Below are 62507 nucleotides of genomic sequence, written 5' to 3' on the forward strand. Positions count from 1 at the left end.
CACTGACCTACCTGACACATACCCTGACCTACCTGACACACCTGACCCCTACAATGACCTACCTGACCATTACACTGACCTACCTGACCATTACACTGACCTACCTGACCATTACACTGGCCTACCTGACACATACACTGACACACCTACCTGACACATACACTGACCCACCTACCTGACACATACACTGACCCACCTATTTGACATGTACACTGACCCACCTGTCTCCTACTTCCTGCACTACACCCCCCCCCATACCCCACACACAGCTCGATGTAGATCAGGGAGGATCCATCCTCCATCTTACCTCTGCTCTTCATGGCTTCATGGACCATTACATCAGGTCTCTCCTCAGCACTGGGTGGGCAGTATTGCTTAGGAGTCCCTGCCAGCGCCGCCATCCAGCCGCTCCATGGTGTCCCCGCCAGCTGGGAGGTCAACTAACAGACGGCGCACCTCTTTCAATGCTCCCATCTACACCAAGCCCCGCCCCTCCGCTGCACTCACACAGACACACAGGCCATACCAAAGGGACAGGCTGCAGCAAAGGAGTCCCGGAGTGGCGCTGTGAGATATTCCTGTGTGAGGAGATGTTACAGCGGGGGATTGGTGGCACGCAGCAGATCTGATCGATCAGGAGAGTAGAACCGAGCTCACACATGCCTGGAGCTTCACCGAAACAGAGGCCGTGGCTGTGCCCTAGGTGGTAGTGCGCCCTAGGCAGCTGCCTACTTTTCCTAGTGGTAGTGACAGCCCTGCTTATCAGTCATCGGCTGTGTCCCGTGGATACAGCTGGTGACAGACCGCTCCGGCCGTCATTATGCTGTAGGTTGGGCGGGAAGGTGTTAAGGTAGCTACCTATGTGGACCTACAGCATTCACGCTAGCCTGTGGCAGAGGCATAAAGATTCTATATTAGCTTGTGTAAGGCTTTAACATACTACATAGAAACATAGAAGACTGACGGCAGAAAAAAGACCAAATGATCCTTCGAGTCTGCCTCAGGTTTTTTAACCACTAGAAATCCAGAAGGTTTTATCCACTTCAGGACCAGGGCATTTTTTGCGATTCAGCACTGCGCTACCTTAACTGGCAATTGCGTGGTCATGCAACGCGGTACACAAATGAAATTTATATATTTTTTCACACAAATAGAGTTTTCTTTTGGTAGTATTTCATCCCCACTGGGTTTTTTTTTGCTATATAAACAAAAAAATACCTAAAAGAAAAGAAAAAAAAACACATTTTCTTAGTATCTGTTATAAAATTTTGCAAAAAAATAATCTTTCGTCATAAATTTAGACCAAAATGTAGTCTGTTACATTTCTTTGGTAAAAATACACCAAATCAGTGTATATTATTTAGTTTGTGTGAAAGTTAGTCTACAAACTATGGTATATATACAGTATATTTGAAAATTGATCAATCCTGATGTACTGATGGCCTATCTCATTTCTTGAGGCCCCTAAAATGCCAGGACAGTACAAATCCCCCCAAATGACCAATTTTTGGAAAGTAGACAGTCCAAGGTATTTAGTAAAAGGCATGACAAGTTTTTTGAAGTTGTAGTTTTTTTGCCACAATTTTTTGGAAAATGAGGAAATTAAAAAAAAATGATTTTTCAACGTATGTTTTTACATACTATCACCAGTGCAGTACAGCATCACCATATAACTGGTGTGGCGGTGATCAGGAATATTTGTAAGCAGGTTGAAAATAGCCAGTTGCTGTCCCGGCCAGGAGTGGGGGAGTTAATGCTTTCCCGATTCTTTGGTCTTTTGGCAGGTTTTTCTCTGGGTGTGACTTACGGTTCCAGTGACATAAAAGTGGGACAAAAAGATAGGAAATGGGGGATGAGTGATGAGTGCTGGTGATGGAGGAGTGAGGAGCTGAAGAATGTCGCTTACAACTACCTGGATGTAAAGTCATCAGAACTTGGGGTTTGCCCTGAAGACACCACCTGCTGGAGAATGTCACTGTTGGACTCTATTTTACATGGATTCTACCTTTGCAGGTATGCTGGGGCAGCACACAGTTAGGATTAGGGATTTAGGGAAGAAGGATGTTTCTGAGTGTTGGACTTTGTAATGCGTGTTGCACTTTTTCAAGTAAAGTTTTGAAACCTTGTTCTCATCTGGTCTGAAGTTTAAAGGGATATAATGTAAGTAACTGGCACCATTCTACGGCTCAGGTCACTAAGGTACTTGAGGTATGAATACAGCTCTGCAAGAGTTAACACAGTGTGGAATACAAGCAAGTGGTTACCTAGGGTAATGGAAGTTTAATAAGCAGCCTGTCGTTAAGAGTGCCTGAGATAGGTGGGCTAGCCCCTTGCACAAGGGAGTTGTTGTTGGCATTTTCTCCCTAAGCAGTCCGTCTCCCACAACATCGAATGCAAACTTGCACCGCAAAGGTTCCTCAGCCTGTTCTCAGGTATGGAAGGGTTAAAGGAAGTGCACGTATGGAGTCGGCGCTATGTGCATGGTAGGACCCTATACCGTTACGGGGAGGTAGCGGTGACACAATGGACAGGAGGATGTGGACAAAGCTCAGTGTGTCCCTACTAAATGCAAGTTATGGAGAAGGTGTACATTGTCATGGGGATCTGAGAGTGAACTGGAGAACAGTTGAAGTGCAAGAGTATACAGGGTATGTTAATCTCTAACAGCAAAGGCCCACCTTAAGTTTGAGTATTCCCCCACAGCAGCTACAGCCTTGTCCCAGGGCAGTAATGGAAATGTCACAACAGTAAGGGTACCCTGGGTGTATAGCAGAGTGATTCTGTTACAGGTGCCTAGCTTAGCCCAGAAGAACCCACCCCGGGTAGGCCTCACATGTGAACCTTGCTTGACACCCAACGAGGAGGGAAACACGGAGGACATGACAAACAACTACTACCTTACTGACTGGTGACAGTATGTAAAAAACAATAAATAAATAATGTTTTAATTAAATGTTGTAAACATTTTTTTTCTTTTTTTAACATATGTTTAGTTGTTTACATACAGAGTAGTTAAGTGTCTCCATACTACTACTACTAACATACTACTCTGGGGGGTGATCAGTATTGCTTATAACAGTAACGATTACTTATAATCAATAGTTTTAACTGGAGGCCATTCATGACAGCTTGCTTACTATTGTGATGCTGTGATTGGCTACAGCTAATCACATGGTACAGGGTGCCAGGTACCATGTGGTAACTGTGGGTCAATCACAGCTTTACAATAGTAGGTAAGCTGTCATGAATGCAAGCCATTCATGACTGTTTTGCTCACAAGTAATCATGTGATCGCTATGAGTAGTCACACGATACCCCGTCCGCTCACAGCAGCTGGGTACTGAGCACCGTACTCCGCTACACTGCTGCACGCCCCAGGGGTGCGCCAGTACACATGTGCTGAGTGACGTGCCAGTATGTTACTTAGCCTGCTGCCCAACTGCAGTAAATGTACTGTGGGCGGGCGGCAAGTGGTTAACTTATATATGTTTTTTGTGCTTTGTTTTTTTTTTTTTTTGTTACAGTATAGAGCTATGTTTTTGCAAGCATGGTTGGACCCCATAATGCCCCGTACACACGGTCAGATTTTCCGATGGAAAATGTGTGATAGGACCTTGTTGTCGGAAATTCCGACCGTGTGTAGGCTCCATCGGACATTTTCCATCGGAATTTCCGTCACACAAAATTTGAGAGCTGGTTCTCAAATTTTCCGACAACAAAATCTGTTGTCGTAAATTCCGATCGTGTGTACACAATTCCGACGCACAAAGTGCCACGCATGCTCGGAATCAAGCAGAAGAGCCACACTGGCTATTGAACTTCATTTTTCTAGACTCGTCGTATGTGTTGTACGTCACCGCGTTCTTGACGTTCGGAATTTCCGACCAACTTTGTGTGACCGTGTGTATGCAAGACAAGTTTGAGCCAACATCTGTCGGAAAGAAAACATGGATTTTGTTGTCGGAAAATCCTATCATGTATACAGGGCATTACTGTTGACTGACTCACTAAATCTGCTGGAAGTCTATTCCAAGCATCAACTACCTTGGAAGAAACTACTGAGCAGAGGGAATTTTTGCTGCTGTTTTTGAGTATCATGTACCCCTTACCCTCTCTCCCTAGACATCGGGGCCGATAAATTATTGAAAAGAAGATGGGAGGCCTAAAAGTGTTTTTTGTTAGTCACCATTCATAGGTCAGTAAGTGTCTGGGTGTAGATAGGTCACCAGCAGTAACAGCCCAATAATATCCACCAGCTCTCAAAAGGGAGAGAGCTGCTGGATACATTTACCGGCCAGTTTATTAGGTACACCTTGCTAGTACCGAGTTGGACCCCCTTTTCCTTTCAGAACTGCCTTAATTCTTCATGACATAGATTCAACAAGGTGTTGGAAACATTTCTCAGAGATTTTGGTCCATATTGACATGATAACATCACGCAGTTGCTGCAGATTTGTCGGCTGCACATCCATGATGCGAATCTCCCGTTCCACCACACCCCAAAGGTTTGAAATCTGGTGACTGTGGAGCCCATTGGAGTACAGTGACCTCATTGTCATGTTCAAGAAACCAGTGATGAGATGATTTGAGCTTTGTGACATGGTGTATTATCCTGCTGGAAGGAGCTATCAGAAGATGAGTACCCTGTAGTCAGGGATGGACAGGGTCAGCAACAATACTCAGGTAGGCCGTGATGTTTAACCACTTAAGGACCAGAAGATTTTCCCCCTTATTGACCAGGCCATACGGCACTGCATTGATTTAACTGACAACTGCGACGTTGTACCCAAACAAAATTGACATACTTTTTTCTCACAAATAGAGCTTTCTTTTGGTGGTATTTGATCACCTCTGCGGTTTTTCTTTTTTGCACTATAAACCAAAAAAGAGCAACAATTTTGAAAAAAAAAAACAATATTTTTTACTTTTTGCCATAATAAATATCCAATTTTTTTAAAAATAGATTTCTTCATCCGTTTAGGCCAATATGTACTCTTCTACATATTTTTGGTAAAAAAAAATCGCAATAAGCGTATATTGATTGGTTTACGCAAAAGCTATTGCGTCTACAAAACAAGGGATAGAGTTATGTCATTTTTATTATTATTTTGTTTCTAGTAATGGCGGTGATCTGCGATTTTTAGCGGGATTGCGACATTGTGGCGGAAAGATCTGACACTTTTGAAACTTTTTTGGGACCAGTGACATTTATACCGCCATCAGTGCTATAAAAATGCACTGATTACTGTATAAATGACCTGGCAGGGAAGGAGTTAACACTAGAGGGCGATCAAGGGGTTAAATGTGTTCCCTGGGAGGTGTTTCTAACTGTGGGAGGAGGAGACTGACTGGGAGTACAGAGAGATCGCTTTTCCTAATCACTAGGAACAGACGATCTCTCTGTACTTCCCTGTCAGAATGAGGATCTGTTTGTTTACATTGACAGATCCTAGTTCTGGCTCTCTATGGAGCGATCGCGGGTGGCTGGCGGTCATCGCAGCCACCAAACATGCGCATCAGCTCCCCCACCATGCAGCGGGTGCTGCGTGGTGGGAGCCAACATACCAGTACGGTGATTTGTGGGAATGAACCAACCTGCCACAATATAATGAGGGCGGCTGGTTGGCAAGCAGTTAAATGAGGCTCAATTGGTACTAAGGGGCCAAAAGTGTGCCAAGAAAATATCCCCCACACCATTACACCACCAGCCTGAACCGTTGATACAAGGCAGGATGGATCCATACTTTCATGTTTACACCAAATTCTGACCCTACCATCTTAATGTCGCAGCTGAAATCCAGACTCATCAGACCAGGCAACATTTTTCCAATCTTCTATTGTCCAACCTTTGCGAATTGTAGCTTCAGTTCCCTGTTCTTAGCAGACAGGAGTGGCACCCGGTGTGATGTTCTGCTGCTGTAGCCCATCTGTTTCAAGGTTTGATGTGTTGCACTTTCAGAGATGGTATTCTGCATACCTTGGTTGTAACGAGTAGTTATTTGAGTTACTGTTGCCTTTCTATTATCTCAAACTAGTCTGCCCATTCTCCTCTGACGTCAACAAGGCATTTTCCTCCACATAACTACCACTGGATAATTTCTCATTTTCGGACCATTCTCTGTAAACCTTATAGATGGTTGTGCGTGAAAATCCCAGTAGATCAGCAGTTTTTGAAATACTCAGACCAGCCCGTCTGGCACCAACAACCATGCCACGTTCAAAGACACTTAAATCCCCTTTTCTTCCTGATTCTGATGCTTGGTTTGAACTTGCAAGTCATCTTCACCACGTCTAGATGCCTAAATACATTGGGATGCTGCCATGTGATTGGCTGATTAGCAATTTGTGTTACCAAGCAATTGAACAGGTGTACCTAATAAAGTGTCCGGTGAGTGTATATGCACATTGTTGGAATATAAAGATCCACTGATCACCAGTGAAATTAGTGTTGGATTGTATCAGCAGGCTGGGAATGGGCCAGTGCCAGTGGCGTCATTGGGAGGGGCAGAGGGGGCACTGACCCCCCCAAGATTATACTGTGCCCCCCCAATTAAAACAATTGGCACAGCAATTACAGATCAATGCTCTGTGTGTCTCTCGCTCCCCCTCCTGTAGGCTCTCAGCTGCTGGAGGGAGAGACACACAGGGCATCGCTCTGTAATTGCTGTGCCAATCGTTTTAATTGGGGGGGCACAGTATAATCTTGGGGGGGGTCAGTGCCCCCTCTGCCCCTCCCAATGACGCCACTGCATCCTCCCTGTCCTGTTGTTCAAAGTTTGCAGTCCGGGACTCCTACTTGTCATAATGACAGCAGGCAGAGCCAGCTCGAGCAGCAGCGCTTCCACCCCTAAGCCCGCCCCTGTGTGTGTGCAAAACAACATCTCCAACCTGTAATGTCTGGGGAAGGGCTCACAGCAATAAGATGCACTGCAGGGCTGGATGAGGTTATTTCAGGGTCCCGACTCCCGACCATCAAAGGGAGGGGGATATTTGCATCTCATCTCGGTGTTAGCCAATAATGCTTTGTCAATGCTGCAGCCCCTCCCTCTTCCCCTCCCGCCCGTCACATTTTGACTTCAGTTCCAGGAAGAAGAAGCCAATATCAGTCCTCAGCTTGCCAACTCCCATGTGTGTTTTTTTTTTCTATATGTTTACTTCAGGGAGGGGGAGAAGGAGGCTCTGCAGCAGCAGGGACAGCCATAGATTCATAATTTTAGTGCAGCTGATGGAGGAAGAGGGGAACAGGACCAGAATCTATTCATGTCATGTATTTACTCTGGCACTACTGTATATGACCTAGCCTGGCACTACTGTATATTACCTAGCCTGGCACTGCTGTATATCACTTTACCTGGCACTGCTGTATATCACCTAGCCTGGCACTGCTGTATATCACTTAACCTGGCACTGCTGTATTTTACCTAACCTGACACTGCTGTATATCACCTAGCCTGGCACTGCTGTATATCACTTAACCTGGCACTGCTGTATTTTACCTAACCTGGCACTGCTGTATATCACCTAGCCTGGCACTACTGTATATCACCTAGCCTGGCACTACTGTATATCTCCTAACCTGGCACTACTGTATATCACCTAACCTGGCACTGCTGTATGTCACCTAGCCTGGCACTACTGTATATCTCCTAACCTGGCACTACTGAATATCACCTAGCTTGGCACTACTGTATATCTCCTAACCTGGCGCTACTGTATATCAGCTAACCTGGCACTACTGTATATCAATTAACCTGGCACTGCTGTATATCACCTAACCTGGCACTACTGTATATCACCTAGCCTAGCACTACTGTATATCAATTAACCTGGCACTGCTGTATATCACCTAACCTGGCACTACTGTATATCACTTAACCTGGCACTTCTGTATATGACCTAGCCTGGCACTGCTGTATATCACCTAGCCTGGCACTACTGTATATCACTTAACCTGGCACTACTGTATATCACGTATCCTGGCACTATTGTATATCACCTAGCCTGGCACTGCTGTATTTCACCTAGCCTGGCACTACTGTATATCACCTAACATGGCACTGCTGTATATCACCTAACCTGGCAAAATATCACCTACCCTGGCACTACTGTATATCATCCCAACCTGGCTCTATATCATCCTAACCTGGCTCTATATCGTCCTAACCTTGCACTATATCACCCTAACCTGCCAGTATACTACCCTAACGTCACTTAACGTTGAGGAGCGTTGCACTGCCTGTCCGTACCGGGTGCCAGTTTTGAAAAACATTTATCATTTTCCTTCTACTTCACAATTATGTGCCACTTTGTGTTGGACTATCACATAAAATCCCAATAAAATACACTTACATTTTTGGTTGTAACATGACAGAATGTGGAAAATTTCAAGGGGTATGACAACTTTTTCAAGGCACTGTGTGTATATATATATATATATATATATATATATATATATATATATATATATATATATATATATATATATATATATATATTGTATATATAATTTTTATAGTTGCCCCCCCCCCCTACTTTTGTCCCTGTCCCCCCATGTGCCCTCCCTAAATATGAAAGCTGGAGATGCCACTGGGCAGTGCCCAAATTCTATTGCTTAACTGCAGCAGAGAAATGTGAAATTCTTGCCCGTACTATGCTAACAGGGGAGCCTGGATTACAGGATTGGCCTGGAACAGAATAACACATCTTTGGACAGATCATATATAGATTTTTTAACAATGTTATTTTCTGCTGCCTGTTATTTAATTCATATGAGACTTTTTCCACCAAGATCCTGTGGCTTATAGTTACAACTCCATCATCTCATATGTTCATTACAAAATTAAGTTTATTGAGCAAATATTGTTCTTAACAATCACGTAGGCTTTTATAACTCCCATTGTAACACACACATTTATACAGTACTGTCAAATAAAGGATACATAAATATGAAACAGATCCTTTTCCCCACAATGGTTACATAATCACCTCAAAAACAAGTCATTAGGCATCACGAAACTTTCAAAAATCACAAGTTTCTCACTAATACACAATAGAGGTACAGTCTGATGTTAACATAGCAAGCTCTGTTCTATACAGAGAGGGCTATAATAACATTAGATATATGCATATGTGTAGAGGTGCATTTTTTAGACCACTGATGTTTCAGCAAAGTTCCGCTTAAAGTGGAGCTCCACCCAAAAGGGGAAGCTCCACTTATTTGCCATCTCTCTCCCTCCGCTGACACATTTGGCACCTTTCGGGGAGGGGGGGGGGAGCGGGTACCTGATTTTGACAGGTACCTGCTCCGACTTCCGGCTGACTTCGCAGCAGCAAACTCATCTGGAAGTTCAACCCCCTCCTCCTTCCTCCGACACTGGGCAATTCACAAAGCGATTTGCGCATGCACAGTAGGTAACCTGCTGTAAAGCCTCAAGGCGGAGGCAGCAGCACCTGAGAGCCGATTGAAAAATTGGCTTGGGTGAAGACACCACTGGATTCGTGGACAGGTAAGTGTCCTAATATTAAAAGTCAACAGCTAAAGTATTTAATTTTTTTGAAGGAGCCTGGAGCTCCACTTTAAGCACACCACAGGGCTGTCAGGTAGGCTGTATGGGGTTCTGTGATTTCTTACAGCAGCCCTGATGGCAGTGCATTAAAAAGAAGACTTGGTCAATGGTTGTGTACCCTATCCACTCCAGATTCTAAATTGTAAAAAAACATTGGAAAAGCATATCAATAATGCATGTCATAAAGGAAACATACTGTATGTTGACGCATGACAATGCAAATGTCCAACGCTACAAAAAAAGACCTCTATGCACACGCACAGATCTAAATGGAACATCAATATTTTCTGAGGTAATGATCAGGAACAGATGAGCAGATCAGAGTTTTGACTTTACTCTGACCTTCTACTCAGAATTCTTGAACATATTGAAGCCAAAGACAGACAGAGTTTTAGACTTGATCTTTATGCCCTCTAGTGGGCCTTCTGCTTAATGTTCACTAATACTTGTAAACAGATGATTTTTTTTTACTTCCTTTCTCTTTTATTAATGATCTCTATACATTTTTTTAATTCTACCTTCATGTATTTTTGTAGGCCTGATAAAGGAGGATTTTAAGCCCCCAAGACACATCGGCTGCCTTTTGCCGTCCTGTTGTAACTTGTGATACTAATAAAGAACTTTGAACTCTTGAGACGACTGTTGCTCCTTTCGGTATATCTCTGCATGAATTTATCAATTTAGGTGACCCCCTACTTATCTTGGGGGTTCCACGCTTTGTAGGGAGCTGATGAATCCAAGCCACTAGGCTCAATTAAAGACTAATTTGGACAGTTTGAAGATATGAATCCAGCAGCTCACCTACACTACCCCTCAGACTAACATTTTTTGAGCAGAATCACCAAAAATTTGTTTATTACGTGACCGAATAACTTAGCCCATTTAGGCCATAACACAAAATAGAAATTTTGACTAAAGCGGTGTGTGAGCAAAGCACAAGTTTGCTTTAAGACTTTTGACTTTCCTGCTGCTAGATACCTTGTGGAAGCAATACAAAGATGCAGATATGATATGTCTGCATAATTTACAAGGTACAGAGTAATAGGAATGGCTGAGACTAATAAGGGCTCGTTGCAAAGAGCTGGGCTTGCTGTGCTGACAATTTAATTAATGGGTCAGTCCCCCCAAAAATTATATTTTAGCTATGCGTAAAAGCTGGAGGGCTGAGACAACCCCTGGCTTCTCATATGTTTTGGAGATCTCCTTGTCATAATTCTTGACCACTTAGAAATTTTGGGGTGTTCTTCTCCATCTTTGCATGTTTTAGAACCATCTTTGAACTCTAATAGGGGTTATGGAACCCTCATAATGGCCATTGCAGGTGTGCAACCCCAAACACAAAGGTGTCACCACTAGAGTTCCCAAGAGATATATAAAATGGATAGGTGGTTTAACTCTCCAACATCTACCAAAACTTGCAACATTAGTTCTGGTGGACTTTTTATTTCAGGAATGTTTCTGATCTCTACTTAGCCCAATCTCTATGTAAGCTATTTTGCTGAAAAGGTCACATGGGGATTTTCTAAAATTCTTTAACATGTCTGCTATTGGCTCTTCACACCAGGTGCATTGAGCTACTTTGATTAGCTAGCATTAGAACCTTTGATCAATTGTTGTTTTTAGCATCACATGCTCATCGCTGATAGTTTTATGAGGTTTGGAAAGGCTGCTTGTAGTGGGTTTTGTTTAACCATTAGGATTAAAGTTGAATTATTTTAGTGATTCAAATAGGTGTTAGGGGTTCAGGTAGAAAGAAGGTGTTTTAGAGTTAGGGACATCTTTCAGGTTGATTAAATCTTGAAAGAAACAGTTCTGTTTTCAGAAATGTTATTAACTTATTTTTGCTTCACATTAAAAAATCAATAATTAATCCACCAAGGTAAGTTGTTATGGCCTAGAACAAATATTTACCTCTGTAAAAAAAAATAAATACATATTTTCCAGGGATGTGAAGCAGTTTTCCCACTGTCCTTTGACCAATATCAGGTTCCAAGAAGAACAATGTAGTCTTACTTTGGGGGTTACAAACAGAAATCGCTTAAAAGGCAAATCCACCGAAATCAAAAGCATTGTAATCCTGGTCCATACCCTCAAAATCCACATCATACTGGCCACCCTCTGCATCTGCTGAGGGGTGATACCCTAACTCCCGAAAATCCGGAGAAGCAGGTTCAACAACACGGGTCCCATGACTTGAGGTGACCATGTATCCCAGGGTTGGTCCAGCTGCAGCTCCACCCATAAGCACACATGCTGTCTTCACACCCCAGTGCAGCTGGGAGCCATGGCGGAGGCAGTGAGGGGGGCACTTCCCTTTACAGTGAGCTGCTCTACCTGTAAGAAGCAACAGGAGTTAATGAGAGCTGCTATAAAAAAGAGACTCACAGTAAAGGAATCACCTACCTTCCTTCTCTTGAGTTCTATCCTTACTTTGACTGGAAACATCACTAAAACAGCATCTTCGGATGGGTGATGTATGGTGGAGCATGCAGCTGGTTGGAGAGAGTGGAGGCTGATACAGACTCTAGAAGAAAGTTTAAAGGTTTGTCATCTTCAGAAAGAGAGTAACTAGTAAAAGAAGTAACTATTAGTATGGTAAAATTCCTGTAGAACAGTGACAATGCTATTTGTATGTAAAAAAAATTAAAACTGAAGCGCCACACCACTGCTACGAGGTCCAGATCCATTTTTTTCTGCGTTAAAAGTCAGGGGTACAATCCAAAAAGCAGCCAACATATTTTGGGGGGCCAAGATCACCCCCTTCATTAGGGCTAGAAAGAACATAAGAAGATCTCCATATCACTCTGATATCAATACAGTATCCCCTTCCACTGGGTCATAATTAAAACCTAATAGTCAATAGTAATAGTCAATACTTTTTTATTTAGGTTTTAATGATGACCCCGAGGAAGGGATTGTCAGGGCTGGGCTCAGCCCTTCTTTCTCAAAGCTGGCCGCTCAGCTGTCAGCTAATTGTCAGCTCCTATCTCTCCACAGTGACCTGTTGATGATATCCTGCTCGTCAATCCTGCTTACTTAAGCCGTCCAGTCCAGATGATCTCTGCCTTCGCCTTGGTCACATCTGTAGACTTACCTGGCTCCAGATCCTGCTTGCTTTTCTACTACGCTCTTCTCTGGCTCCCTGACATTTTGGCTTTTCTGACTATCCGTTCCGGTTCCTGAACTCTGGCTATGTTTTGACTACGTTTACTCTGTTTACCTTTGTTTATTATTATTAAACAAGTGTGATTTAACTGTACTTCTGTCTCGGTCTGATACATGGTTTCTGACAGTAGGCGAAGGCCATGAATTCAGAAGATGCAGTCAATCCACTTGTTGGTAATATTTTTTTTGAGATTGGATGAGCAGGATCACCGCATGGATCAGTTTGCCATGGCTTTACAAGCACTCCTGAGTCGCACAGCCCACCTGGAATCTCTCACTGTGGCTGCTCCGGTACAACCTGTGTTGCAGGCCGTCCCTGCTGCTGCTGCAGCCTCTGTGCAGGCACCCGTCTCGAATATTACCTCTATAAGAGGTATGTCTGGTTCCGCTCCGAGGGTTTCTCAACTAGGTTGAGATATACTTTGAGATGCTGCTCCAGGCATTTCCCACGGACAGAAGTAGATTAGGTTTGGTGATATCTTTGCTTTCTGAGAGAGCCTTGGCCTGGGCAAACCCTCTATGGGAGACGCAAAAACCTGTTGTCTTGAGTTACCCTGAGTTTGTGGCTTCTTTTAAAAGGGTATTTGACGTTCCCGCACGCTCCGCTTCTGCTGCCAAGTGCCCCATGTCCATCAAACAGAGTACAAGAACTGTTGCCGATTACGCCATTGAATTCCGTACTCTGACAGCACAGGTTGCTTGGAACAATGAGGCCCTCGTGGCTGCTTTTTCTCATGGTCTCTCAGATACCATCAAGGATGTTATAGCAGCCTGAGATATACCCACTGAGCTGGAGAAGTTGATCACGTTTGCCATCTTCATTGACTCCAGACTCCCTTTTAAGGAGTGCTTGTGGAAGCCTCCTGTACATTGGTCTCCGAACTTTGCAGTCCCACCCTTGCCTCACTCACCTCCCATGCCTCCTGGTACCGAGTCTATAAAGATGAACCCATGCACTTGGGCTTCATGCGTCTCTCTGTGGATGAGAGAACCCTTAGGAGGGAGAGATTGTGCCTTTATTGTGGCCAGGCAGGTCACTATTTGAAGTCTTTTCCTAACAGTCCAGGGAATGCTCGAACCTTGAGGTCCTGTTACGGACAGACCTTAGGTGGCGTTGTTTCGTCCCCAGTTATCCAGAAGGATAAGCCCCTGGTTTCGGTTACCCTTTCTTGGTCTGAGTCATCCGTTGAGATACAGGCTCTAATCGACTCTGGGGCTGCAGGCCTGTCCATTGATGCTGCCTTTGTATCGAAGCACTTGAATCTGCTGCAGGTGCGTGACACTATACTTGCCATTGAGGCTCATAATGGGAGACCTCTACAGCCTTCCCATGTGACTCATGAGACTGTTCCATTGTCCATGGCCGTAGGGGCTCTTCACCATGAGATAATCCAATTCCAAGTTATTTCCTCACCTAAGTTTCTGCTGGTTATTGGTTATCCTTGGTTACAGTAGCACAACACCTCTTTTGATTGGCTCCGTGTTGAGGTTCTCTCCTGGTTGCCACAATGCAGTAAGACATGCTTCCAGAAGGTAGCCAAGGTCCTGTGCACCTCTTTTTTTTTTTTTTTTTTTATTCCATATTTTTATTAGAGTTTTAAAGAGTACATTGTACAATTAAACATTGTACGTCGTGCAACGACGTCTGTATAACAATCATATATATGAACTTCTATCCACATACAGGGATCTAGTAGAAACATGTATATACGAATGTAAGTAATAATCGTGTCATTTCGTATAATGCTAACAGTAAGAAAACTCTGAGAGGTCGTATTCGGTCCACTTCACAAGTGTGTCACCCCATGTGGGACCTTTAGTGGCACAGGAGCGAAGCGGACCCTTTTGTAGTGGACACGAAAGTTCCAAACAGTGGAAAAAGAAAAAAAAAAACTTTTCAGTTACAAAGGTAACATAACATTCCTAAGGAGTGATAGGTATTGCTCGGTCAAGAAGGGGGGTCAGAATAACCGTTCTTTTGTGCGCAGGGTGCGCAGTTTCTAGTCCAGTCGGTCCAAGGTTGCCATGCTTTGCGTATTTTAGTGGCTTGCCCAGATATTGTGGCTGTGGTGGTCTCGTAACTGTAGTGTAGTGATACCAAGTCTGTGATTTGAGTAAGCGTCAGATGTGTGTCAGATTTCCAGTGTCTAGTTATATTGAGTCTGGCTGCCATGAGGATGTGGGTGATTGTGAATTGGAGGGGGTGAGGAAAGTCCTCAATAGTGAGGTTGAGGATCGCTAGGGCCGGTGTTGGAGGGGTCGTGATTTGAGTGATGGTCGAGATTAAGTGGAAGGTGTCTTCCCAATATTTGCGGAGTTCGGTGCACGACCAGAAGACATGCAGTAGGTCGCTTGTGGAAGATTTACATCTCCAGCAAGTATTAGGGATTTGAGGGTTAAAAGATGTTATGCGGGCAGGGGTCAGATACCATCTTAGTGTAATCTTCTGTGTGAGTTCCCATAGGGCCGTGCATTTGGTGGATTTGTAAATAGTCTTGAGGGCTTGTTGCCATTGTGTGTCTGTAAAATTTGTGGCAAGGTCTTTTTCCCAGGTGTGGTGGGGTGGCATTTTGGTAAAGGTACGTTTTTGGTGAAGGTTGTTATAAAAATATGAGATCCCTTTGATTTTTATGTCGGGGTTGGTGAGGTATTCCCAAGTCTTGGGGTGTATATTATAGATGGGGAGTGGTATAGTTTGCAGGCAGTGGCGTATACGGAGGTAAGTGAAGTATTCGGATGCGGGTATGGCGTATGTGGTTTGTAGTTGAGGAAATGATTTGATGTGGTTTTCTTGTATTATGTCTTGTATGTAATTTATACCTTTAAGGATCCAAGGTGAGAGTGAGATTTCTGGCATTAGATGGAGTAAGGATTGTATGGGGATGTGGGATTGTGGTGTGGTGGGAGAATATTGCATTTGGGATGCCGCTTTTTTCCATGCCTGTGCTGAGGCTTTCACGGTGGGAGATAGGGATTTTGGGATTGGAGCGCCTAGGGGAATGCTTAGCAGCCATGTTTTCAGGTTTGGTCTAATGAGTGAAGATTGTTCAATGTGGCCCCATAGAGTGGACGGGGATGGGTGAAACCAGCAGGGTAGTTGGGCCAGAATAGCCGCCAGGTGGTAGTCTTCAAAGTCTATTGAGCTCGAGCCCCCTACCAGTCTGTGTTTGATCAGTTTTGTGTGGGCACATCTGGGTCTTTTTCCTTTCCAGAGGAATTTATTAAACAGCGTCTGGAGGGATCTGAAGAATGTGGTGGGCAGGGGAATAGGTAGGGTTCGAAAGTAGTAGAGTATTTGAGGAAGGCAGATCATTTTAAAGGCCGCAAGGCGACCTGTCCAGGAGAGTTCGTGTTTCGCTATGTTTTGTGTGGTCGCTTGAATGTTTTGGAGGAGTGGCAGATAGTTACATGTATAGAGTTTTTTAGTCGTTCTCGGTAATTGTATGCCTAGATATGATATGTCAGAGTCTGCCCAAGCGAATGAATATTGTGTTTGTAGGAGGTTTCTTATAGTAGCGTCCACCTTGATGTCTAGTATGAAGGATTTAGTCGTATTGATTTTATAATATGATACTGAGCTAAACCAATTCAGCATCTTTTGTACTTCTGCCAGGGAAACAGTCGGGTTGGTGAGGTTGAGGATAACATCATCCGCAAACAGGCTAATTTTGTGGTGATGAGGGCCAATCCTTATGCCCGAGATGGCGGTATTAGAGCGGATATGTTCTGCTAGGGGTTCCATGATCATGTTGAATATGAGGGGGGATAGGGGGCAACCTTGGCGGGTGCCGTTTGTAATTGGGAATGGTCGGGATAGCATGCCTTCCGTGTAAACCTGAGCTTCGGGGTTGGAATATAAAGCCATAATGGCTCCGAAAATTTGGCCTTGAAATCCAAACTTCCGGAGGACCGACGCTAGGTAGGACCAGTGAACCCTATCGAACGCCTTCTCTGCATCCAGGGAAAGGAGCAGAGAAGGCGTTCCGGTGGACTCAGCGTGGTGAATAAGATTAATCATCCTCCTGGTGGCATCTGAGGCTTGTCTGCCTTTTGTGAATCCTGTTTGGTCTTGGTTTATAATTGTGGGCATAATTTTGAGTAATCTCGTCGCTATAGTTTTGGCGTATAGTTTGAGGTCGAGGTTGAGTAAGGAGATGGGACGGAAGTTTTGGGGGACATTCGACTGTTTCCCTGGTTTCGGTATCGTGATAACTAACGCTTTTAAATATTCTGGCGAAAAGGTAGAAGAGGAGGCAGCATGATTGAAAAGGTCACTAAGATGTGGGATCAGCTGTGAATAAAATTGTTTGTAGTATTCCCCGGTTATTCCGTCGGGGCCTGGTGCCTTCCCGCTGGGGAGGGAGTCTATGGTTTTTTTAATTTCTTGGTCTGTGAATGGGGCATTTAAGGAGGTCAGTTGTTTCTCAGTCAGTTTGGGTAGATTTAGTTTACAGAGGAAGTGATCTATTTCGACCTGGGAGGGTTGTGGGGTATGGGGGTCCTGTTTCAGGTTGTAGAGGTCTTCATAGTATGTGCTGAAGGCATCAGCTATGTCTTGGGGGTTGCTTAAGGGGGTGTGGGTATGGGGGTGCATGAGTTGGGTTATTTTAGTTTTGGTACGTCTACCTTTTAGTCGTTGGGAGAGTTTCTTGCCAGCTTTGTTGGAGGTGGAGTATGTAGACGCTTTGATTTTCCTGTGAAGGAATTCGTAGGAGTGGAGGAGTAGGGTTCTAAGTTCCTGTCTGAGGTTTAGTAGTTGGTTGGCCTGTGGGTCTTGGGGGTCTTTTTTGAGCCTGTCCTCTAGGGTCGCTATCTGGGCTGTCAGTTTGTCTATCTGCTGCGTCCTCTTCCTCTTATGCTGAGAGCCAAGTTTAATTAACATTCCCCGCATAAATGCTTTGTGAGCGCTCCACACCACGGCAGGGTCGGGAACCGAGCCTTTGTTCAAGGAGAAGAATTCAGTGATGTGTTTTGATATTTCTGGGGCGTATGTGTCGTTTTGTATAATATAGTTGTTAGCACGCCAGAGAAACGTATTTTGTTGTAAATTGGTGTCCTGTATTGTAATAGATATGGGGGCATGGTCCGACCATGTCGTGGTGTGGATCTGAGAATCAGATATTTTTTGTAAAATACATTTGTCAGAAAGGAACAGGTCTATTCTTGAATACGAGCGGTGTCTAGGTGAAAAAAAAGTAAAGTCACGTTCAGATCCGTGGTGGCATCTCCAGACATCGTATAGGTCCTGGGAGGTGATGAATTTCTTTAAAGGAGAGTCACGGCGTTTTGTCGGTGAGGTGGAGTCCATCAAGACGTCTGGGACTAGATTGAAGTCGCCACAGATGATCTGGTGGCCTTTTTGGATGGTGTTGGCAGAGCGAAGAACTTTGTGGAGGAATCTCATTTGGTGTGAATTCGGGGCGTATATATTGATTAAGGTATAGGTTACTTTGTTGATTGTGCAGATTATGATAAGAAACCGACCTTCTGGGTCTGATAATGAATCAAGGATTTGGAAATCTAAAGTGTTCCGAAATGCTATCATGACCCCTCTTGATTTAGTGGGGTGTGTGGCATGGAAGATGTGTGGATATTGGTGATTGTTGCATAAGGGTGTATTGGAGTGCAGCAGGTGGGTTTCCTGAATACATAGCACGTCGCTGTGGAGAGCCGAGGCGGTTTTCCACAGTGAGTGACGTTTGGCAGGATGGTTTAGCCCGTTGGCGTTCAAGGAGAGAATGGTGATTGGCATCTTGCGGTGTAAGTTGTGCACAACACTTACGGTTAGATGTTGATGGGTAGGTCCGGAGGTACCTGGCGTTGGGATTCAGCAGCTGGGTAGTAGAAGTACGAGACTTGAGGGTAGATTGTAGCGGTAGTAGGCTGGTAGTGGAGGTAGTTGCAGGAGGATCCTGGGTCAAGGGAATAGTGATAACTTCGTGGCAGTCTGGACGGCTGATAAAAGATAGGACTAGAATACTGCGAATAGAGCAATGTGTTAGAATGCAGTAATAATAATAAAAAAAGGAGAAAAAAAGTCAATGGTAGAACAGTAACTTGTATAGTATAATACAGGTGGTGTGGCTTGTCAAAATGATCCAGTAGTGGGAAGTTCGGTTTAGTTGTTGGAGGTGGTGCTTCTAGTGGTAGAAGGATCTCTAGAGGGGGTGAAGAACACCGTATGAACCTCTATGAGGGGGTACAGAGAGTTAGTGATACCGGGAGGAGAAGGCAAGAGAATCAGGTTGCCAGCGCTCAGGGGAGCCATAATGGGTGTTAGCGGCCAAGTGTAGTAGTGATGTGTACACCTTCAGTTGGGATTGCGGTTTTGCGAGTTGCGGGACGTATTGGGTCCTCTGTCTGAAGGAGGTGGTTTAGATAACTCGGGGATTATCCGCCAAGAGTGGAGAAGCTTTAGGCCCTTTTCTAGATCCCCAATGGCGTGCGTTTGGCCATTGTGTACAATAAGGATGGTTGCGGGGTAGCGCCATTTGTATTGTAGCTTGTGGTTTTGCAGGCTTTTGGTTATCGGGTTAAGATGTCTTCTCGATTTGGAGGGTGTACTTGGACAAGTCGGGAAAGAGTTGGATGCCAGTATAGGGAGCGGGCAAGGGTGATTTAGCTCTGAGCCCCATGAGGAGTTTCTCTTTAATGTGGTAGAAGTGGACCCTCATTAGGATGTCTCTGGGGACCGAGGTTGCTAGGTGGGCAGGCTTGGCAATTCTGTGAATCCTATCTATGATTACATCACGCGGAGACGCTTCAGGAATCACAATATGGATCAGTTCTTTTGCGTATCTCGGCAGGTCCGCGGGGAGTATGGTTTCGGGGACACCCCTCAACTTTATGTTGTTCCTGCGGGACCTGTCTTCTAAGTCGGCCAGCTTGGCCCGCATCCATGCCTGTTCTTCTTTGACTGTGTCATAGGCGTCAATGACTTCAGTAACTGTGGATGTGCATGCCTGAATCCCTCTCTCATTGTTAGTCACCCTGTCATCTAGTAAGTGAATATTAGAGGTGATTCTGTGGAACATGGATGAGAGGTCCGTCATGAGGGAGGTCTGGAGGGAGATCAGCATGTCTTTCAGTGTGGTATCCATGACTGGCTGCCCTGATGTAGGGAAGGATGCCATAGAGGAGTTCAGGGCCTGGTCTAAGGAGAAGGGAGTAGGAGCCTGGGCCTCAATTTGCTGGTGCTGTGACCGGTGCGGCGGCGTATCTAGCCGCATTTTAGCTTTGGCTGGGCTGCTGGGGAGGGGGTCACCCTCCAGAGTCTGGGATGGGTCAGGTACAGTACCTTGATCCGTGTAGTCATCTGTGGAGGCATCCGGGAGGTCCGTGTAAGGTCCGCGTGGCGCGGCCTGGTCGGCGCCATCTTGGATATCCCAGCCCGCCGGCTTATAGGCAAATTTGGTCAGTTTCTGGGGCCTGTGGTCGGTAAATCTCTTTCTGGATGCCTGCATCGTCGTCTCCTGAAGGTGAGGAGTGAGGATGGGTGTGGATGGCGTCGTTGTTGCAGCCGATTACGCTGGATTGTGTCCCCTGGCTGGCGAGCTGTGAGCTTAAGCGTCCATCTTCCTCTCCGGCTGGCCACGCCCCTCCTGTGCACCTCTTCACTCTCTTCCCTGCCAGAGGAGTACCGCGATTTTAGCGATGTCTTTGACAAAGGTCAAGCCGGTAGTTTGTCTCCACACCGGTCGTATGATTGCGCAATTTACCTTCAACCTGGTGCCACACCCCCTCGTGGCCGGGTTTACCCTTTGTCGGTCTTGGAGGATAAGGCCATGGAGGAGTATTTTTCAGACGCACTGTCTCAAGGTTTCAGATGCAAAGCCTCATCTCCTGCTGGTGCTGGTTTCTTCTTTGTGAAGAAGAAGAGTGGTGAACCGAGACCTTGTATTGATTATAGGGGTCTCAATCATTTCACAATTAAGAATGCTTATCCGATTCCGCTGACTACGGAGTTATTTGACCGCCTCAAGAGAGCAGCGGTTTTCACAAAGCTTGATTTGAGAGGGGCATACAATCTCACGAGGATTAAGGAGGGCGACGTGTGGAAAACTGCGTTTAATACCAGAACAGGTCATTATAAGTACCTCACAATGCCTTTTGGCCTTTGTAATGCCCCAGCAGTTTTCCAGGAATTTCCTAACGATGACCTCCGAGATTTAGTGCAGTTATGTGTGGTGGTTTATCTCGATGATAGCCTCATATTTTCCAAGTCCCTGGAGAGCCACCACGCAGATGTCTGTCGTGTGCTTCAGAAACTAAGAGAGAACAATCTCTATTGTAAATTGGAGAAATGCGAATTCCATCATGAACAGGTTAAATTCCTGGCTTATGTCATTTCCACTGCTGGTTTTTCGATGGACCCAGAGAAATTTTCAGCAGTCCTACAGTGGCCCCGACCCGTGGATTTACATCCTGGGCTTTGCCAACTATTATCGGAAGTTTATTCGTAACTTCTTGTCTCTAGTCAAGCCCCTGACTGATATGACCAGAAAGGCCTGTAACCCAGAGAGTTGGTCTCTGAAGTCCATTAAGACCTTTGAGAGTCTCATGGCTGCCTTTGTTTCTGCTCCTGTGTTGGCACATCCTGATCCTACGTTACCTTTTATCCTTGGGGTTGATGCTTCTGAGACTGGTGTTGGCACCCTTTTGTGTTAACGTCCTACCTCTGAGAGCGCTTGGCATCCTTGTGGCTACTTTTCCAAGAAATTGTCACTTGCGGAGTGCAAATACGAGATTGGTGACAGAGTGTGTTAGCGATCATTTTAGCCCTGAAAGAATGGAGACATCTCCTTGAAGGTACCACTGTGCTGGTTCTCATTCTTACTGACCATAAGAATCTCACATTCTTGTCTGAGGCTAAATGCCTTTCTCCCAGAAGGGCACGATGGGCTCTTTTCTTGTCTAATTTCAATTACATTGTCTCATTCTTACCCAGTACTAAGAATATAGGGGGCTGACGCTTTGTCACGACAATTTTCCTCCACTGCCAAGATGGAGTCAGTTCCTGTGATTCCTCCTGATCGTATTCTGGCTACGGTTCGCACCAGTCTCACTTCTCCTTTGGGTGACAAAATTCACTCAGGTCCATGCTCCTCCTGAGAAACCTTGTGACCGCTGCTTTGTTCCAGAGAGTCTCCGTTCTGCCATGCTCCTGCTTACTATTCTCTCAAAGCTGCTGGCCACCCTAGGAAGAATCAACTCTTTTGGGCCATTTCCCAACAATTCAGGTGGCCTAGTCTACTTGCTGATGTAACCGCCTTCGTAGTTGCCTGTTCCGTGTGTGCTCAGAGTAAGACTCCACGACATCTTCCAGTGGGCCTCCTACAACCCATACCTAATGGAGAGGGGCCCTGGACCCACTTGTCTATGGATTTCATTGTGGAGTTACCCAACTCCCAGGGCAACACAGTTATCCTCATGGTGTTTGACCGGTTCTCGAAAATGTCCCATTGTATTCCACTTAAGAAGTTGCCTACTTCTAAGGAACTGGCTTCCATTTTTGCTCGGGAGATCTTTTCCTTACATGGGCTACCCAAGGTGATTGTCTCAGATAGGGGTAGTCAGTTTGTGTCCCGGTTCTGGCAAGCCTTTCGTGCTCAGTTGGGAATTTAGCTTGCTTTTTTCTCTGCGTATCACTCGCAGTCTAATGGGGCCACAGAACGAGCCAATCAGTCCTTGGAGCAATTCCTACATTGCTATATTTCTGACTATCATAACAACTGGTCAGACCTCTTACCGTGGGCGGAGTTTGCTCACAATAGTGCCTTGAACTCTGCTTCCCGATTGTCCCTGTTTATGGCAACTTTCCATGTTGCCTGACTCATTTGTTCCGCAGAGTATTCCTGCGTTAGAGGAGCATCTCCGTGGTCTTCGTTCCACTTGGGCACAAGTCCAGGAGGCTTTGCGACATGCTAATGATAGGTACAGACTCCATACTGACCGCAGACGCCTGTCTGCGCCTTCCTACCAGGTTGGGGACAGGGTCTGGTTGTCATCTCGCAACCTCCGACTTCGTGTTCCTCCTCTGAAGTTCGCACCTCGTTTTATTGGGCCTTTCCATATTCTACGCAGGATTAACCCAGTGGCTTACGCATTAGACCTTCCTTCAAAATGCATATCTCTAATGTATTTCATGTCTCCTTATTAAAACCTTTGGTCTGCAACCGCTTTACCACCTCGGTGCCTCGTCCTCACCCTGTACAGGTTGAGAACCATTTGTATGAAGTACAGTCCATTGTTGACTCCCAAAGGTTCCGTGGGCGCATACAGTACCTGGTGCATTGTAAAGGGTATGGTCCGGAGTAACGCTCTTGGGTCTCATCCTCGGACGTACATGCCCCGGTCCTCTGAGGGGGAGGGGTCAAAGCTGGCCACTCAACTGTCGGCTAATTGCCAGCTCCTTTCTCTCCACAGTGACTCAACTGTTGATGATATCCTGTTCGTCAGTCCTGCCTACTTAAGCTATCAAGTCCAGATGATCTCTGCCTTCGCCTTGGTCACATCTCTAGAGACGCTCTCCTGTGTTCTTGTTAAAGACTTGCCTGGCTCCAGATCCTGCTTGCTTTTCTACTACGCTCCTCTCTGGCTCCCTGAAATTTTGGCTTGTCTGACTATCCGTTCTGGTTCCTGAACTCTGGCTATGTTTTGACTACGTTTACTCTGTTTACCTTTTTTTATTATTATTAAACAAGTGTGATTTAACTGTACTTCTGTCTCGGTCTGATTCATGGTTTCTGACAGGGATATTGTATTGATATAAGATTGATATGGAGATCTTCTTTTGTTCTTCTAGTCCTGATGAAGGGGGTGCTCTTGAACCGCCAAATGCATTGGCTAGTTTTTGGATTGTACCCCTGCCTTTTAATGGAATAAAGTTGTATCTGGACCTCTTAGCAGTGGTGTGGCACTTCAATTTCAATGTTTGTTACATTACACTACAAGCCAAGGAGACCGTGGAGATCCCTAGGGGTGTAGAAGCAGCCTGCCCGGGAACCAGATAATTTACTCCAACATCAATACCTTTAAGGCTACGTTCATCTTTGTTCACCTTTTTTTCTTTTCTTTTTTTCTTTCTAAATGCCAGCTCCCCTATGTACCAACAAATAAAACAGCTTTCCATTAATTCTACACAGTCTTACATCACTCTCTTCATAGCTATTTAAACACACTGCTCAATTACTTGTGTCTTACTTCCTGGTCAGACTTTAGGTCATGACATAGGAGGGAGTTGACCAGCTGAGGGTAGATGATGCAGGGTGTGTAGGAGAGCTGGAATTTAGAAAAAAAAAAAAAAAAAGGGTGAACTTAGCCATTAGGATAACAGTACCAGCAAGATAACCCTACAGGTCCAAGGTTATCATTCTATATTCTTCAAATGCTATTTTTATTTTGATAATGGCATATATTCTCTCAGGTAAAGTGCACTGAAGTTTGGTATAAAACAGTTTGCTGCAAACAAAGGGTAAGAATGGTGTGCACTGTCTCATGGTGCCTATATATACCTGTAATAATATTAAAATCAGTTTCTGTGTCCTTGTAGAGCCCCTTGGATTTCAGGCGTAGGAAGTACACAGTGGTGTACACAGTCGGGTGCAGCATAGAAATCGATCAGCTTCCAGGTTTTCTTGTTAAAGCTTAAGCCCTCATTCACACGAGGCGGACTCCGTTTCCATGGAGCCCGCCTCGGTCCGCCGGCTCAGCGGGAGATCAGTCCGTTGATCTCCGCTGAGTCGGCGGATGACAGGTCCCTCTCTGCTCACTGAGCGGGGAGGGGCTTGTCAGGCGCGGCTGCCGCCTATGGAGGGATCGGATGAAAACGGACAGCATGTCCATTTTCATCAGATCTCACCCGATCCGATCTGCCAGCGACGGATCTGGACGTAGGGCCATCCGTCTGCTTTTTGCGGATCGGACCTGGGCGGATGTCAGCGGACATGTCTCCCCTGACATCCGTCGCTCCATAGGCTAACATGGAGCGCCCGTTCAGGTCCGCTGTCAAAACTGACAGGCGGACCTGAACGGTCCGATCGTGTGAAAGGGGCCTAAATGAAAAAGCTGAAGTTAGAAGCTGATTGGCTACCATGCACAGCTGCACCACATTCTGAGTGCTCCAGTTTTAGTAAATCTCCCCCTACGTGTCAAGGGTCTGATTTTACCCAAAATTTGCACTACAAACAAGGTATGCCTGTTTATTGATGGACCCCTCCATAATGCCTAACTTCATTAAATTTAGTTAATATACTCACCCTACCATTGGCTTCTGTATTGCGCCACTCTTCTGATGAGATCCCAGACAATGTCGAGTAGCCCAGATTTCGCCAAATTAAATTTTTATCCAACTATGAATTGCTAAGGCTGAATGGTTCAAGGCAACCCATTACCAACATCTTCCATTAAAGTATAACTAAGGGCAAAACGCTTACCATTATCATTGAAAGTAAAAGTCAAAGAAAATCCCACATTTTGGGTTGTCCCCAGAAAAGTAATAGAGTGGTAATCTCCCAATGGGGACACTAGTTCTGTTGACCTGGGGGGCCCCAATGAGTTCCTTTAATTTGCAGGGATTTCCTCCCACTTCCTGTTTGGTTATGGGATAGAAAGTGAAGGGAAATTTCCCCAATGGGAGACAGATGGCAGGAAAAAAAAGACAGGGGTTATAACCCTCCCTTGCTCTATCCAAAATGAAAAATAAAAACCTTTTGCCTATAGTTTTTTTTTCAGTCAAAATCTGGTTTAAAGTGATTAGGGGTTAATCACATTATGTGTGGTAATCTGCATTAATCTGCACAGATCAACGCAGGCTCACCTCAAATCATAGGGCTGCCTTAAGGTTGTATGCTGCATTTTTCCACAATGCACTGCAGTTTATCTGAAGTCACCACCTGCCACTGCACCACATTGAATGACATTTCAATAAAGTTAAAAAAACAATGCAAGGCACCATCCTTCATCACCCATGCACAATGAACTCCAGTCTGCACAATAAAACAAGCCGTACGACTGGAGTGAATGAGCCCTTACAGTTACAGTACCTTCTGCCAAAATTAGGGGATTATGTAAAATATGTGGACAAAATTCTATGTCCAAAGCAAGAAAGTAGCTTCCAACTGTCATTTCTCAAGTTCTGGTCTCAAAATGAGCCAATGATTTTGACTGATTGCATTGGGCAGCAAGACATTTTCCTGTTAGCAAGCATTGCACCCAAAAATGTACTGGTTTTCTAAATTTTATATTAGGTTTAGATTGTGACAAAAGAATACTTAGCTGGTTTCTTCTTACAGATAGTGTCTGCTATTCCTGTGAACTGCCACCCAACGTCACTGCCTATGTCACCTTTCCATAAAACCAAGATGATTAAATGGGGAGAACATATTATTTACTCAGAGGACAAAGACATAATAATACACACAATCACATTTTACAAAGCTTACACACAAGGATACGCATACTTCTTTTCAAAAAAGCGACAGTTATTTTCAAAGCAGAGCCCAATAAAATTAAAAATTGCAATCACATGGCTGAAATAAAGGTTTTTATCCATGTGATACAGCATTGGTAATTGAATCTATAATATAAAAATATATATTTTCAAGGGGGAAACAGGATAATGTTGTTCAGTGTGGTTTTACTGACCTCTTTCACTTTCCGTAAGATATTTATCCATTTGCTACAAAGAAACGGAAAAGGACTAAAGTCATAATTGTAAATCTGTTAAATCACAATATGCACAATATTCTACAAATTCTGCTACTTTAATAAGGTATGGTGCAGGATAAGGAAAATATATAAAGTTAGATATATAAAGGATATATATAAAGTTACATACAATAGAGGGTACATTTCCATATATGCATCCCTGTTTTGTGAAAAACAATTTCATCCTTACTGGTATTTTATATAGCTTGCTTAGCTTCTGACTTTACTACAGCTTCTGACTTCAGTTCAACCCCTTAAAGTACCAAAGTTATTGTACACCTATTACAGCCTAAATTAACTGTCCCTAGATTGGGACTGAGATTTTGTACCTACAAAATCAAAAATGTCAGCTGCATAGCTATTATGAAAAATATAAGGCACACTTACACTATATTACCAAAAGTATTGGGACCTGCCTTTACACGAACATGAACTTTAATTTCATCCCTGTCTTAGTTTGTAGGTTCAATATTGAGTTGGCCCACCCTTTGCAGCTATAACAGCTTCAACTCTTCTGGGAAGGCTGTCCACAAGGTTTAGGAGTGTGTCTATGTGAATATTTGACCATTCTTCCAAAAGTACATTTGTGAAGTCAGGCACTGATGTGGATGAGAAGACCTGGATCGCAGTCTCCACTCTAATTCATCCCAGAGGTGTTCTATTGGGTTGAGGTGCAGGCCAGTAAAGTTCCTCCACCCCAAACTCGCTCATCTAAGTCTTTATGGACCTTGCTTAGTGCACTGGTCCAAATCATTTGGTGGAGGGAGAATTATGGTGTGGGGTTGTTTTTCAGGCATATGGAAAAATGCAGCGCATGTACAAATGAATATAGGTCTTTAAAATGGTGAAACAGTCAAGAAATAACTAATTGACCACAGGTGCCTTGAAACACAAACGTCCATAGATGGATGTAAATGTCCAACCGCACAGAAGGTATAAGTACTCCAAGGGGTGGTGATGGTCTGATGGTTGTCAGAAAACACCTGGCATCATACAGCGACTTCCCAACCGAGAAACCGGGTCCCAATGGGTCATTCAGAGAAAGTGCAAAAAAGCCTCTTACCAGATCCTGTGGATTCCCATGTCAGCGGAATGAATGACCCATTGGGACCCGGTTTCTCGGTTGGGAAGTCGCTGTATGATGCCAGGTGTTTTCTGACAACCATCAGACCATCACCACCCCTTGGAGTACTTATACCTCCTGTGCGGTTGGACATTTACATCCATCTATGGACGTTTGTGTTTCAAGGCACCTGTGGTCAATTAGTTATTTCTTGACTGTTTCACCATTTTAAAGACCTATATTCATTTGTACATGCGCTGCATTTTTCCATATGCCTATTTTGTTGTTTTTGTCAAACTGTATGCAGCAGCTTTCATTCATTTTACTGGTTAGCGCGGTGTTTTCTATTTACCTCTGACATTGTTTTTCAGGCATTGGGCTTGGCCCCTTAGTTCCAGAGAAGGGAACTCTTAAGGTGTCAGCATATCAAGACATTTTGGACAACCTCATGCTCCAAACTTTGTGGGAACAGTTTGGGAATGAACCCTTCCTGTTCCAATATGACTGCACAACCTGATAGAACACCTTTGAGATGAATTTGAGCAGAGACTGAGAGCCAGGCCTTCTTGTCCAACATGCCTGACCTCACAAATGTGCTTCTGGAAGAATGGTCAAACGTTTCCATAGACACACTCATAAACCTTGTGGACCGCCTTCCCAGAAGAGTCGAAGCTGTTACAGCTGCAAAGGGTGGGCCAACTTAATATTGAATCCTATGGACTAGGACTGGGATGCCATTAAAGTTCATGTGTGTGTGTAAAGTCAGGTGTCCCAATACTTTTGGTAATATAGTGTATTATGGGCACAGATTGCTGCAGATGAAAAACAATTGCATTGACTTCCATTTTTAAGCTGATTGCCAAGGAGAGAATAAAACTCTTGTTTACCCAACCCTGCATACCTAATCTATATACATTTTTTTAAATAGAAATCTAAAAGCTCTAAATACTTACTTAATGCAGTGTACACACGGGCGGACTTTTCGGCATCAAAGGTCCGACGGTCTTTCCGACGGACTTTCGACGGCTTTTAGACAGACTTTTGAACGAATGGACTTGCCTACACAATCACACCAAAGTCTGACGGATTCGTACGTGATGATGTACGACCGGACTAAAATAAGGAAGTTGATAGCCAGTAGCCAATAGCTGCCCTAGAGTCGGTTTTCGTCCGTCGGACTAGCATACAGACAAGCGGATTTTTCCACTGGACTCTAGTCCGTCGGAAAGATTTGAAACATGTTCTAAATCTAAAGTCCGTCTGATTTTCCACCGAAAAAGTCGGCTGCAGGTCCGATGAAGCCCACACACAGTCGGATTGTCCGACGGATTTGTCCCATCGGACCAGTCCGGTCAAAAAGTCCGCCCGTGTGTACACGGTATTAGGCATGTACCTATGTAGTTACATAGTTGCCAATGTAACTATGTATATACCATATCTGGTCGATGTCTCTGGATGCTGGAAACCACTGAAGTAAACACCACTACTCCAGTGATCTCCACTCGCTTCCGGGTCCTGTGCCAAGCAGCTGGCCAGCTGCATTGTGAACACAGGAGGTGGGCAGCTCAACACAGTCGCTATTCATAGAATGCTTTGCATTTTCTAAATGAAGGCAAAGCATTCTCTGATGGGATGAAGTGACGAGCAAGCCCCTCTCTCTATTTCATCCAATCAGTGAACTCTTTGCATTTATTGGGAGAATGCAAAGCATTCTCTGAATGGCACCCATGCCAAGCCAAGCACCCGACCTGTCTTCAAAATGCAGGAGGCCAGCCTCAGCACTGGACCCAGAAGTGAGCGGAGATCACTGGAGTAGTGATGGCTCATTCAGTGATTTCCATCTTCCAAGGTCATTGGCCAGGTTTGGTATAGGCATTGTTACAAACTGGACCAGTGTAATTATGTATGAAAATACCCATACCTGGAATTCTACTATACTGACTCTCATGGGTTATTTTAAATATGACCAGAAGCTTGATTCATGTTTTAAAATTAGCCCTATTCAGCCTTTCTCAAATGTTTTAACACAGAGGATTCCCTTTCAGTCTCAGGGAACTTCTGCTAATATTTTCTATATTTACAGATCACATACATTAATGCGATGGTCAGTGGGAAGCATGCTCCTTACATTTGTAGTCAGATAGCTAAAAAGAGCATTGTTGTCAGTAGGAACCTGAATGGAAAAAAATTGCTTAAGGAACTCGTAGCAAACTCTGGAGGAACCCTGGTTTAGAAAGAATAGTCCCAGTCCTTCAGACCAATCTTTAAGCAATTAGATGACTAGTCCAGATCTGCTAAATGTTCAAATACCTGCATTCCTGTGAATCTGGAGCCAGGAGCAGTAGTGTTCTCCCATCGCTCAGAGACAATCCTAAACAGCTGCTCTTCTGTGTGCCAGCTGGCAGCTTGGGCATTTCTCCCAGCTCAATGCCCTCTAATATTGCTTGGCATCGAGAGAGTAATGGGATCTCCAGGTCAGCTGAGGAATCGGCATCCCGGGACACGAGGAGGCTACCTTCCTGTGTAAGTTGGAGATATCTTTCTTTCCACTGCTTGAAAAGGAATCCACCTATGGATGAAGAAACATACGCCTTATTTGACAAGAAACACATGAGGTGTTGCCAAACTGAAAGTGCACTAACCCATAGCAGCATCGTCAGAATTCATGTTCAGGAGGCCCATTTATAAAGTATTGGTCTGACCTTACCATAACCGTACGGCTACTTAACAAAAACATACACACATATGGCACAGTGGAGTGCTTCCCAAATGTGTTTAGCATATCCAAAGCCCAGTTTTGTTGCCATCTTGGATGAAGTGGTGTGGAGAATATATGGATGATTCCACACACAGTCCAAGGTTCCAAAAATATTATCCACGCAAAGGCATAAAGCTAAAAGCCTGCATACACTAACAGGTTTAACCTTAAAACAGGGTTTTAGTCATAGCTTTGATTAAAATGTCTTTTTTAAGGTTGAAAAATGTTAGTAGACACAGGGGTCAATTCACTAATCTTTACTGCGATAACTAATTTAATTAATGCGATAACATGGTCACGTGACTAATTAAAATAAATGATCGGATGCGGTAAATTAAATCCAATTCACAAAAATAACATAGCGATTATGCAGTATTTACCATGAAATGAAAAATATGCCGGTAAATATTGTCAAAAAACTATGCGGTAATCTCTCGAGTCCAATTCACAAACAGAACAGAGAGTAACAGCGTGGGGTCCCCCCAATGCATACCAGGCCCTTTGGGTCTGGTATGGATTTTAAGGGAAACCCCACGTTAAAAATGTTTTTAAAAATGGCATGGGGTTCCCCCAATTCCATACCAGACCCTTATCTGAGCATGCAGCCTGGCAGGCCAGGAAACCAAACCATGCCAGGTCACAGAGTCCCCCTGGGTTCCGGATCCACGCTGAAATGCATGAGGCCAATGGCATTAGTGAAGGGCAGTGGGCCTGGGTTCCGGATCCATGCTGAAATGCATGAGGCCAATGGCATCAGTGAAGGGCAGTGGGCGGTAACGCGTTTCGGAGCATGCACGGCTCCTTCGTGCAGTGGTCTGATGAAGGAGCCTGCATTCTCCGAAACGCGTTACCACACTTCTCTGACGCCATCGGCCTCATGCGTTTCAGCGTGGATCCGGAACCCAGGCTGCCTCACTGCCTCCTTGCTCCTGCACATACTTGGAGATTCTTGACAGCTGCTGGACGGCTCTCCCCGCTCTCCACCCGTGGACAGAGGAAGGACCAAGATATCTTATAAGACTCAATAATTACATGCCTGATTATATCTATGATATTGTAAGTGTTTTTAACCCCTTGTGCGCAATATTAAACATTTTAATACTGCACTTAGAGGCGCCTTTCTTTCTTCCACATGGTTTGCACAAGCTTTGCTGTTATTACAACTAAGATCTCAGTAAAGATTTTAGATCTGTAACATCTGGTGTGCTGTCTATTTTTGGAAATTTGGATTCTCACGGTAGTGGCTGTGCACACTCTTCAAAGCATGAAAGTTGAAGGTGCAGGATGAATTTTTGCTCATGTTTTTATTGCTGTGTCCCTGCTGGGGAGATTTGGCCTCTCTGTTTTCCATTGCAAGTTAGATTTTGGGCTGAAACACACATTTGCGGCACTATGAAGTGTACATTTTTGTTAATACATGTACATTTTTTTGTCCATTCTATTGTGCTGCCTTACTGCAATACATATTAAAGCTTGACAGCAGACACAATATACATTAACACATAAAACAAAAAGCATTAACATAACACACAAGAACAGAAAGGTGTGAATAGGCCCTAAAAGTGAGGGAAAATCTACAACTATGAGCTGTTACCAAAACAGGAATAAAGGAGAAATCCACCCATATGGACAATTCTGGTTTATGTGTGCGTACATGTGTGCATGTACAGTGGGCTACATAGTAATAGAAGAAAAAAATGTTAATAAGAGATTAAATCCACTGGCCGAAAAAGCTTTTTAATATACAATATTACATATGTAAAAAAAAAAAAAAAACATTTTCTAAAGCTTTTTTTTTCTAGTTTTGACCATAATAAAGTCTATAAGTATTAATGTATATGGGATAGTCCTTTGATCCTCTTATCTCACTGCTGACTGAAAATAAATTTAATTTATAGGCAGAGACCATGTGACCTAGACTGACTATGATAGGAGATAGGGGAAACATATATAAAGTAACTTGTTTTTTATTTTTTTTTTATTCAACGTATTTTTAATTTATGTCATCACCCCCACCTTCCACCTCATGTAAAAAAAAATCCACGTTCTGTGCATTTTGGAGTGGGCCTTTTAGCACTGAAATTAACAGTAAATTTCTTTTTAAACTATTATTCTAATGATGTATTACCTATCCCTAACTCCCTACAGGAACTGTATTCTGTTAGCAATTGGGGAGGTGTTCCTCACAGTAGTTGGGTCTTTTGGAAGAGCTGTGTGCTATTAGGCTCCTGCCCAGCTGCCTGCATGCCGGCTCTGACAGCAAAGGGTCTTTTACCTGGCTGCAGGTTACTAGGTAAATATAAACATAATAATGTGGCACTTACTCAATAAGGAAAACAAAATAAAGTGCAAATATGAAAAGCAGTTATATCAGTACACATAAATGGTGAAAAAATATTGAAAAACATGTGCAAACTTGCAAACACACCACAAATCTGTATGGGAAGGCAATATTAAATGCTTAAGAACAATAACGTAATCAATCCAAAAAATATAACAAATAAAGTGCTTGTGTAGAAATCCTTGGTGATAAATGTGGCATAGGGTGCAAAAAGTTCAGTTCACTATAAATGATAGTAGCTTCCACCATCGGTAGTACACCAATAGTGTGCCCCCAGCCTCTCACCTCAAGTTAAGACCCCTACAGGTCTAGTAATGCCTCTGTTGTTACACAGGTTACTAGGTACCTCTGCCTCATCACAGGTGTGGCCTCTTTGAATTGCTGAGGGAGTGGAGCAGATAATCTTATCTTTCATGGGCATGTTCAGGAACCCAGGGGAAATGGATTTAAAGGAACCTGCTCCTGCATTCTACATTCTACCCCACACGAAGTTGCTGTCATTGGCAAGTTTGCAAACTATTCAAATTCATCCTGCACAAAGTGTACAGGGGGTCTACTAAAGTTAGGTCTTTGGGGGGTGTCTCAAGAGTTTTGGAGGTGTCTCAATCTCAGGTTCATCTTCTGGAAAAAGGGCCTCTGCCTTCAGCATGTCCATGGATGGTGGGTCAAAGGGCTTCTTCATAGCAGGATCATAGACATGAGCAGGGTGACCATTAGAGTGTGTTTTATTGTAAGGATATATGGCATCCCCTGGGGGAGAGGGGGGACTTAGATATAATGGTGAAAGAATAAGAGGCAGTCACTAGTGAACCTCTGGTGGCTGAGACGTTTGGGACTCACAAATTTGGACAAAAACCCATTATAGGCCTCTCTGTGAGTCTCAGTGAGTTTGAGAAGTTTATGTAGCACCAATATTTAAAAAGGGCCCAAAATACATCCCTGGGGATTACTGACCAGTTATCCCAACATCAATAGTATGCAAGCTCTTCGAGGGGATGATAAGCGACTATATACAAGATTTTAGTAACGAGAACAGTATCATTAGCAGTAATCAGCATGGATTCATGAAGAATCGCTCTTGCCAAACCAATCTATTAACCTTCTATGAGGAGGTGAGTTGCCATCTAAATAAAGGAAGGCCCGTAGACGTGGTGTATCTGGATTTTGCAAAAGCATTTGACACAGTTCCCCATAAACGTTTACTGTACAAAATAAGGTTCGTTGGCATGGACCATAGGGTGAGTTCATGGATTGAAAACTGGCTACAAGGCGGAGTTCAGAGGGTGGTGATGAATAGGGAGTACTCGGAATGGTCAGGGGTGAGTAGTGGGGTTCCCCAGGGTTCTGTGCTGGGACCAATCCTATTTATTTTGTTCATAAACGACCTGGAAGATGGGGTAAACAGTTCAATCTCTGTATTTGCGGACGATACTAAGCTAAGCAGGGCAATAACTTCTCAGCAGGATGTGGAAACCTTGCAAAAAGATCTGAACAAATTAAGGGGGTGGGCAACTACATGGCAAATAAGGTTTAATGTAGAAAAATGTAAAATAATGCATTGGTGGCAAAAATATGAATGCAATCTATACACTGGGTGGAGAACCTCTGGGGGAATCTAGGATGGAAAAGGACCTGGGGGTCCTAGTAGATGATAGACTCAGCAATGTCATGCAATGCCAAGCTGCTGCTAACAAAGCAAACATAATATTGGCATGCATTAAAAGGGGGATCAACTCCAGAGATAAAACGATAATTCTCCCGCTCTACAAGACTTTGGTCCGGCCGCACCTAGAGTATGCTGTCCAGTTCTGAACACCAGTCCTCAGGAGGGATGTACTGGAAATGGAGTACAAAGAAGGGCAACAAAGCTAATAAAGGGTCTGGAGGATGTTAGTTATGAGGAAAGGTTGCGAGCACTGAACTTATTCTCTCTGGAGAAGAGACGCTTGAGAGGGGATATGATTTCAATTTATAAATACCGTACTGGTGACCCCACAATAGGGATAAAACTTTTTTGCAGAAGGGAGTTTAACAAGACACGTGGCCACTCATTAAAATTAGAAGAAAAGAGGTTTAACCTTAAACTACATAGAGGGTTCTTTACTGTAAGAGCAGCGAGGTTGTGGAATTCCCTTCCACAGGCGGTGGTCTCAGCGTGGAGCATCGATAGTTTCAAAAAACTATTAGCTAAGTACCTGAACAACCACAACATACAGGGATATACAATGTAATACTGATATATAATCACACACATAGGTTGGACTTAATTGACTTGTGTCTTTTTTCAACCCTACCTACTATGTAACTATGTTACTATAGTCTAGGATCCTTGGTTTTTCTTAGGTTCCTTCCCTCTGGATATCATAGACTAGCATGCCTGGAATCAGTTGTTATAAGACAGTTCCAGGGACTTCTTTCCATGGTATTTGCAAATTTCCTTGCTTGTGTTCATGGCCAGATTAAACTCTGTGGAGGCCCCTAGACAGTGGATACCTTGGGGCACCTCTTGCAGGTTTCTGGAGGTTTCTTGTGCGCACGCTCTAGTGGGATAACTTTGAACTGAGTAGTGTGCATGTCAGCTGCTAGATGTAGATGACCATCACTGTACATTACACGTACATAGGTTGCACCAACATTTTTTACAAACTGACAGCCGAAAGGTGAGCTTTTAATGCCCTGTACACACAATCGGACATTGATTGGACATTCTGACAACAAAATCCATGGATTTTTTCCAATGGATGTTGGCTCAAACTTGTCTTGCAAACACACGGTTGCACAAAGTTGTCGGAAAATCCGATCGTTCTGAACGCGGTGGCGTAAAACACGTACGTCAGGACTATAAACGGTGCAGTAGCCAATAGCTTTCGTCTCTTAATTTATTCTGAGCATGCGTGGCACTTTGTGCGTCGGTATTGTCCACACACGGTCGGAATTTACGCAAACGGATTTTGTTGTCGGAAAATTTATAGCCTGCTCTCAAACTTTGTGTGTCGGAAATTCCGATGGAAAAAGTCCGATGGAGCCCACACACGGTCGGAATTTCCGACAACAAGCTCCGATCGCACATATTCCGTCGGAAAGTCCGACCGTGTGTACAGGGCATAAGAGACAATGGGGGTTATATACTAAAGGCAAATCCACTGTGCACTAGAAAGTACAGTCACTGTAGATCTGAGGGGGACATGGAAGGACAATTAAAAAAAAGCATTTTTGCTTGCACTTGATTGGATGATATACAGTCAGGTCCATAAATATTGGGACATTGACACAATTCTAATCTTTTTGGCTCTATACACCACCACAATGGATTTGAAATTAAACGAACACAATGTGCTTTAACTGAAGACTTTAGAGCTTTAATTTGAGGGTATTTACATCCAAATCAGATGTATGGTGTAGGAATTACAACAGTTTGTACATGTGCCTCCCACTTTTTAAGGGACCAAAAGTAATGGGACAATTGGCTGCTCAGCTGTTCCATGGCCAAGTGTGTGTTATTCCCTCATTATCCCATTTACAAGGAGCAGATAAAAGGTCCAGAGTTAATTTCAAGTGTGCTACTTGCATTTGGAATCTGTTACTGTCAACTCTCAATATGAGATCCAAAGAGCTGTCACTATCAGTGAAGCAAGCCATCATTAGGCTGAAAAAACAAAACAAACCCATCAGAGAGATAGCAAAAACATTAGGTGTGGCCAAATCAACTGTTTGGAACATCCTTAAAAAGAAAGAACGCACCGGTGATTTCAGCAACACCAAAAGACCCGGATGACCACGGAAAACAACTGTGGTGGATGACCGAAGAATTATTTCCCTGGTGAAAAAAACACCCTTCACAACAGTTGGCCAGATCAAGAACACTCTCCAGGAGGTAGGTGTATGTGTGTCAAAGTCAACAATCAAGAGAAGACTTCACCAGAGTGAATACAGAGGGTTCACCACAAGATGTAAACCATTGGCGAGCCTCAAAAACAGGAAGGCCAGATTAGAGTTTGGCAAACAACATCTAAAAAAGCCTTCACAGTTCTGGAACAACATCCTATGGACAGATGAGACCATAGGATGTAAATACCCTCAAATTAAAGCTGAAAGTCTGCAGTTAAAGCACATCTTGTTTGTTTCATTTCAAATCCATTGTGGTGGTGTATAGAGCCAAAAAGATTCAAATTGTGTCGATGTCCCAATATTTATGGACCTGACTGTAAATCAGCAGAGCTTCCCCTGATTACAGATCCTACCCTCAGATCTACAGTGGCTGCACTTCCAAGTGCACTTACAGGGCACTTCCAAGTGTACTTGTAGTGCACAGTGGATTTGCCTTTAGTAAATCAACCCCAAACTGTTATGTGTACCAGATGTCTATGGTTTATGTACATTAAGTTGTTATTGTGTACATTACATTAATGTATTTTCTCTATAGAGTCTCTAATGTAAGGCTTTCATTTCTTTGATTGATTTTTCTTTTCAATCTTTTGTAAACAATTTAAGAAAGTTTCATTGTAATTTTCTTTCAAGATCAAATCAATATTGTGTTGAGACCCATAGGCCGGTGCCTACTCTGCCTGCTTGGTAATCCGGCACCACTTGTGTGCATTTACATGAAACTAGCACTCTTTCCCCATACTGAAGGTCAAAGTTTTATGTTTCCAATTCTCCTTACTCCATTCATGATACATGCTAGGGTGAGTAGCCTGACAAGGAACATACTATATGGTTGTATTTCCAAACCACTTCAGGTAAGTAATGGGTCAAGTTCCTTAAAGTGGTTGTAAACCCTTACAAAACACTTTTTACTACAGGTAAGCTTATAATAAGGCATACCTGTATCTACTGTGGATATCTCCTAAACCTACACGGTTTAGGAGATATCCCCTGTATCAGCACGTGCCGATGTCATCGGCACATGCGCACTGAAGCAACGACTCGTTCACGTCATTGCTTCAGCTGACGCGCCGTTACCGCCAGCTCCCGTGCACATGTGCAGGAGTGACGTCATTGCGGCTCTGGCCAATCACAGCTCCGGAGCGCGCTATACCCGGAAATAACTCTGGGAGACATGTCGCCGTGCAGAGCAGTGTGCCGGGACCGCTGCGGGGGCTTCCATCTAAGATAAGTATTTCATAATGAGCTTATATGCTATGCATACTAGCTCATTATGCCTTTGTCCTGCAGGGTTTTTTTTTTTTGGGGGGGGGGGGGGTTTACAACTAATTCTCACAAACTAAGGCTCTCAGCATTTGTATGGGGGTGCAATTGAACCTATCACATGCCCCATTGCCCTGTGGGTAGTATGGGGGTAGTGTTCGACTTCTTAATGTTGATTGAGTGGCACCATTCTTAAAAGAACTCACTTTCAAAACAGGGTCCCTGGTCTAAAGGTATCTTCTGTGGACAGCCATAGGAAAGGCAAAAGTACTTTCACACCACCTGGGAGGTGGTATTGGTGGTCTGTTCACAGATAAATACTGGTAAAGTTGTCCACCCTAACTAGAATATGATAGTAACTGTCATCTGAAATGATCAATGTAAGAAAGGCAATGGTCTGTACTTCCAGTGCAGCGGACGAGCCACGCCAAAGGTGGAATTTGGACCTCAGCAATCTTTGACAGTGAACAGACCACACAGTGTCTGCAGAGTTATTCTACCAAACTGAAAACGATATGTCGCGGGGGCGTGTCCGGGATGGTGGGAGCAGGTGTGTGAGGCCTGAGCTCCCGCAGATCAGAGCAAAATCCTTCTTTTTTGGGGTGCAGACGTCAGGAAAACGACCCTCCTGTGCCCCCCTCACCTCCGAGACACTACTGGGGTGTGTACGGGGGGAATCCCCAGCAAAAATCTCCAGACAAGGCCGCGCAGCCGAGAACCACAGACTAGGCCGAAGCTGCGGTCTCGCCTAATCCTCCAGCCCACATCGGGAACCAGGCCGGCCCGGATCGAAACTACAGCCTCTTTTCTTGGGGTGCAGACGCCAGCAAGCCGACCCTCCTGTGCCCCCCTCATCCATGAGACATCTCTGGGGTATGTACAGGAGGAATTCCCAGCAAAAAGCTCAGAAAAAGGCCTCGCCGCTGAGAGCCGCGGACAGGGCCGAAGCCGCGGCCTCGCCTAAACTCCCTGCCCATATGGAGAACCAGGCCCGCGGATCGAACGACTCGGAGCGGCCCCCAGATCCAGCGGTGGATTTTAAGGCAGTTATGCAGGCCATAACCTCTCTGACAGAAAAAGTGGATCACATACAGACTCATGTGGAGTTTATCAGGAAGGATTTTGATACCCAGAGAGGCCGCATGCATGAGGTTGAGCAGAGGGTCTCACAAAATGAAGACATGGTACGTGACCATGGGGCTGATTTGCATATGCTAAAAACCAAAGTTAAAGTGTTGGAGGCCAGGGCGGAGGACGCCGAGAATCACAACAGAAGGAACAACTTGTGAATTTTGGGGCTTCCGGAGGGAGCAGAGGGTACGGACCCCACTGCATTTGCTGAACGTTTATTGCAACAATTGCTTCCCTCGGCACGGTTTTCGCCATTCTTCACCGTGGAAAGAGCACATCGCATACCCTTCACCAAGGGGGCCCACAAGGTGCGCCACCCCGCACCTTCATCTTTAAATTGCTCCACTTTCGTGATCGTGACCTGGTGATGGAGGAAGCGAGAGCACAGGGAGAACTCCACTTTGAAAATGCCAAACTCCTGATCTTTCCAGATTATTCGCTGGAAACGCAGAAACAACGGAAATCCTTCGACACCGTGAGAGCCAGACTCCGAGCCAAGCATATCAAGTACAGCATGCTGTTTCCGGCAAGATTGCGAGTGGAAGATGGTGAATCGGTACGCTTCTTCAACTCTCCTGAAGATGCCTCCACGTGGATCGACACGCTACCTCGCAGATAAAGTCTCATCACACAAGAACATCTGTTTGCCTTTAGCTAAGTGTGCCATGGCCGACTGGCGTTTAGAGACGTGCCTCCTTTATTTACTGGCCTGCTCACTACTCTTGACCCAGACGACCTCCAGTGCAATTCATGCCAATTTGCCTTATGGTAGACGGGAACCTGGGCGTCCGCCGGCTTTCAAGATATCTATCTTTAACTAAGTGGGCCATGGCCGACTGGTGATTTAGAGACGTGCCTCCTTTATTTACTGGCCTGCTCACTACTCTTGACCTAGACGGCTTCCTATGCAATTCATGCCAATTTGCCTTATGGTAGACAGGAGTCTGGGGGTCCACTGACTTTCAAGATATCTATTAGCTCCTCGAGCTGTTCTAAAGGGGGAGTGGGAGTCAATTGTTTCTTTGCATATCCTCCTTCCTCCCACCCCCCCTCATTCTCTCCAATGATGACGGTCATGGCCAAGAAAATATAAGTGTTCCTGCAACGTTGAGGTTTAAGTTTGTGCCCCCGGCTGCTGCCGGGAGACTGCACCCACTTATTATGATCCGATCTCCAGCAGAGGACTGGATGTTCTCCATCATCTGACTGTTGCACTGTGGATGCTGTTCTGCTCACGGTACCCCATTACAGGCGTGTTCGCCTTGGTTCTGAGTTGGGATCCTGAGCCTCCCCGAGGTTTGGGTCGGGGTTGGCGGGGTGGGGGGCATGGTTGGGAAAGTTTTGTTATAATTTGTTGATTTGCTGTTTTTTCACAAGCGATGTACTCATGTTTGTCACAAGCTGCACCAGATGCCACGTCCTGACCTTGTTAGGGGTCCGGGCCTTGCATCTGTTTTTACATGGTGATATATGGATGAAAGGTGTGATCTCGAGCATACATGGCTGATTGTACCATAATTTCATGGAACACCAGGGGCCTGAATTCCTCTGTCAAGAGGTCACTGGTGTTCCAGTTCCTCAAAACATACCGCCCCCAAATCTGCATACTACAAGAGACCCATCTGATGGGAAGCAAACTTCTGATCTTGAGGCGACCTTGGGTGGGACACCAATACCACTCCACGTATACTAACTACTCCAGGGGGGTCAGTATTTTGGTGAACAAATCAGTAACGTTTAGATTGCTGGCGTTGGAGCTTGACCCTGATGGTCGGTTTGTAATTTTACATGCCATTATAGATAGATTGGAGTTGGTGGTGGTGGGATTGTACCTACCCCCCCCCGGCCTCTATAAGGGTACTTAACCAAATTATCTCTAAAATAGCTGCCTTTGGTACAGATAATGTGGTAATGCTGGGGGATTTCAACCTAGTACCGGACCCTGCAATGGACAGGCTCACGCCAGGGTTGGGCTTGCCATCGGAGCTGTCTTCTTGGGCTAAGGCGTCTAATTTGACCGATGTGTGGAGATGGCGTCATCCTTCTTGACGGGCCTACACTTGTCACTCAGCCTCCCACAAAACCCTGTCCCGGATAGATCTTGCATATGTGGGGGGGAGTCTGTCCTGCCCATGGTTCGGGACATCAATATACTCCCCCGTGGCATATCCGACCACGCTCCGCTTGCTTTAAAGCTCTGTGTGTCTAATGCTCCAGGGGAGAATCTGTGGAGGTTGACCAGATTTTGGTTGACTGACTCTAGAGTGTCGGAACCCTATAGATCCGAGACGATACATTATTGGAGAGACCTAGACCACCCTGTGACTCTGACCACATCCTGATACTGATTTAAGGCCTTTACTAGGGGCAGTTTCCAAACTCATATCCGTAAGATCTGGAAGGATCTGAGGAGGGAAACGCAGACAGCCGAGGGAAGGGTGACAGCATTAGAGGTGGAATACTCCACGACGGGATCCCCTAGGGTGTACTCAGACTTCCAGGCAGCGTTAAGAGATGTTCTTCTATTACGCACGACGGCCACAAAAACCAAATTTTTACACCAATCACAAAGAAATTTTGAACATGGAGAAAAAACAGGCAGTATGTTGGCATGGCTGGCGAGAGAAAGCTCCTCTCCGGTGACTATTTCAACTATTTGTGATTCGGATGGGACGATCTTGACTGATCCCGCAGAAATTAACAATAAATTTGCATCATTCTATCAGGCCCTTTACGGCTCTCAGATGAGATGTTCGGACGAGGAACTGATTGCATACCTTGACGGGGTGGAGCTCCCTTGCCTGACATCCACATTTAGGGAAGCATTGGATGGCCCGATCCAATTAGAGGAAATTCAGAAAGCAGTAGCCTCCTTACAAAATGGTAAGACACCAGGACCAGACGGAATTCCAGCCAAATTCTACAAAACATACGCTGAAGAAATACTTCCGTCGTTTAGGGTAATGCTCCAAAAAGCCATGGAGAGGGTCTCACTACCCCTGACTATGGCTGAAGCGGTTATTGTGGTCATTCTTAAGCCTGGCAAGCCCCTGATCAGTGCGCCTCATATCGGCCAATATCACTCCTTAACGTAGACGCCAAGTTATTGGCCAAAGTTCTGGCCAGACGGTTGAACACTGTGATCACAGCACTGGTCCACCCAGACCAGTCTGGATTCATGCCAGGAAGGGGGACGGATATAAACATTAGACGTCTCCTTACACACCTTTCTAGGGCAGGCGGGGATGGTCTGGAGGTAGTGGCCTCTCTCGATGCGGAGAAAGCTTTTGACTCGGTCAAGTGGCGCTACCTCTGGGCTGTCCTGTGCAAATTTGGATTTGGCCCTCGCTTCATTGGCTGGGTGCAGATGCTATACCATAATCCCTCGGCACGCATATGAACAAATAATTCACTATCACTGTCCTTTCCTCTATCTAGGGGTACCAGACAAGGGTGCCCGCTTTCTCCTGGGCTGTTTGCCCTGGCCATGGAACCCATGGCTGCTCGCATTAGAGCCGCCCCCATGGTACAGGGCATCCAGGTAGGGGTGGTAATGGACAAAATATCCCTTTATGCTGATGATACCCTACTTTTTCTTAAGGACATATCCTCCCTTTTACCGGCACTTCAATTAATTGACGAGTTTGGTATGCTCTCGGGCATTAAGGTCAACTGGGGGAAATCGATAATTTTCTCATTAAATGCATCCAGTCAAAAACCACTGACAGGTACCCCCCTAAACTGGGTATCTGAATTTAAATATTTAGGAGTAAGGGTTAGAGCCCCACTGGCTACATATTTTGAACTGAATCTCCAGCCACTACTAAAAAATCTCTCGCAAAAATGTTTAACATGGAAAACCCTCCCCCTTAACTTAATTAAAATGATATACTTGCCTAAATTTTTGTACTTTTTTCGAAATTCACCCCTGATCCCCCCAGCCTCCTTTTTTGCTAAGTTGAAAAGTATATTATCCTCCTTTATCTGGAACGGAAGACCTCCGAGACTGGCCATGACTACTCTCCAGCTGCCCGTTACTCAGGGGGGTTTGTCCTTACCGGACTTCCAGGTATACTTCTGGGCGGCCGTCCTGGTGACGTTTCGATGGTGGTTCTCTCAGCCACGGGATTAACCCGGCAGTGACCCTGGAAGCCACCGTCGTGGGGTCCTACTCCTCTCTCAGCAATGTGGTGTTCAGAGGGATGAAATCCCAACCTGGCATTACGGCTCTGATGTGCACTACCATTGCAGTTTGGAACAAAGCTAGGAATCGTTTTAACAATTCAGAAAGGTTCTCCCCGCACATTCCCCTATGGGGCAATCCTAGATTGCCGCATTTGAAGTCGGTCCCAGACCCCCAAGTCTGGGCAAGAAAGGGAATTGTCAAGCTAAAACATATTGTGATGGGTGGTAAATTAAGAACCTTCTCTGACCTCAGGAGCGCTTACTCGCTGCCAGGTTGGATGCTGTTCAGATATTAACTTCGACATGCTTATAGAAAACAGTTTCCACCTCTCCTCCAACTAGAATCAGACCCTGTGGAGGGATTACTTACCGCTAAAATCATAGATAGACCGTTATCTACTCCATATTTTCATTTGTCTACACCCCCTACAAAAAAAAATTGAGAAAACGCTGGTCAAGTGGAAAGCAGACATTCCTGACTTGGCAGAGGAGGAATGGGAAACGTGTGTATCCTCCTTTGTGATTAACGCAATCTCGGCCGGAGAGCGATTTATGCAGGTCAAGTTCCTCCACAGGGCCTACTACACCCCAAAACGTCTGACAATCATGACACCTGATAGTCCAGTGGCCTGAGCCAGGTGTGGTCTAGAGTCCGCCTCCTTTCTTCATATGGTGTGGTCTTGTCCTCGTCTCGGAGACTATTGGACGGAAATAGCTAACACTCTTAACCAGGTTACCTCCTTAGAAGTGGGCGCCCATCCCAGGGCAATGCTGTTGAATATTTTCAATCCCAATGTTAGAGGCAAATACACCAACTATTTTTGAGTTATGCTACGTTCTATGCCCGAAAAGAAATATTTCTCCATTGGAAAGACTCATCACCCCCTAGAGTATCTCCATGGCGCCTAGCAATGAATTCTATGCCCCCACTATATAAACTCACATATCTTAATCGTAACTGCCCCAAAAAATTTGATAAGATATGGTCGGGTTGGATAGATGCATGGGGTGCTGAAGTTGTGGATGATGTCCAAGTTGACGCTGAGATACCAGCTGTATGATTATATAACATGATTGAGATCTCTTTAAATGTCACCTAGTGTGTTGCTCAGTTAAGCTATTGAGGTATTTGTGGTTTCCTTCCTTGCCTCCCCCTCCCGCCCCCCCCTCCCCTCATCTTCTAAGTATCCTTCATCCACCCCCCCTTCCCCCCATCCCCCCCCCCCACAAGACCTTCTTGGCTGATTTGCTTCAAGCTGTTATCTCTGCCCGGCCAAAAGTAGGAGTCCAGGGGAAGCAGACATTAGGATGGGGAAGTGTCACGTTGGGGGGGGGGGGGGGCAGACTGCAGGGGCACTGTGATGGAGGAGGCTGTGATTGCTAGGGCACTGTAATATAAAGGGACTGCACTGTACAGGGGCACTGTAATGATTACAGTGCCCCTGTACCATGGAGTCCCCTTTATATTACAGTGCAGTCCCCTGTACATTATAGCTCCCCTTTACAGTGCAGTCCCCTTACATTACAGTGCCCCCTTTACAGAGCAGTCTCCTTTACCTTAATGTAAAGGGGAACTGTGATGTAAATGGGACTGCACTGTAAAGGAACACTGTGTTGTGAAGGGGGGCTGTGATGTGAAGAGGAACTGAGGACACTGATATAAAGGGGGAACTGTGCTGTAAAGGGGGGCTGAGGACTGACTCCAAGAAAGTTTGCCAAAGGAACTCTACTCTCTGTAATGACAATACATAAGGAATCCTGAGCCTTTAAGCCTCATACACACGATAAGACTTTCCGACAACAAAACCGTGGAATTTTGTCCGAAGGGTGTTGGCCCAAACTTGTCTTGCATACACATGGTCACACAAATGTTGGCCAACAATTATGAATGTAGTGACATACAAGACGTACTACGTGTTTTTTCAACTCTTTAGCGCCACCCCTTGGGCTCCTTCTGCTAATTTTGTGTTAGCAGAAGTTTGGTGAGTGTTGAGTCACGATTTTCTTTTCGCGTTTTTCATTTAGAGCCCTTGCACCCTGGGGCGGTTTGCAGGCGCTATTGCGCTAATAATAGCGCCTGCAAACCGACCTGAAAGTGCCGCTGCTTGTATTCCAGTGTGAAAGCCCCGAGGGCTTTCACACTGGAGCGGTGCGCTGGCAGGACGGTAAAAAAAGTCCTGCCAGCAGCATCTTCGGAGCGGTGAAGGAGCGGAGTGTATACCGCTCCTTTACCACTTCTGCCCATTGAAATCAATGGGACGGCGCGGCTATACCGCCGGCAAAGCGCCTCTGCAGAGGTGCTTTGCGGTGGTATTTAACCCTTTCTCGGCCGCTAGCGGGGGGTAAAACCGCCCCGCTAGCGGCCGAATACCGACGGTAAAACGCCGCTAATAATAGCGGCGTTTTACCGCTGACGCCGCCCCCGCCCCAGTGTGCAAGGGCTCTTAGCGCTTTTCAGTTTGTGCTTTTCAGTTTGTTTCTGAGCAGCCGTTCGTCAACCAGCCATGTTGCGGAATTGGAGGAGATAACGTGGTATTTATTATTGGCCTTGGAGTTATTGCTTTGACTTTTTTTTGGGTTGAATAATGATTTGATTTGTTATATTTTCTATTATTTTGGATGCATAGAATGTACTTTTTGGTTAAGTTCTATTGGCAGATAGCATGTCTAATTATTTTTTTATTTTTTTTTAATGCACAATAAAAAAATTGTGGAGAATAATACTTGGCTATGTGTTTTACTTTAAATGACAGTTTGGGAGTAGGCAGTTACATTTTAAAAAATACAATGTAAAATTGACAAGGACACCAACATAGTTGTATCTTTGTTCTTAAAGTGGTGTTCCGGCCGAAGTTATACTTTTTAAATAAAAGTACCCCATAATACACAAGCTTAATGTATTCTAGTAAAGTTAGTCTGTAAACTAAGGTCTGTTTTGTTAGTTTATAGCAGTAGTTTGGTATTTTATAAACTTACAGCAGACCGTGGCCATCTTAAGTGTGGGCATCTGAAGCCAGACTGTATTTCTTCCTGGATCTCATCCTTGCAGATCTCGCACATGCTCAGTGCAGCACAAGCAGTGTACTAGGTTTCAGGTCAGGTTTCCATAGCAACGGCAGTGTCAGAGGAAGTTGCTGCCCCTTCCCAGAAGGCATTGCAAACAGAAAATGATGCGATGGGCCACGGCCAGGGAGGAGGAAGTGAAAAATGAATACAGCAGATACACAGTTTAGTGAGGGATGCTGAAAAGTTGTAAAAGTGGGTAGAACTCCACTTTAAAAACTACAGGATAATGGTGCTGTGGTAACGTCCACAAATAAAAAAAAACATAATAATATTATTCTTGATATCACTAGAAAAGAAAAGCCTTTGAAAATTTGTTTGCAATAATTCCATCAGTATCACCATCGAAGCAGCTTCATTATTATCCCATTAAAGAAGAAGAGAATGTGTTCTGCATTTGGAGATTTCATAATTTGCCACGTCACAAATGTTAATTCTCCTTTACAAACGCTAGTTTACAAGCTTCCGAGCATGAGAGTTTGTACTTTGGACTTTTGTCCGACGGACTTGTGTACACGCGATCGGAAAATCCGACAACACACATTTGTTGGAGGAAAATTTGAAGACACGCTAGCCAACATTTGTTGGCGGAAAGTCCGACAACAATTGACTGATGGAGCGTACACACGGTCGGATTTTCCGCCAACAGCCTGACATCCAACATTTCCCATCGAAAAATCCGATCGTGTGTAAAGGGCTTTAGTCTGCTTGTGAGATATTCATTCGGCGGAGGTCTGCCTTTCCCTCTAGACGTATTAGATTCTGCCTGCCCTCTCGTTCTCATATTTAGTCTGAGCTTTCGGGCATGTGTGGATTACAGGACGTTCCCAGAGCTCAGGAACAGTTTCTATGGATTAAAAAGCAATTATATCTGTAGCAGTGACACTAATCTTCAGCAGGACACACAATATACCCGGGCACTGAACAGGGGTGAAGCGATGATGCTGGATCATGTACTACTCCTCTAGAGAAGAGATGATGTGTAAAATGATTAGAATGAATACCAAGGATTCATTTAGAAAATGTGAGACAAAATATGAATCCCACTTCGTTAAGCGAGTGTTAAACAAGGAAAAATATTTCTAAATGGTACCTCATTCTTTATTTATAGTGGCTGCATCCATGACAGTAATTTTGCAGAGCACTCTGATTTTCCTAAACAGAAAGCACAGCAGTACTTTCTCCTGTTGAGACTTTATCTTTATTATTGAAACTCTGTGGAGCTGTTTAGAAGAGAGAGAGGGGAGATGAGTCATTTCGTTCTTAGCTGTATGTATAATCTGAGCTTCAGGCATTCAACTAGGTAAACAAACTTTTTTCCCCAGCAAAGCAGTTAAGTTTATCCCGGTAAAAACATGAAAAGTAGCCATTTTTTGCGATACGGCACTGCATCGCAATGTATGTATTTTTTCCCACAAATAGAGCTTTCTTTTGGTGGTATTTTATCACCTCTGCAGTTTTTATTTGTTGTGCTATAAACAAAAAACGAGCAACAATTTTAAAAAAAAAAAAATATTTTTTTACTTTTTGCTATAATAAATATCCAAAAAATGTAAAAAAAAAAACTAATTCCTTTCTCAGTTTAGGCCAATATGTAATCTGCTACATATTTCTGGTAAGAAAATTGCAATAATCGTATATTGATTGGTTTGCACAAAAGGTATAGCGTCTACAAACTATGGGATAGATTTATGGCATTTTTGTTATTTTTTTACTAGTAATGGCAGCTATCTGCGATTTTTAGCGGGACTGCGACATTGCGGCGGACAGATCGGACTCTTTTGACACTTTTTTGGGACCATTGACATTTATACAGCGATCAGAGCTAAAAATAGCTACTGCATAAATGTCACTGGCAGGAAAGGGGTTAACACCAGGGGGCGATCAAGGGGTTAAGTGTGTTCCCTGGGAGGTGTTGCTAACTGTATGGGGAGCTGGGCTGACTGGAGGAAGAGAGAGATCGCTGTTCCTAATTACTAGGAACAGAAGATCTGTCTCTTCTCCCCTGACAGAACGGAGATCTGTTTGTTTACATTGACAGATCTCCATTCTGCATGTCTCTAAAGCGATCGTGGGTGGCCGCCGGGCATCGAGTCCACTGGACCCGCTGGTTGGCTCCCCTGCTCGTGAATGGGAAAATCGCTGTGTACGTGCCCGAGGTACAATGACGGCGACTCGCACAGGGGAGCCAACTTGCCGCAATACAATTGCGGCAGGCAGTCCATAGCTAGTTAAAGTGGTTGTATAGGCACAAGGTTTTTACCTTCATGCATTCTAGGTAAAAAACCTTGTGTGCAGGAGCCCACCAGACCCCCCTATTACTTACTTGAGCTCCCTCTCGATCCAGCGATGTCCACAAGAGCCTTGCCTTTCTGGAGACTTGCATTCCTGACTGGCTTTTGGCAGCAGCAGAAGCCATTGGTTCCTGCTGCTGTCAATCACAGCCAGTGAGCTAATCAGGAGATGGAGGGGGCGTGGCCAAACCGTGGCTCCGTGTGTGGACAGCTGCTTGCTGTGGGGGCACCGGGCAGGAGGGAGGAGTCAGGAGCGCCAGCAAGGGACCCTATAAGAGGAGGATCCAGGCTGCTGTGTGCAAAACCACTGCACAGAGCAGGTAAGTATAACATGTTTGTCATTTAAAAAAAAAAAAACAAGGCTTTAGTATCACTTTAATATACTTTTCATATGCATTATTTAATACTTGGATAAACAAAAGTTAAACATTTTTAATGTTTTATTTTTAGTTCTGAACACTATAAATACAAGTATACATTATTATTTATATTATATTGTATTTGGATAGCAGCCTATGACTCTGAGCAATAAGGCCTCAAGTATATGGGTGGTAAATTGCACCCGGGAGAGACAGCTGCAGTATATAGCCACACTTTATTATTATTATTATCGGTACTTATATAGCGCCGTCAATTTACGCAGCGCTTTAGGGCCCTTTCACACTGAGGCGGGGGCGGCGTCGGCGGTAAAGCGCCGCTATTGTAAGCGGCGCTGTACCGTCGGTATTCGGCTGCTAGCGGGGAGGTTTTACCCCCCCCCCAGCGGCCGAGAAAGGGTTAAAAACCACCGTAAAGCGCCTCTGCAGAGGCGCTTTGCCGGCAGTATAGCCGCGCCGTCCCATTGATTTCAATGGGCAGGAGCGGTAAAGGAGCGGTATACACTCCGCTCCTTCGCCGCTCCGAAGATGCTGCTAGCCCTCGGGGCTTTCACACTGGAATCAAAGCAGCGGCATTATTAGCGCAATAGTGCTTGCAAACCGCCCCAGTGTGAAAGGACCCTTACATATACATTGTACATTCACATCGGTCCCTACCCTCAAGGAGCTTACAATCTAAGGTCCCTAACTCACATTCATACATACTAGGGACAATTTAGACAGAAACCAATTAACCTACCAGCATGTCTTTGGAGTGTGGGAGGAAACCGGAGTACCCGGAGGAAACCCACGCAGACACAGGGAGAACATGCAAACTCCAGGCAGGTAGTGCCGTGGTTGGCACATATGGTAATAAATGGCTGTAACCTAGATGGACGCAGGTATAAGCTGCCTTTTCCCCGCACACAGTCGCAGATAAAAGCACTCAAAAGCCAAGTTTTAAAAATATTGCCTAAAGTATAACTTCAGGCAAATAATTAGAAACCACTCTACAATCCAGTTATCTTTATGGTTACTTCCCAGAATGCTCTGCACAGCAAAAATTTGCTGTGCCAAGGCTTACATGGGGATTGGAGACAGGGCAGAGCTCACCATTGCAGACAATAAGGACAAACTCCTACGCTCAAGAGTAATTCTCCGACACCAATGGACCTTTCCTCAGTTCAACTGACTGGGGAAGCCCATATTGCAACGGTAAAAAAAAAAAGAGGGCGCACCAACCTTTTTCATTACCTTTATAAATCCTTGTATTCTAGTAATAAAACAGATATATACGCACAAACAGCTAGAAATACCAAGCTCATTAACAGTGATCCATATTTCCCGATCCACTGTACGTGTTCCAATTTAGGGAAGACACCTCCAGGACCTATTGGGCTTACATGTTTCAAGAGGGGTCCCCATTTCATCAGAAGCTCTGATGAAGAGGGGACCTCCCTCAAAAGATGTCAGGTGTCTTCCCTAGATTTGAACACATGCAGTTGATCAGGAATTATGGATCACTGTTGATGTTGATGAGCTTGGTATTTCTAGCTGTTTGTGAGTATATATCTGTTTTATTACTGGAATACAAAGATTTATAAGGGTAATGAGCAAAGTTGGTGTGCCCTCAACCATTGTGGTGATATTTATTCACAGTCCAATGATCAAGTTGAAGAAAGGGATCTAAAACAGAAAACTGCAGAGGTGCAGGCTCGGAATAGTGGTGTCATGCCCCCTCCACTTGTCAATCTAGTATGGGAAAGGCATGTGACTCAAAACAGAGACTGAACAGAAATACAAATATTTTGTCAAAAAACAGCCCCCATACATGTGTCTCAAATGTTTTTTAGCTGTATGGCTAGAGTTACCCTTTATTGGGGCAGTACAAAGAGTAATGTATCAAGCAGTGATGACTGATAAAGGATAGCAACCCAGAAAACCTTTCATCAATTCTGAGGGGTCAAAAAAATGACAATGATTGCTGGCTGATTGTTATGAGCTATGGCACTTTGTGATGTCCCTTATGGTGGCTATACACACTTTGATAAATGATTGATTTTTTTTCGATCGATCTCTCTGATTTCGATCTATAGCTGACAACCTATTCAATCACTACGACACCAGGGAAGTGGATTTTGACCAGCATTTGGAAGATATGATGGTAAATTGTCAATCACATCTCGGTTTTCAACATGCAATCCCATAATCTTATTGATCGACATACGATCAAATTCAGGGCCGGCGCTACCAATAGGCAAGGTAGGCACCGGCCTAGAGCGCACACCAGTCAGGGGTACCGGAGGTGCCTCCTCTTCATTGCCTGGCTGTGCGGGACAGCCTGAGAAGGAAAGGAGACTCTCTCTCAATGGACAGGCCCCCTCTCCCTGTGTCTCCCCAAAAATAAGTTGCCCGGGTCCGGCTGTCTGACTATCATCACCTCCCCTTCCTCCTGTGATGACAAGCGGCTCTTGTCTGCAGTATTCCCTAGTACAGAGGGACCTGGCGGAGTGCCCAGGAGGAGCAGTCTGATCCCCCAGCACCAGGTGAGGTCTACACAGTGCCCAGGACACCGATCTGCTCTCCCTGGGATCTACATAATGATGAGGCCGTTTGTATATATACTGCCCCAGCCTGCCTATATACTGCCCCAGCCTGTCTGTATACTGCCCCAGCCTGCCTTTATACTACCCTAGCCTGCCTGTATCCTGCCCTAGCCTGCCTAAATACTGCCCCAGCCTGTCTGTAAACTGCCCCAGCCTGCCTATATACTATCCTAGCCTGCCTGTATACTGCCCCAGCCTGTCTGTATACTACCCCAGCCTGCCTAAATACTACCCCATCCTGCCTGTATACTGCCCTAGCCTGCCTCTATACTGCCCCAGCCTGCCTGTATACTGCCCTAGCCTGTCTGTATACTGACCTAGCCTGTCTATATACTGCCCTAGCCTATCTGTATACTACCCTAGCCTGCCTATATACTGCCCTAGCCTGTCTGTATACTACCCTAGCCTGCCTATATACTGACCTATCCTGTCTGTATACTACCCTAGCCTGCCTAGTTACTGCCCAAGCCTGTCTGTATACTGACCTAGCCTGTTTGTACACTGCCCTAGCCTGTCCTTATACTACCCCAGCCTGTCCGTATTCTACCCTAGCATGCCTGTATACTTCTACAGCCTGTCCGTATACTGCCCTAGCCTCTCTGTATACTGAGCTAGCCTGTCCGTATACAGTCCTAGCCTGTCTGTATACTGCCCTAGCCTCTCTGTATACTGCCCTAGCCTGTCCGTATACTGTCCTAGCCTGTCTGTATACTGCCCTAGCCTGTCCGTATACTGCCCTAGCCTCTCTGTATACTGCCCTAGCCTGTCCGTATACTGTCCTAGCCTGTCTGTATATTGCCCTAGCCTGTCAGTATACTGCCCTAGCCTGTCCATATACTGTCCTAGCCTGTCCATATACTGCCCTAGCCTGTCCGTATACTGCCCTAGCCCATAGCTCCCAACTGTCCCTGATTTCGAGGGACTGTCCCTGGTTTTGAGAAATGTCCCTCTGTCCCTCATTCCTCCTCATTTGTCCCTCATTTTGATCTGATCTGTATAGATGTATATAAAATGCACTTTTTATCTATCAAAAAGTGTTTTCCAGCGCTAAACCTTCCATCTGATTTCTAAATTGCTGCATTTGTAAATTCCAAAAGCCAATATAAAAGAAAAAGTAGTGGTAAAACAAGCACTTGTTGGTTTAACCAATCTTTTTTGTACAATTCCCCTTTAAAGGGGCGTGACAAGGGGTGTGTCCTGTGCCTGCATACTTTTTCTGATAGGTGTCCCTCATTCCCATCTCAAAAAGTTGGGAGGTGTGCCCTAGCCTGTCTGTATACTACCCTAGCCTGTCCATATACCTGCGGACCACAGCTGGCATGAGAAAGCAAGCCGGAGCCACCACTGTTTGTCTTTAGGCCAGGTCCAGAGGCGTAGGTGCAGGCATGAGGACCACAGCTGAAGAAATAGGTGAGGAGGAGCCGCAAAAATTTCCACCCCCTCCACCTCCACTGTATACATGGAGAGGGCAAAGGGGATGGAGTCAGGGGCGGAGCCAATGAGGGCGGCAAAATGAGGTTTCGCCTAGAGTGTCAAAAATCCTTGCACCAGTCCTGATCAAATTCATGAACAAAGCATCTCAGTGCTGACGATTATTGCAACACGATCAATAATTTTCCGTACTGGACGATCAACTCACTTTTATTGAATAGAATCTAAATCCAAGTCTAAAATCATCAGAATAGAAGCTACGGTATTCTTGCTCCATTGTTTGTCAATTTGATCATTTTTATTAAATCACGTGTTGATCAGATAATGGTATCGAAGCATGTATGGTCACTGAGCTTACAAATGGTTCACAAGGGTAGTTCTGAATGTATGGTCTACAGTATATATTATGGTATAAATTACGTTGAAATTCTGTTACAGAGACCTAGGTACCTCCCAAAAACATCAAGTCAACTACAAGTCAAAACATCTACGGGGGCCTGAATAGGGTTGTCACCTTTTCTTCAAGCCAAACCCCGAACACTTTAGCGGTGATTGTGATAGTGGTGGGCAATCTGGCGCTAACAGACCCTTGCTGGGAGGTACATTAGTGGACTGACACTGACATCTCTAGTGACACTAATACAGTGATAATACTGTACACTGTCACTGTACTAACGACACTGGCTGGGAAGGGATTAATATTTAGGGCCAATCAAGAGGTTGACTGTGTGCCTAACAATGCATAATTTGTGCTTTTTGTGCCGTGAGTTGTGCTTATATACAGAGTGCAGGGTTCAGGGCATAGTACATACAGGGTTCAGGGCACAGTACATACAGAGTGCAGGGTTCAGGGCACAGTACATACAGAGAGCAGGGCTCAGGGCACAATATATACAGAGTGCAGGGTTCAAGGCAAAGTATATACAGAGTGCAGGTTTCAGGACACAGTACATACAGAGTGCAGGGTTCAGGGCACAATATATACAGAGTGCAGCGTTCAGGGCACAATATATACAGAGTGCAGGGTTCAGGGCACAATATATACAGAGTGCAGCGTTCAGGGCACAATATATACAGAGTGCAGCGTTCAGGGCACAATATATACAAAGTGCAGGGTTCAAGGCACAGTACATACAGAGTGCAGGGTTCAGGGCACAGTACATACAGAGTGCAGGGTTTCAGGGCACAGTACAAACAGAGTGCAGGGTTCAGGGAACAGTATATACAGAGTGCAGGGTTTAGGGCACAGTACATACAGAGTTCCGGGTTCAGGGCACAGTACATACAGAGTGCAGGGTTTACGGCACAGTACATACAGAGTGCAGGGTTCAGGGCACAGTATATACAGAGTGCAGGGTTCAGGGCACAGTATATACAGAGTGCAGGGTTTAGGGCACAGTACATACAGAGTGCAGGGTTTAGGGCACAGTACATACAGAGTGCAGGGTTCAGGGCACAGTATATACAGAGTGCAGGGTTCAGGGCACAGTACATACAGAGTGTAGGGTTCAGTTCTCTCCCACTACTCCTTTCAATTGCATTTTCATCCACATGATCCCCCATCCACCCCTCCTTAGCTCTGAGCCAGATCTCGTGTTAACGTCACACCAGCTGATCAACATATCAGCTGGAGTGACTTTGCGCTCTGCGCATGAGCAGACCATTCGGAGGCATTTTTCGACGGAAGGCATTTCTTGATAGAACACGGGAACATCCCCCACATTGCAAACGCTGCCTCTCTGCAGCTAGATAGTCTGGGAGTGTCGGCATCCAGGCACCAGGATCAGAGAAAGTGCAGCCAACCTCCCGAGGCCCCCCTCGAGAGGTAGGCTGCCCATGACAGTATTGCACTCAGGGAGACAAGCTGTCAAAAAGCTCCGATCCTAGGAGGGCAGATTTAGCTGACAGGCTGGGAGGGACTGATGTTGTGTCCGGGTTGCAGAGGAACAGAAACCCGGGCACAAGTGTCAAAAACCGGACTGTCCGGGTCTATCCCATACAGGTGGCAACCCTAGGTGTCAAGGCAAGCTGAGAGTAGAGACCTTAAAGTGGTTCTAAAGGCAGAAGTTTTTTTTTACCTTAATGCATTCTCTACATTAAGGTAAAAAAACCTTCTGTAAGCAGCCGCCCCAGCCCCCCCAATACTTACCTGAGCCCCATCGTGATCCAGCGAAGTGCACAAGAGCCTCAGATCTCCGAGGACTCTACCTCCTCATTAGCTGAGCCATTGGCTCTTGCTGCCAGCAATCACAGCCAGTGAGCCATTGAGGAGAGAGAGGGGGTGTCGCCAGGGCACAGCTCTGTGTGTGAATGGATGCACAGAGCAGCGGTGAAGAAGAGGAGGATTGGGGCTGCTCTGTGCAAAACCACTGCACAGAGAAGTTAAGTATGACATATTTGTTTTGTTTTTTAAAAACAATGCCTTTAATAAATTTGAAAAACAAGTGATGGACTCAAGGTATGACCACCAGCCTAGATGGAAAAGATTTAAAATTTACAATAATTATATGCAAACATGCATCGGAGTCCTACACAGACCCAAAATTCAATGTTTTTCATCAAAAGTGGTTGCAGATCATGGAAAGTGTGGACTGGAATGGGACAACATGATGAAAATCAAGAAGGTCCCTACTTCACATGGACTAGATGGGACTAGTAGCTCTTCCATCACAGAAAGGCCCCAGGCTTTCTAAATCTGGTATACAATAATGAATGCTTTCATTCCTAGATGTGCAATCCGTTGGGTCCTGATTCCAAATGGGTTCCAACAAAATATTTTAAAGCAGTAGCTTGAACATCCCGACTGCTGGGGATAATATTCGTTCAACAGTTAAATTCTCAGACCAGATAATATCCCATGAAACATAGACATTTAGGTCCCCTAAATAAAAAGGTTGTTCTCAACAAGATCACCACCACGTTATACAATAAGCACTGTAGACATACAGAGAAGATAGAGTAATCACAATGATCAGCACCCAGGGATGACCTCAGGCTGCTGGCCAGCATGGCTTACTAGCTCACTCACCATATTTCTTGAGGTAGCCTTGGTGTATGGGGGACGAATCCATCTCCATTCAGATCTTCCATCAGAGACAGAGAGAGACAGATGGGAGTGGGGGGCAGCGCAGGGATGCAGCAATATGACTGATCCCTTAATCCCAATGGCATCCTATCAGAGAGTAAACACATCACCCCCCCACACTGCCAGCCTGATTCACATCAACATCACACACAGCTGGATGGATGACAATACTACTAAATGTCTGCATCCCATAAGAGAGATTTATGGGGACCCTCACCTGGCTGGCTCTACAATGAGCATTTGAAAAACATTCAGTCATACTGTAAAGGTACCCAAAGAAAAATCATTTTTTTGTCTTAAGAATGTAGGTGAAAATAGTAATAAAAAAAATTGACACATGATATGTGCATTAGCACAGGATTATACATAAACCACTGCTCTTTACAACACTAGCACCATTGCCCCATTTATACAGTATACATTCAATTACCATTGTAACCCATCCAATGTGATTTAGGTATATATTACATTATTATTATTATACAGGATTTATGTGGTGCAAATAGTTTGCGCAGCGCTTTACAACATGAGGGCATACATTACAGTTACAATACAATTGAATAGAGGATGAATCAGCTCGTTAGAGCTTACAATCTAGGAGGGAGGGTATTACATTTCTAGGAAAATCATATCCCAATATTAGACTTAAAAAAAAAATTTCCATCAAATAAACCTATTTTTCAAAAAATCCTTGAGTTATTGTAGGGAAGGAGCAGCCTATGGGACCAGCGCCCCTAGTGCCATGGGAGGAAGCGTTGTCCTCTTCTTTCAGGCCACATATGCACAGTGTGTACTTTATTCTGTTGCAGTCACTGACCCATCATAGTTGACAAGAAAAAGTACGCACTGCGTATGTGTGATCTGAAAGAACAGGTTGGCATTCCCTCCCGTGACACTAGGGAGCGCTAGTCCCAATGGCTGCTCTGAGGTTAGAATAACTCAGGACTGAACTGAGCAGTCGTTTGCTGCAGAGGATTTTAACAGGGTTCTTTTAACAGCAATTTTGGACTACAGTGGAGCCCTGACTGGAAGCTAGGATTAGCACACTATGCTTCTATACCCATATGGGACAGCATATTGTGCTTTTTTTGTAAAGCTGAATGTACACTTTAACAGCTTCCCGTCCAGTGACGTACTGGTACTTTTTACCAATACTAACTGCTAAAACCAACGGCCACTATTCCATACTCCTACTACTTGACCTCTGTGCAGCCTTTGATACTGTCGACCGCTCCTTCTCAATAAACTCCATTCCACTGGCGTCCAAGATTCTGCTCTATCCTGTTTCTCTGCCTACCTATCACAGCACTCCTTCAGGGTTACCTCCAACTCTGTCTCCTTTTCTGTGGGGGTCCCCCAAGGCTCTGTTTTTGGACCCCTTCTCTTCTCTATCTACACCTCCTCCCTTGGTCACTTGATAACCGCCCACGGCTTCCAATACCACTTATATGTCGATGACACCCAAATCTATCTGTCTACTCCTCACCTCACTCCTTTAGTCTCCTCTCGCCTTACTAACTATTTTTTAACAGAAGGAGTTTTATTAGACAAACAAGACAGTACAAGCAGTTCAGGGTCAGCAAAATAAAAAATTCTGACATCTGACATGGCGTTACAGATCCTGATAACAATTTAGCCACAGTGTCACCATTGAGATTCAAGTTCTTGTACAGAGTAGTGTAAACATACAATACATATTATACCAGTATGTTAAAAACAACAGTTAGGGGTATGAAACTGATAGGAGCAAGTATTCCTTCCCTACTCTATCTATACCTAGGGTTGCCACCTCATCCCTGTAAACCCAAACACATATGAATTATATAAGTTCTGAGGCTAATTTAATTCAAATAAGACACCAAGTGAGTTTAATTACCACCTTAATCAGCCACACAACCTGTGTAATTAATATGTGTATACCTGGTGCATTATACCAAGGGTGGGGGGGGGGGTAAGAGGGGGGGCAGAGCTTGGGGAGCATGGAGAGAAAGTGGTATGAGCAGAGATCTCCCCGGGGAGGGGAGAGGGGGGGAGGGAGGAGGGAGAGGGGTGGGGATCAGGAAACCTCTGTCCGAACCCAGGGTCCGGAGGTGGAGCGAATTTAAGGAACTGAGGATCAACCACAGGCGTCGATCCAGTTCGACCAAACCTTATCAAACTTCCCCGGGCAATATCTACTCTCGTATGTGATCTGGTAGAGTGGCAACACGCTATTGATCGTCTTTTGCCCCACTTCTTTGGTAGGAGCCTCCTTCAACTTCCATCTTAGGAAGATTTCCCTTCTGGGGTAAAATAGGGAGTAAGTAAGGCACAATTTGACATAACGGTTCCCCTCAATGTCTTCTAAATGGCTCAGTAGTAAGATCAGGGGATCCAGAGGTATGTCTATCCCCAGATATCCCCAAAAGTGTCTGTCACAGTGCACCAGTATGGACGGAGCTTGGGACAGGTCCAGACCATATTGAAGAAGGTACCCGGTTCAAGGGCACATCTAGTACACCTTGGGCTATGACTGGGATAAATGCTAGCTAGCCTCTGCGGAGTGTAATATGCTCTGTGCAGAAACTTCAACTGGATGAACCTGTCTTTGGCCGCAATCATGGAGGGAATAAACTATGTAATGCAGTCTTCCCATTCCTCGTCTCCCAGAGAGGGAATGTCCACTCTCCATCTGCGCAGCAATCTTGTGAGTTTTACGTCATGTTTTACTGTTAAATATAGGTACAGGGAGGACAAGGGTTTCTCCAGTATCCCAGAAATCATAAGACGCTCAATCGAATCAGGTTCGTGCATCACCTAAGTAACTGGGTTCTAAGGGCATGCCTCAGCTGCCAGTATCTGAATTGAAAGGATCCCGGAAGGCAATGGGTCCGTCGCAACTCCTGAAACGAGGCAATTGCGCCCCTTGGCATCACCTGCCTGAGAGTAATAATTCCTCTTGTAGCCCACACCGCAGGGTCGGGTATTTTATATAGGTGGGGAAGCAAAGGATTGCCCCTTAACGGGGTATGCTGGAAGTTACAAGACAGTTTGAGGACTGCTGCTCTGGAGCACCGCCACACCTGGATCGTGGTTTTCATGGGGCCCGTCACAGAGGGGTGAGCCCCACTGCCCCGGTACACCAAATTAGACAACGCTGCATATGAGCCTAGGAGAGCCACCTCCAAAGTAACCATGAAGTTCTGCCGGAGCTGGGAGAACCACCACTTCACAGTGACCAGTACCACTGCCCAGTAATATAGTAGGAAATTGGGAAGTGCCAGTCCACCTCCAGACAGAGGAAGGTAAACTATATGTTTTGTCATAGAAAATTGAAGAAAACAGCTGAACGGCCGCACTCCGAATAACACCTTTTATTCGTGGCAAAACAGTGTAGAAGATCCAAAATCTCTTACATGATGGTGATGAAAGGTACAGACAGGCTAACGCGTTTCACATCAATATAGATGCTTGATCATAGCTGGTGACCATACTCAGACTGAAAATATTTATAGTGAAATAAAACCAATTAGGGGATAGACAACCCCCAGAAACTCCTCCCATATCTAATCAGACTAAAGTGGAGACCAAATGTGCACAGGAAAATGCGCAGCACGAAAAAACAGAGAGCCAAAAGGATTAAGACCTCTGAAAGAATGACACAGTATTGATATATACTTAGTAAAGTCAGAATAGAACTGGTTCACTGTGTTGGCGTGCTGCCCCATAGCAGATAATATTGCTAACAGAGATCTAATATAGATAAAATATACAGTATAAAAACATGACAAGGTACTGAACAATGCATTAAATATATCTGCACGGCTGAGCGCAATCAAACATACCACGAACAATAGTAGAGAGAGACGATCACTGTCAAAGAACCGAAGTTAACTAATGTAAGGCACGGTTATAAAACATTAAGTAATACTACTGCGTCGGACATAAGTGAAAAATATATATATAGAAATGAAATATAAGCAAAAAGCCATATAATATATAATAAGACCAAGCGATCGTGCTCACATCTACCATGTATGTGGTAAAGGAAAGGAAAAGACACCTTGTAAAAAGAAACTGTTTATGAAATAGAAGGAAAAGAGCTGATGACAAAGACAAAAACAGAAGGCAGAAACATAAGAACGAATAAAGCAAAGGGGCTACACAGATGCCTCTAAGGAAACCATGCAGATACGTGTGTCAAAGTAAAGCTTCTCGAAATAAAACTGTCACAAATGAACCACTTTGAACGGCAAATGAACGGCAAGTAAACAGCATATCATATACATAAGGCATTCTACCCCATCCTGCCAGGACATAACATGCATGAACCACAGCAGTAAAACCCTAGCAGTATAAAGCAACACCGTTGTCCAATACATGTAAAAAAAAATATATCTATTATTTTCCATGGCAGTATGATAAAAATCGCATAGGGCATACATAAAAATCCATAAAACATATATAGACACTCCCTCACAACCAGCCAGAATATAACATGCATGAACCACATCATGCCAACACAGTGAACCAGTTCTATTCTGACTTTACTAAGTATATATTAATACTGTGTCATTCTTTCAGAGGTCTTAATCCTTTTGGCTCTCTGTTTTTTCGTGCTGCCCATTTTCCCGTGCACATTTGGTTTCCACTTTAGTCTGATTAGATATGGGAGGAGTTTCTGGGGGTTGTCTGTTCCCTAATTGGTTTTATTTCACTATAAATATTTTCAGTCTGAGTATGGTCACCAGCTATGATTAAGCATCTATATTGATGTGTAACGCGTTAGCCTGTCTGTACCTTTCATCACCATGATGTAAGAGATTTTGGATCTTCTACACTGTTTTGCCACAAATTAAAGGTGTTATTCGGAGTGCGGCTGTTCAGCTGTATTCTTCAATTTTCTACACCATTGCAGAGCCTGCACCTGAAGTTGTGAGTGGGGAGGGCGGTTTTTAGAGACACCAACATGCTTGGAGTGGCATTGCTACCTCATATATGTTTTGTCACCCGCGGGGGCTTGCTGGCCCAAACGAAGGAGATCACAACACTTTCCAGGCGACAAAAAAAGGACTTAGAAATAGAGGTCGGGGTATGCCTAAAACAAATACAAAAATTTGGGGAGTTAGATCATTTTAAGGAGGTTACTTCGACCGACCGGAGTCAAAGAGAGAGTCTGCCATGTTGTGCACCACTGAGTGAGCTGTGTCAAGACCCAAGTAGCACCACTCTACCGAGTCGAAAGCCTTCTCGGCATCGAGCAAGGCCACCACGCCCGGGTCGTTGGAATCAGCTATAGCAATGTGAGTATGGAGTCTGCGGATATTGATGTCAGTGCCTCGGCCTGGCATGAAGCCTGTCTGGTCAGGGTGTATTAAGGCCGTGATGACTGTATTTAATCGGTTAGCTAGGATCTTGTATAGTATTTTAATGTCTACATTAAGGAAGGAAATAGGGTGATAAGAAGAGCACAGAGCAGGGTCCTTCCCTGATTTGGGAATGCATGGTGTCAGGAAGTGTTGCCACTTCTAGGGATTTTGCCAGTAAAGATTGGAGCTTAGGGGCCAGGTCTTCTGCGTACAGCTTATAGAATTCAACCGGTGTGCCGCCTGGGCCAGGGGTCTTGCCCATCTGCATCGTTTTTAGTGCTGTCTGAATCTCCTGGACTTTAATAGGTGCATGACTATGGTTAGACAGATGCAAACTGGCCTTATTACGTCTACACCTGCCCTACTATTATATACCATCTTAAATAACCAGACAACACCCTTTTTGGAGTAAAATTGGCCGTACCGGCCATTTTATTAACAATTAACTGTAAACATTTTATTTACAAACAAAACTTTCCCAGATAAACCGTAACCCTGTTGTAGATCTTTGAAGGCACTGAAAAGACCCCAAATTTACTCGAGGACGATACCAACTCTCCACCTTCCAATGCTGATACCCATATCCAAATGCCCAGTTAAACCTCGGATCCCATACCATAGATGGTTCCCTACTATGGCATATTGGTCTTAATTTAGAAGGCCTCCAAAGATCCCAACCGTTACACCCCTTTAAACAATCATTGCCAGACGTCCATTCCTAAAACAAAAAACAGGGCGGGAGGGTGGGAGCTGGTTCTTCATCCGGTGACCTCCGACTGAACACTGGCACCTCCCTAACTACACTGCAGGAACTATCTGGCCACCCCCAATACACTGACCAACTAAACCCCAGTTAACCATTAAGCACCTGCTTTCCCTGCTACCCTGTCATGCCAGCCCTGCACCTATTCCTGCGTCTTTTGCTACGGGCTTCTCTTCTAGTTTATCCGCATAGGATGAGGTGAGAACCAGGATATCTATGTCATCTAAGTAGGCTGTCAGTTCGTGGAGTTCATAGTTTGCTCGGTATAGAGCGTTTGGTAGTAGGAGGCGAAGCATTGGTTAATCTCCACCGGAGTGGAGAGGTGAGTACCGTCAGGGGCAAGGATCTGACCTATGGTCATTCCACCCGACTGCTCCCTGGAAAGCCAGGCCAGCAGGTGCCCAGTCTTTTCCCCTTGCTCAAATATTCGTTGGGTCTGATGGAGTAACTTCTTTTGCGTCAAGGTCGTTCTCAAAAAGGGAATCTCTCTGGACAGG

The 62507-nt window shown here is 44.8% G+C and overlaps 1 protein-coding gene across 1 annotated transcript; it reads right to left on the reverse strand.

The window, feature by feature from the left end:
• Positions 1 to 8827: 8827 nt before the first annotated feature.
• Positions 8828 to 55958, reverse strand: LOC141107729 (uncharacterized). The gene is made up of 5 exons (XM_073598654.1): positions 55843 to 55958; positions 29812 to 30070; positions 26376 to 26409; positions 11966 to 12090; positions 8828 to 11896 (listed from the first exon to the last, which is right to left on the reverse strand). Exons 1-5 carry the CDS (start codon positions 55889 to 55891, stop codon positions 11605 to 11607), a joined length of 759 nt encoding a protein of 252 aa, XP_073454755.1. The 5' UTR covers positions 55892 to 55958; the 3' UTR covers positions 8828 to 11604.
• Between the last annotated feature and the right edge of the window lie 6549 nt (positions 55959 to 62507).

This window comes from Aquarana catesbeiana, linkage group LG09 (assembly GCF_042186555.1).
Source record: "Aquarana catesbeiana isolate 2022-GZ linkage group LG09, ASM4218655v1, whole genome shotgun sequence".
In the NCBI taxonomy this organism is placed as follows: domain Eukaryota; kingdom Metazoa; phylum Chordata; class Amphibia; order Anura; family Ranidae; genus Aquarana; species Aquarana catesbeiana.

Excerpts from the sequence above, each read along its gene's own strand:
- LOC141107729 (XM_073598654.1), bottom strand. The coding sequence starts at position 55,891 with ATGGAGATGGATTCGTCCCCCATACACCAAGGCTACCTCAAGAAATAT. Across the intron at positions 30,071-55,842 it reads AGGCTACCTCAAGAAATATG|GTGGATTCCTTTTCAAGCAG; the intron begins GTGAGTGAGCTA and ends CTTCATCCATAG. Across the intron at positions 11,897-11,965 it reads ACTCAAGAGAAGGAAGGTAG|AGCAGCTCACTGTAAAGGGA; the intron begins GTGATTCCTTTA and ends TCTTACAGGTAG.